Consider the following 67,194-nt stretch of genomic DNA (forward strand, 5'->3'; position numbering starts at 1 on the left):
GGAGGGCTTCCTGGAAGCAGCGTCCACACCAAGCCCTTGGAAGGCCCAGGCGACGGAGGAGCCGGTCAGGCAGGGGCCGAGGACGGTGAGAGGCCGGGCGGGAAGGAGCGTGTCAGGCAGGGGCAGAGGACGGTGACCGGCCGGGCGGGGAGGAGCCGGTCAGGCGGGGGCCCAGGACAGTGACGGGCCTGGCCGGGGAGGAGTGCGTCAGGCAGGGGCAGAGGAGACGGGCTGGGTAAGGGTTAGGGTTACAGTTAGGGCACAATTCACAATCCCAAAGACGTGGAAGCGACCCGAGTGCCCATCCATCCAGGAGTGCATCAATAAAATGTGGCGCGTGGACACCACGGAGTGCCATTCGGCTGTGAGGAGCAGCGGTGAGAGGGCGCCTCTCGTGTTCTCCTGGCCAGAGCTGGAACCCGTTCCAGGAAGCCAAGTATCCCAAGAATGGACACACGAGCACCACGTGAGCGCGCTCACCAGCAAATTGGTACGAACGGATGGACGCCTAAGTGGACAGAGAGGAATCACCTTCATCGGGTGGGTGTCGGGCGGGTGGGGGGAGGGGAGGGGCATACACATCCATTAGGCATGGGGTGGGTGCGCACCGACTGGGGGATGGGCGCACTTGAAGCTCTGACCCGAGGGGGGAGGCTTGGAGAGGGCAAGGCACCCGACCTTAACATTGGTACCCCCACAATACGCTGGAACAACATGAGAGGTATATGAATAAGAACACAGGGGGGGCCGGGCGCGGTGGCTCACGCCTGTAATCCTAGCTCTCTGGGAGGCCGAGGCGGGCGGATTGCTCCAGGTCAGGAGTTCGAAACCAGCCTGAGCAAGAGCGAGACCCCGTCTCTACTAAAAATAGAAAGAAATTAATTGGCCAACTAATATATATAGAAAAACACAGCCGGGCGTGGTGGTGCATGTCTGTAGTCCCAACTACTCGGGAGGCTGAGGCAGCAGGATTGCTTGAGCCCGGAGATTGAGGTTGCTGTGAGCTAGGCTGACGCCATGGCACTCACTCTAGCCTGGGCAGCAAAACGAGACTCTGTCTCAAAAAAAAAAAAAAAAAAGGAACACAGGGGGGAGGGCGGCACGGGCAACACATGTCACCTGAATACTTGTACTCCCATCATCTGCTTGAAAAGAGAGAGAAAAGAAAATGCAATCCTAGAGGTAAGAGACACTTTTTAAAAATAATGAATCCGAAGAGAAAAGTAAAAGGAGGCCTGTGGAGCAGGTCTGGGTGTGACTCCGGATCCCCCAACATCAGGTGCCACCACCAAAGATTCCTGCGTGTAGCCCATAGAACCCCAAAAGCAACGGGACGAGTTCTGGTCACATACTCCCTCAAAATGACATCCTGGCCTTCTTCTGGAACTCCCTCCCCTCTCAGACTCTCAAGGTTTCCTCCAGCGTGTCGGTTCCCACAGAGCAGACCTTTGGTCTGAGACCTGACAGTCCAGATGCCACGCATGCTGCCGCGTGGCGGCGGTGTCGCGGCTTGGGACAAGAGGAGGCCCCACGGTGCGGGCTGGGGCGCCAGGCACCGCGGCGGGCGCTGAGGGTGGGGGTGACCCCCACCCCGGGCCGCCGCCGCGCTCCCAGAAAGGGGACAGAACAAGAGGCCAAAAAAAAAAAAAAAGAAGCAGCCTGTGGCACCCGGTATTCCCAGGCGGTCTCCCATCCAAGTACTAACCAGGCCCGACCCTGCTTAGCTTCCGAGACCAGACGAGATCGGGGGCGTTCAGGGTGGTGTGGCCCTAGACGGCGGCGGAGGGCGCCCCTGCCCCGCTCGAGAAGCCGAGCCTCTCTGGGCTTCCCCGCCGCCGCCTCCCGCCCCAGGCCCCGCGCCGGGCCGGGCCGGGCCGGTTGAGTTCGCCGGCCGGGTCCCGCTGGCTCCCAGGGACGGGGGTGATGGGCGGGGCGGGGCGGGGCGGGGCGGGGTGGGGGGCTGTCTCTCTATACACACACACACACACTCACACTCACTCACACTCACACAAGATGCGCCTCCACGGCTGGACTCGCCAAGGTGGAGCCCTCCCAGCCCCCCTCGTCTCCTCGCCCGGCCTCCTTCACCTACCCGCTGCCCACCCCCAGCGCGTCGCTGCCGCTGACTGCGCACGCGCGGGACGCTCGCCCTTTGACCCCAGCCAGGGGCCGCCCTCCCCCACAACCCCTTTCAGCTGCGCCCCCCCCCTCGCCCTGTGGGTGGGCTGCCGCCTATTCCCCCGAGCCAGGGCTGGGGCACAGCCAGTGTATGGGGCGTCTCTCTCTGGGGATGTGTCCCATGGGTGGGGTGGGGTGGCGTGGTCTGGGGGGCGCTGAAGAAATCAGTCCCCTCCATCTCCTACCTCTGGAAAACGCCCAAGCCCGTGGAGAACTGCCGGCACCGCTTCGTGGGGGCCGGGACCCTCCTCCGTGTCCTCCTGTGGCCCAGTCCAACGGGCCTGGGCCTGGCCGGGGCTGCATTGGACCCCGACCACCCTGGCGTGTGGACTCGCTAAAAATCGGCCATTAGATATTGGATTCCAGCTTCCTGGAGGTCATTTCACTAATGAGTGCACCGGAAAGAGTTTCCTAATCCATCTGTGAGGGTGGCAACTGAAAGAGAATTTTAAAGCTGACAGAATAGGCGAGGGAAGGCATAGGAGATTTCCACACCCAGCAAGGAAGACTTTCCCGAAATGGAAGAAAGAAACGAGCAAACAGAGACACCGGTAGCCCGCCCGGAAAAGAGTCTGCCCCTGAGAGAAAGCACCCTGACCAGGTTCACCCGTGGGTGGGTGGCGAGCTAGCGGCATTCAGAAGAGCGAGGCCCACAGTCTGTGCGGAAGACACCTGCGCTCGGGTGTGTGTGGCGGCGCGATTCACAAGCAGCTCTAGATGTTAAACCAAGGAGAAGCCAGGGAGTTCCCAACGCCCCAGGTGTCCTCAGCCCACGACTGGCTGCTGTGGGAATGCGAAGCCCGGCTCCTTGTCTCAGAGCGGGGTTCCCAGGAGGATCAGGCTGAAGCTGGGACTTGGCCTCAAAGTGTCCCCTCGCATGGCCACCCCCTTCCCCTTCCTGCTCCTCTACTCCTGGTGCCCCTCCATCCAGGGGCCAGACCTTAAAGAGTCACCGCAAGAGAATCCTGGTCCCAAAGGAGCCTTCTGGGGGACCGGTGCTGAGAGAGGTTGTGGGCATGGCCCGCTGGGGCTCTGCCCGACCCAGGGCTGAGAGATGCCACCTCCCAGCTCTGGGTCCCTGCAGGAAGTGTTGGCAAGCACAGGGCCGGTCCTCCAAAGGCCCAGGTGCAGGGAGCCCAGGCCAAGCAGCCTGTGGAAGAAGCCACTTGCCGTGCCACCCCGGGAACAGGACTGCAGGCCCCGGCCCTTCCCACCTCCTCCTCCTCCTCCTCCGCCCCGCACCCCCCCCCCCGACATGGCACAGGGCTCAGAGACACCTCAGACTCTTGCTACCCAAAGTGCAAAGGGCATCAGTTGCTCCTCCAAACCCCCCGCCCAGCAGACCGCGTTGTCCAGCCAGCCCCCGGGCCTCCCTGGGGTGCCCAGCACAAAAGTGCAGACACCCACCGGACCCTCAGTCTCAGTTTTCGGAGGTTTTTGCCACTCTAAGGACCCGCAGGCCAGCTGGGCCTTCGGGCAGGACAGAGAGCCCCGGAATCCGACGTGGAGAGCTGCGTGTACGTCCCCATCAGGAGGCGGTCCCCACCTCCGCGGCTCTCCCCTTGCGGGGAGCGGCAGCCCAGCCGGCAGCCGCAGGGCCTCAGGGAAGACACCAGGCTGGGCCCCCGCGGCACAGCGGGGGCACGTCCCCCGCACTCACGCGACTTAGGGACGGCTGCTGGAGACTGCTGCGGCCACCCTGCTGCCGGGTTTCTGGAGGGCTTCCTGGAAGCAGCGTCCACACCAAGCCCTTGGAAGGCCCAGGCGACGGAGGAGCCGGTCAGGCAGGGGCCGAGGACGGTGAGAGGCCGGGCGGGCGGGAAGGAGCATGTCAGGCAGGGGCAGAGGACGGTGACCGGCCGGGCGGGGAGGAGCCGGTCAGGCGGGGGCCCAGGACAGTGACGGGCCTGGCCGGGGAGGAGTGCGTCAGGCAGGGGCAGAGGAGACGGGCTGGGTAAGGGTTAGGGTTACAGTTAGGGCACAATTCACAATCCCAAAGACGTGGAAGCGACCCGAGTGCCCATCCATCCAGGAGTGCATCAATAAAATGTGGCGCGTGGACACCACGGAGTGCCATTCGGCTGTGAGGAGCAGCGGTGAGAGGGCGCCTCTCGTGTTCTCCTGGCCAGAGCTGGAACCCGTTCCAGGAAGCCAAGTATCCCAAGAATGGACACACGAGCACCACGTGCGCGCGCTCACCAGCAAATTGGTACGAACGGATGGACGCCTAAGTGGACAGAGAGGAATCACCTTCATCGGGTGGGTGTCGGGCGGGTGGGGGGAGGGGAGGGGCATACACATCCATTAGGCATGGGGTGGGTGCGCACCGACTGGGGGATGGGCGCACTTGAAGCTCTGACCCGAGGGGGGAGGCTTGGAGAGGGCAAGGCACCCGACCTTAACATTGGTACCCCCACAATACGCTGGAACAACATGAGAGGTATATGAATAAGAACACAGGGGGGGCCGGGCGCGGTGGCTCACGCCTGTAATCCTAGCTCTCTGGGAGGCCGAGGCGGGCGGATTGCTCCAGGTCAGGAGTTCGAAACCAGCCTGAGCAAGAGCGAGACCCCGTCTCTACTAAAAATAGAAAGAAATTAATTGGCCAACTAATATATATAGAAAAACACAGCCGGGCGTGGTGGTGCATGTCTGTAGTCCCAACTACTCGGGAGGCTGAGGCAGCAGGATTGCTTGAGCCCGGAGATTGAGGTTGCTGTGAGCTAGGCTGACGCCATGGCACTCACTCTAGCCTGGGCAGCAAAACGAGACTCTGTCTCAAAAAAAAAAAAAAAAAAGGAACACAGGGGGGAGGGCGGCACGGGCAACACATGTCACCTGAATACTTGTACTCCCATCATCTGCTTGAAAAGAGAGAGAAAAGAAAATGCAATCCTAGAGGTAAGAGACACTTTTTAAAAATAATGAATCCGAAGAGAAAAGTAAAAGGAGGCCTGTGGAGCAGGTCTGGGTGTGACTCCGGATCCCCCAACATCAGGTGCCACCACCAAAGATTCCTGCGTGTAGCCCATAGAACCCCAAAAGCAACGGGACGAGTTCTGGTCACATACTCCCTCAAAATGACATCCTGGCCTTCTTCTGGAACTCCCTCCCCTCTCAGACTCTCAAGGTTTCCTCCAGCGTGTCGGTTCCCACAGAGCAGACCTTTGGTCTGAGACCTGACAGTCCAGATGCCACGCATGCTGCCGCGTGGCGGCGGTGTCGCGGCTTGGGACAAGAGGAGGCCCCACGGTGCGGGCTGGGGCGCCAGGCACCGCGCGGGCGCTGAGGGTGGGGGTGACCCCCACCCCGGGCCGCCGCCTCGCTCCCAGAAAGGGGACAGAACAAGAGGCAAGAAAAAAAAAAAAAAAAGCAGCAGCCTGTGGCACCCGGTATTCCCAGGCGGTCTCCCATCCAAGTACTAACCAGGCCCGACCCTGCTTAGCTTCCGAGACCAGACGAGATCGGGGGCGTTCAGGGTGGTGTGGCCCTAGACGGCGGCGGAGGGCGCCCCTGCCCCGCTCGAGAAGCCGAGCCTCTCTGGGCTTCCCCGCCGCCGCCTCCCGCCCCAGGCCCCGCGCCGGGCCGGGCCGGGCCGGTTGAGTTCGCCGGCCGGGTCCCGCTGGCTCCCAGGGACGGGGGTGATGGGCGGGGCGGGGCGGGGCGGGGCGGGGTGGGGGGCTGTCTCTCTATACACACACACACACACTCACACTCACTCACACTCACACAAGATGCGCCTCCACGGCTGGACTCGCCAAGGTGGAGCCCTCCCAGCCCCCCTCGTCTCCTCGCCCGGCCTCCTTCACCTACCCGCTGCCCACCCCCAGCGCGTCGCTGCCGCTGACTGCGCACGCGCGGGACGCTCGCCCTTTGACCCCAGCCAGGGGCCGCCCTCCCCCACAACCCCTTTCAGCTGCGCCCCCCCCCTCGCCCTGTGGGTGGGCTGCCGCCTATTCCCCCGAGCCAGGGCTGGGGCACAGCCAGTGTATGGGGCGTCTCTCTCTGGGGATGTGTCCCATGGGTGGGGTGGGGTGGCGTGGTCTGGGGGGCGCTGAAGAAATCAGTCCCCTCCATCTCCTACCTCTGGAAAACGCCCAAGCCCGTGGAGAACTGCCGGCACCGCTTCGTGGGGGCCGGGACCCTCCTCCGTGTCCTCCTGTGGCCCAGTCCAACGGGCCTGGGCCTGGCCGGGGCTGCATTGGACCCCGACCACCCTGGCGTGTGGACTCGCTAAAAATCGGCCATTAGATATTGGATTCCAGCTTCCTGGAGGTCATTTCACTAATGAGTGCACCGGAAAGAGTTTCCTAATCCATCTGTGAGGGTGGCAACTGAAAGAGAATTTTAAAGCTGACAGAATAGGCGAGGGAAGGCATAGGAGATTTCCACACCCAGCAAGGAAGACTTTCCCGAAATGGAAGAAAGAAACGAGCAAACAGAGACACCGGTAGCCCGCCCGGAAAAGAGTCTGCCCCTGAGAGAAAGCACCCTGACCAGGTTCACCCGTGGGTGGGTGGCGAGCTAGCGGCATTCAGAAGAGCGAGGCCCACAGTCTGTGCGGAAGACACCTGCGCTCGGGTGTGTGTGGCGGCGCGATTCACAAGCAGCTCTAGATGTTAAACCAAGGAGAAGCCAGGGAGTTCCCAACGCCCCAGGTGTCCTCAGCCCACGACTGGCTGCTGTGGGAATGCGAAGCCCGGCTCCTTGTCTCAGAGCGGGGTTCCCAGGAGGATCAGGCTGAAGCTGGGACTTGGCCTCAAAGTGTCCCCTCGCATGGCCACCCCCTTCCCCTTCCTGCTCCTCTACTCCTGGTGCCCCTCCATCCAGGGGCCAGACCTTAAAGAGTCACCGCAAGAGAATCCTGGTCCCAAAGGAGCCTTCTGGGGGACCGGTGCTGAGAGAGGTTGTGGGCATGGCCCGCTGGGGCTCTGCCCGACCCAGGGCTGAGAGATGCCACCTCCCAGCTCTGGGTCCCTGCAGGAAGTGTTGGCAAGCACAGGGCCGGTCCTCCAAAGGCCCAGGTGCAGGGAGCCCAGGCCAAGCAGCCTGTGGAAGAAGCCACTTGCCGTGCCACCCCGGGAACAGGACTGCAGGCCCCGGCCCTTCCCACCTCCTCCTCCTCCTCCTCCGCCCCGCACCCCCCCCCCCGACATGGCACAGGGCTCAGAGACACCTCAGACTCTTGCTACCCAAAGTGCAAAGGGCATCAGTTGCTCCTCCAAACCCCCCGCCCAGCAGACCGCGTTGTCCAGCCAGCCCCCGGGCCTCCCTGGGGTGCCCAGCACAAAAGTGCAGACACCCACCGGACCCTCAGTCTCAGTTTTCGGAGGTTTTTGCCACTCTAAGGACCCGCAGGCCAGCTGGGCCTTCGGGCAGGACAGAGAGCCCCGGAATCCGACGTGGAGAGCTGCGTGTACGTCCCCATCAGGAGGCGGTCCCCACCTCCGCGGCTCTCCCCTTGCGGGGAGCGGCAGCCCAGCCGGCAGCCGCAGGGCCTCAGGGAAGACACCAGGCTGGGCCCCCGCGGCACAGCGGGGGCACGTCCCCCGCACTCACGCGACTTAGGGACGGCTGCTGGAGACTGCTGCGGCCACCCTGCTGCCGGGTTTCTGGAGGGCTTCCTGGAAGCAGCGTCCACACCAAGCCCTTGGAAGGCCCAGGCGACGGAGGAGCCGGTCAGGCAGGGGCCGAGGACGGTGAGAGGCCGGGCGGGCGGGAAGGAGCATGTCAGGCAGGGGCAGAGGACGGTGACCGGCCGGGCGGGGAGGAGCCGGTCAGGCGGGGGCCCAGGACAGTGACGGGCCTGGCCGGGGAGGAGTGCGTCAGGCAGGGGCAGAGGAGACGGGCTGGGTAAGGGTTAGGGTTACAGTTAGGGCACAATTCACAATCCCAAAGACGTGGAAGCGACCCGAGTGCCCATCCATCCAGGAGTGCATCAATAAAATGTGGCGCGTGGACACCACGGAGTGCCATTCGGCTGTGAGGAGCAGCGGTGAGAGGGCGCCTCTCGTGTTCTCCTGGCCAGAGCTGGAACCCGTTCCAGGAAGCCAAGTATCCCAAGAATGGACACACGAGCACCACGTGCGCGCGCTCACCAGCAAATTGGTACGAACGGATGGACGCCTAAGTGGACAGAGAGGAATCACCTTCATCGGGTGGGTGTCGGGCGGGTGGGGGGAGGGGAGGGGCATACACATCCATTAGGCATGGGGTGGGTGCGCACCGACTGGGGGATGGGCGCACTTGAAGCTCTGACCCGAGGGGGGAGGCTTGGAGAGGGCAAGGCACCCGACCTTAACATTGGTACCCCCACAATACGCTGGAACAACATGAGAGGTATATGAATAAGAACACAGGGGGGGCCGGGCGCGGTGGCTCACGCCTGTAATCCTAGCTCTCTGGGAGGCCGAGGCGGGCGGATTGCTCCAGGTCAGGAGTTCGAAACCAGCCTGAGCAAGAGCGAGACCCCGTCTCTACTAAAAATAGAAAGAAATTAATTGGCCAACTAATATATATAGAAAAACACAGCCGGGCGTGGTGGTGCATGTCTGTAGTCCCAACTACTCGGGAGGCTGAGGCAGCAGGATTGCTTGAGCCCGGAGATTGAGGTTGCTGTGAGCTAGGCTGACGCCATGGCACTCACTCTAGCCTGGGCAGCAAAACGAGACTCTGTCTCAAAAAAAAAAAAAAAAAAGGAACACAGGGGGGAGGGCGGCACGGGCAACACATGTCACCTGAATACTTGTACTCCCATCATCTGCTTGAAAAGAGAGAGAAAAGAAAATGCAATCCTAGAGGTAAGAGACACTTTTTAAAAATAATGAATCCGAAGAGAAAAGTAAAAGGAGGCCTGTGGAGCAGGTCTGGGTGTGACTCCGGATCCCCCAACATCAGGTGCCACCACCAAAGATTCCTGCGTGTAGCCCATAGAACCCCAAAAGCAACGGGACGAGTTCTGGTCACATACTCCCTCAAAATGACATCCTGGCCTTCTTCTGGAACTCCCTCCCCTCTCAGACTCTCAAGGTTTCCTCCAGCGTGTCGGTTCCCACAGAGCAGACCTTTGGTCTGAGACCTGACAGTCCAGATGCCACGCATGCTGCCGCGTGGCGGCGGTGTCGCGGCTTGGGACAAGAGGAGGCCCCACGGTGCGGGCTGGGGCGCCAGGCACCGCGGCGGGCGCTGAGGGTGGGGGTGACCCCCACCCCGGGCCGCCGCCGCGCTCCCAGAAAGGGGACAGAACAAGAGGCCAAAAAAAAAAAAAAAGAAGCAGCCTGTGGCACCCGGTATTCCCAGGCGGTCTCCCATCCAAGTACTAACCAGGCCCGACCCTGCTTAGCTTCCGAGACCAGACGAGATCGGGGGCGTTCAGGGTGGTGTGGCCCTAGACGGCGGCGGAGGGCGCCCCTGCCCCGCTCGAGAAGCCGAGCCTCTCTGGGCTTCCCCGCCGCCGCCTCCCGCCCCAGGCCCCGCGCCGGGCCGGGCCGGGCCGGTTGAGTTCGCCGGCCGGGTCCCGCTGGCTCCCAGGGACGGGGGTGATGGGCGGGGCGGGGCGGGGCGGGGCGGGGTGGGGGGCTGTCTCTCTATACACACACACACACACTCACACTCACTCACACTCACACAAGATGCGCCTCCACGGCTGGACTCGCCAAGGTGGAGCCCTCCCAGCCCCCCTCGTCTCCTCGCCCGGCCTCCTTCACCTACCCGCTGCCCACCCCCAGCGCGTCGCTGCCGCTGACTGCGCACGCGCGGGACGCTCGCCCTTTGACCCCAGCCAGGGGCCGCCCTCCCCCACAACCCCTTTCAGCTGCGCCCCCCCCCTCGCCCTGTGGGTGGGCTGCCGCCTATTCCCCCGAGCCAGGGCTGGGGCACAGCCAGTGTATGGGGCGTCTCTCTCTGGGGATGTGTCCCATGGGTGGGGTGGGGTGGCGTGGTCTGGGGGGCGCTGAAGAAATCAGTCCCCTCCATCTCCTACCTCTGGAAAACGCCCAAGCCCGTGGAGAACTGCCGGCACCGCTTCGTGGGGGCCGGGACCCTCCTCCGTGTCCTCCTGTGGCCCAGTCCAACGGGCCTGGGCCTGGCCGGGGCTGCATTGGACCCCGACCACCCTGGCGTGTGGACTCGCTAAAAATCGGCCATTAGATATTGGATTCCAGCTTCCTGGAGGTCATTTCACTAATGAGTGCACCGGAAAGAGTTTCCTAATCCATCTGTGAGGGTGGCCACTGAAAGAGAATTTTAAAGCTGACAGAATAGGCGAGGGAAGGCATAGGAGATTTCCACACCCAGCAAGGAAGACTTTCCCGAAATGGAAGAAAGAAACGAGCAAACAGAGACACCGGTAGCCCGCCCGGAAAAGAGTCTGCCCCTGAGAGAAAGCACCCTGACCAGGTTCACCCGTGGGTGGGTGGCGAGCTAGCGGCATTCAGAAGAGCGAGGCCCGCAGTCTGTGCGGAAGACACCTGCGCTCGGGTGTGTGTGGCGGCGCGATTCACAAGCAGCTCTAGATGTTAAACCAAGGAGAAGCCAGGGAGTTCCCAACGCCCCAGGTGTCCTCAGCCCACGACTGGCTGCTGTGGGAATGCGAAGCCCGGCTCCTTGTCTCAGAGCGGGGTTCCCAGGAGGATCAGGCTGAAGCTGGGACTTGGCCTCAAAGTGTCCCCTCGCATGGCCACCCCCTTCCCCTTCCTGCTCCTCTACTCCTGGTGCCCCTCCATCCAGGGGCCAGACCTTAAAGAGTCACCGCAAGAGAATCCTGGTCCCAAAGGAGCCTTCTGGGGGACCGGTGCTGAGAGAGGTTGTGGGCATGGCCCGCTGGGGCTCTGCCCGACCCAGGGCTGAGAGATGCCACCTCCCAGCTCTGGGTCCCTGCAGGAAGTGTTGGCAAGCACAGGGCCGGTCCTCCAAAGGCCCAGGTGCAGGGAGCCCAGGCCAAGCAGCCTGTGGAAGAAGCCACTTGCCGTGCCACCCCGGGAACAGGACTGCAGGCCCCGGCCCTTCCCACCTCCTCCTCCTCCTCCTCCGCCCCGCACCCCCCCCCCCGACATGGCACAGGGCTCAGAGACACCTCAGACTCTTGCTACCCAAAGTGCAAAGGGCATCAGTTGCTCCTCCAAACCCCCCGCCCAGCAGACCGCGTTGTCCAGCCAGCCCCCGGGCCTCCCTGGGGTGCCCAGCACAAAAGTGCAGACACCCACCGGACCCTCAGTCTCAGTTTTCGGAGGTTTTTGCCACTCTAAGGACCCGCAGGCCAGCTGGGCCTTCGGGCAGGACAGAGAGCCCCGGAATCCGACGTGGAGAGCTGCGTGTACGTCCCCATCAGGAGGCGGTCCCCACCTCCGCGGCTCTCCCCTTGCGGGGAGCGGCAGCCCAGCCGGCAGCCGCAGGGCCTCAGGGAAGACACCAGGCTGGGCCCCCGCGGCACAGCGGGGGCACGTCCCCCGCACTCACGCGACTTAGGGACGGCTGCTGGAGACTGCTGCGGCCACCCTGCTGCCGGGTTTCTGGAGGGCTTCCTGGAAGCAGCGTCCACACCAAGCCCTTGGAAGGCCCAGGCGACGGAGGAGCCGGTCAGGCAGGGGCCGAGGACGGTGAGAGGCCGGGCGGGCGGGAAGGAGCATGTCAGGCAGGGGCAGAGGACGGTGACCGGCCGGGCGGGGAGGAGCCGGTCAGGCGGGGGCCCAGGACAGTGACGGGCCTGGCCGGGGAGGAGTGCGTCAGGCAGGGGCAGAGGAGACGGGCTGGGTAAGGGTTAGGGTTACAGTTAGGGCACAATTCACAATCCCAAAGACGTGGAAGCGACCCGAGTGCCCATCCATCCAGGAGTGCATCAATAAAATGTGGCGCGTGGACACCACGGAGTGCCATTCGGCTGTGAGGAGCAGCGGTGAGAGGGCGCCTCTCGTGTTCTCCTGGCCAGAGCTGGAACCCGTTCCAGGAAGCCAAGTATCCCAAGAATGGACACACGAGCACCACGTGCGCGCGCTCACCAGCAAATTGGTACGAACGGATGGACGCCTAAGTGGACAGAGAGGAATCACCTTCATCGGGTGGGTGTCGGGCGGGTGGGGGGAGGGGAGGGGCATACACATCCATTAGGCATGGGGTGGGTGCGCACCGACTGGGGGATGGGCGCACTTGAAGCTCTGACCCGAGGGGGGAGGCTTGGAGAGGGCAAGGCACCCGACCTTAACATTGGTACCCCCACAATACGCTGGAACAACATGAGAGGTATATGAATAAGAACACAGGGGGGGCCGGGCGCGGTGGCTCACGCCTGTAATCCTAGCTCTCTGGGAGGCCGAGGCGGGCGGATTGCTCCAGGTCAGGAGTTCGAAACCAGCCTGAGCAAGAGCGAGACCCCGTCTCTACTAAAAATAGAAAGAAATTAATTGGCCAACTAATATATATAGAAAAACACAGCCGGGCGTGGTGGTGCATGTCTGTAGTCCCAACTACTCGGGAGGCTGAGGCAGCAGGATTGCTTGAGCCCGGAGATTGAGGTTGCTGTGAGCTAGGCTGACGCCATGGCACTCACTCTAGCCTGGGCAGCAAAACGAGACTCTGTCTCAAAAAAAAAAAAAAAAAGGAACACAGGGGGGAGGGCGGCACGGGCAACACATGTCACCTGAATACTTGTACTCCCATCATCTGCTTGAAAAGAGAGAGAAAAGAAAATGCAATCCTAGAGGTAAGAGACACTTTTTAAAAATAATGAATCCGAAGAGAAAAGTAAAAGGAGGCCTGTGGAGCAGGTCTGGGTGTGACTCCGGATCCCCCAACATCAGGTGCCACCACCAAAGATTCCTGCGTGTAGCCCATAGAACCCCAAAAGCAACGGGACGAGTTCTGGTCACATACTCCCTCAAAATGACATCCTGGCCTTCTTCTGGAACTCCCTCCCCTCTCAGACTCTCAAGGTTTCCTCCAGCGTGTCGGTTCCCACAGAGCAGACCTTTGGTCTGAGACCTGACAGTCCAGATGCCACGCATGCTGCCGCGTGGCGGCGGTGTCGCGGCTTGGGACAAGAGGAGGCCCCACGGTGCGGGCTGGGGCGCCAGGCACCGCGGCGGGCGCTGAGGGTGGGGGTGACCCCCACCCCGGGCCGCCGCCGCGCTCCCAGAAAGGGGACAGAACAAGAGGCCAAAAAAAAAAAAAAAGAAGCAGCCTGTGGCACCCGGTATTCCCAGGCGGTCTCCCATCCAAGTACTAACCAGGCCCGACCCTGCTTAGCTTCCGAGACCAGACGAGATCGGGGGCGTTCAGGGTGGTGTGGCCCTAGACGGCGGCGGAGGGCGCCCCTGCCCCGCTCGAGAAGCCGAGCCTCTCTGGGCTTCCCCGCCGCCGCCTCCCGCCCCAGGCCCCGCGCCGGGCCGGGCCGGGCCGGTTGAGTTCGCCGGCCGGGTCCCGCTGGCTCCCAGGGACGGGGGTGATGGGCGGGGCGGGGCGGGGCGGGGCGGGGTGGGGGGCTGTCTCTCTATACACACACACACACACTCACACTCACTCACACTCACACAAGATGCGCCTCCACGGCTGGACTCGCCAAGGTGGAGCCCTCCCAGCCCCCCTCGTCTCCTCGCCCGGCCTCCTTCACCTACCCGCTGCCCACCCCCAGCGCGTCGCTGCCGCTGACTGCGCACGCGCGGGACGCTCGCCCTTTGACCCCAGCCAGGGGCCGCCCTCCCCCACAACCCCTTTCAGCTGCGCCCCCCCCCTCGCCCTGTGGGTGGGCTGCCGCCTATTCCCCCGAGCCAGGGCTGGGGCACAGCCAGTGTATGGGGCGTCTCTCTCTGGGGATGTGTCCCATGGGTGGGGTGGGGTGGCGTGGTCTGGGGGGCGCTGAAGAAATCAGTCCCCTCCATCTCCTACCTCTGGAAAACGCCCAAGCCCGTGGAGAACTGCCGGCACCGCTTCGTGGGGGCCGGGACCCTCCTCCGTGTCCTCCTGTGGCCCAGTCCAACGGGCCTGGGCCTGGCCGGGGCTGCATTGGACCCCGACCACCCTGGCGTGTGGACTCGCTAAAAATCGGCCATTAGATATTGGATTCCAGCTTCCTGGAGGTCATTTCACTAATGAGTGCACCGGAAAGAGTTTCCTAATCCATCTGTGAGGGTGGCAACTGAAAGAGAATTTTAAAGCTGACAGAATAGGCGAGGGAAGGCATAGGAGATTTCCACACCCAGCAAGGAAGACTTTCCCGAAATGGAAGAAAGAAACGAGCAAACAGAGACACCGGTAGCCCGCCCGGAAAAGAGTCTGCCCCTGAGAGAAAGCACCCTGACCAGGTTCACCCGTGGGTGGGTGGCGAGCTAGCGGCATTCAGAAGAGCGAGGCCCACAGTCTGTGCGGAAGACACCTGCGCTCGGGTGTGTGTGGCGGCGCGATTCACAAGCAGCTCTAGATGTTAAACCAAGGAGAAGCCAGGGAGTTCCCAACGCCCCAGGTGTCCTCAGCCCACGACTGGCTGCTGTGGGAATGCGAAGCCCGGCTCCTTGTCTCAGAGCGGGGTTCCCAGGAGGATCAGGCTGAAGCTGGGACTTGGCCTCAAAGTGTCCCCTCGCATGGCCACCCCCTTCCCCTTCCTGCTCCTCTACTCCTGGTGCCCCTCCATCCAGGGGCCAGACCTTAAAGAGTCACCGCAAGAGAATCCTGGTCCCAAAGGAGCCTTCTGGGGGACCGGTGCTGAGAGAGGTTGTGGGCATGGCCCGCTGGGGCTCTGCCCGACCCAGGGCTGAGAGATGCCACCTCCCAGCTCTGGGTCCCTGCAGGAAGTGTTGGCAAGCACAGGGCCGGTCCTCCAAAGGCCCAGGTGCAGGGAGCCCAGGCCAAGCAGCCTGTGGAAGAAGCCACTTGCCGTGCCACCCCGGGAACAGGACTGCAGGCCCCGGCCCTTCCCACCTCCTCCTCCTCCTCCTCCGCCCCGCACCCCCCCCCCCGACATGGCACAGGGCTCAGAGACACCTCAGACTCTTGCTACCCAAAGTGCAAAGGGCATCAGTTGCTCCTCCAAACCCCCCGCCCAGCAGACCGCGTTGTCCAGCCAGCCCCCGGGCCTCCCTGGGGTGCCCAGCACAAAAGTGCAGACACCCACCGGACCCTCAGTCTCAGTTTTCGGAGGTTTTTGCCACTCTAAGGACCCGCAGGCCAGCTGGGCCTTCGGGCAGGACAGAGAGCCCCGGAATCCGACGTGGAGAGCTGCGTGTACGTCCCCATCAGGAGGCGGTCCCCACCTCCGCGGCTCTCCCCTTGCGGGGAGCGGCAGCCCAGCCGGCAGCCGCAGGGCCTCAGGGAAGACACCAGGCTGGGCCCCCGCGGCACAGCGGGGGCACGTCCCCCGCACTCACGCGACTTAGGGACGGCTGCTGGAGACTGCTGCGGCCACCCTGCTGCCGGGTTTCTGGAGGGCTTCCTGGAAGCAGCGTCCACACCAAGCCCTTGGAAGGCCCAGGCGACGGAGGAGCCGGTCAGGCAGGGGCCGAGGACGGTGAGAGGCCGGGCGGGAAGGAGCGTGTCAGGCAGGGGCAGAGGACGGTGACCGGCCGGGCGGGGAGGAGCCGGTCAGGCGGGGGCCCAGGACAGTGACGGGCCTGGCCGGGGAGGAGTGCGTCAGGCAGGGGCAGAGGAGACGGGCTGGGTAAGGGTTAGGGTTACAGTTAGGGCACAATTCACAATCCCAAAGACGTGGAAGCGACCCGAGTGCCCATCCATCCAGGAGTGCATCAATAAAATGTGGCGCGTGGACACCACGGAGTGCCATTCGGCTGTGAGGAGCAGCGGTGAGAGGGCGCCTCTCGTGTTCTCCTGGCCAGAGCTGGAACCCGTTCCAGGAAGCCAAGTATCCCAAGAATGGACACACGAGCACCACGTGCGCGCGCTCACCAGCAAATTGGTACGAACGGATGGACGCCTAAGTGGACAGAGAGGAATCACCTTCATCGGGTGGGTGTCGGGCGGGTGGGGGGAGGGGAGGGGCATACACATCCATTAGGCATGGGGTGGGTGCGCACCGACTGGGGGATGGGCGCACTTGAAGCTCTGACCCGAGGGGGGAGGCTTGGAGAGGGCAAGGCACCCGACCTTAACATTGGTACCCCCACAATACGCTGGAACAACATGAGAGGTATATGAATAAGAACACAGGGGGGGCCGGGCGCGGTGGCTCACGCCTGTAATCCTAGCTCTCTGGGAGGCCGAGGCGGGCGGATTGCTCCAGGTCAGGAGTTCGAAACCAGCCTGAGCAAGAGCGAGACCCCGTCTCTACTAAAAATAGAAAGAAATTAATTGGCCAACTAATATATATAGAAAAACACAGCCGGGCGTGGTGGTGCATGTCTGTAGTCCCAACTACTCGGGAGGCTGAGGCAGCAGGATTGCTTGAGCCCGGAGATTGAGGTTGCTGTGAGCTAGGCTGACGCCATGGCACTCACTCTAGCCTGGGCAGCAAAACGAGACTCTGTCTCAAAAAAAAAAAAAAAAAAGGAACACAGGGGGGAGGGCGGCACGGGCAACACATGTCACCTGAATACTTGTACTCCCATCATCTGCTTGAAAAGAGAGAGAAAAGAAAATGCAATCCTAGAGGTAAGAGACACTTTTTAAAAATAATGAATCCGAAGAGAAAAGTAAAAGGAGGCCTGTGGAGCAGGTCTGGGTGTGACTCCGGATCCCCCAACATCAGGTGCCACCACCAAAGATTCCTGCGTGTAGCCCATAGAACCCCAAAAGCAACGGGACGAGTTCTGGTCACATACTCCCTCAAAATGACATCCTGGCCTTCTTCTGGAACTCCCTCCCCTCTCAGACTCTCAAGGTTTCCTCCAGCGTGTCGGTTCCCACAGAGCAGACCTTTGGTCTGAGACCTGACAGTCCAGATGCCACGCATGCTGCCGCGTGGCGGCGGTGTCGCGGCTTGGGACAAGAGGAGGCCCCACGGTGCGGGCTGGGGCGCCAGGCACCGCGGCGGGCGCTGAGGGTGGGGGTGACCCCCACCCCGGGCCGCCGCCGCGCTCCCAGAAAGGGGACAGAACAAGAGGCCAAAAAAAAAAAAAAAGAAGCAGCCTGTGGCACCCGGTATTCCCAGGCGGTCTCCCATCCAAGTACTAACCAGGCCCGACCCTGCTTAGCTTCCGAGACCAGACGAGATCGGGGGCGTTCAGGGTGGTGTGGCCCTAGACGGCGGCGGAGGGCGCCCCTGCCCCGCTCGAGAAGCCGAGCCTCTCTGGGCTTCCCCGCCGCCGCCTCCCGCCCCAGGCCCCGCGCCGGGCCGGGCCGGGCCGGTTGAGTTCGCCGGCCGGGTCCCGCTGGCTCCCAGGGACGGGGGTGATGGGCGGGGCGGGGCGGGGCGGGGCGGGGTGGGGGGCTGTCTCTCTATACACACACACACACACTCACACTCACTCACACTCACACAAGATGCGCCTCCACGGCTGGACTCGCCAAGGTGGAGCCCTCCCAGCCCCCCTCGTCTCCTCGCCCGGCCTCCTTCACCTACCCGCTGCCCACCCCCAGCGCGTCGCTGCCGCTGACTGCGCACGCGCGGGACGCTCGCCCTTTGACCCCAGCCAGGGGCCGCCCTCCCCCACAACCCCTTTCAGCTGCGCCCCCCCCCTCGCCCTGTGGGTGGGCTGCCGCCTATTCCCCCGAGCCAGGGCTGGGGCACAGCCAGTGTATGGGGCGTCTCTCTCTGGGGATGTGTCCCATGGGTGGGGTGGGGTGGCGTGGTCTGGGGGGCGCTGAAGAAATCAGTCCCCTCCATCTCCTACCTCTGGAAAACGCCCAAGCCCGTGGAGAACTGCCGGCACCGCTTCGTGGGGGCCGGGACCCTCCTCCGTGTCCTCCTGTGGCCCAGTCCAACGGGCCTGGGCCTGGCCGGGGCTGCATTGGACCCCGACCACCCTGGCGTGTGGACTCGCTAAAAATCGGCCATTAGATATTGGATTCCAGCTTCCTGGAGGTCATTTCACTAATGAGTGCACCGGAAAGAGTTTCCTAATCCATCTGTGAGGGTGGCAACTGAAAGAGAATTTTAAAGCTGACAGAATAGGCGAGGGAAGGCATAGGAGATTTCCACACCCAGCAAGGAAGACTTTCCCGAAATGGAAGAAAGAAACGAGCAAACAGAGACACCGGTAGCCCGCCCGGAAAAGAGTCTGCCCCTGAGAGAAAGCACCCTGACCAGGTTCACCCGTGGGTGGGTGGCGAGCTAGCGGCATTCAGAAGAGCGAGGCCCACAGTCTGTGCGGAAGACACCTGCGCTCGGGTGTGTGTGGCGGCGCGATTCACAAGCAGCTCTAGATGTTAAACCAAGGAGAAGCCAGGGAGTTCCCAACGCCCCAGGTGTCCTCAGCCCACGACTGGCTGCTGTGGGAATGCGAAGCCCGGCTCCTTGTCTCAGAGCGGGGTTCCCAGGAGGATCAGGCTGAAGCTGGGACTTGGCCTCAAAGTGTCCCCTCGCATGGCCACCCCCTTCCCCTTCCTGCTCCTCTACTCCTGGTGCCCCTCCATCCAGGGGCCAGACCTTAAAGAGTCACCGCAAGAGAATCCTGGTCCCAAAGGAGCCTTCTGGGGGACCGGTGCTGAGAGAGGTTGTGGGCATGGCCCGCTGGGGCTCTGCCCGACCCAGGGCTGAGAGATGCCACCTCCCAGCTCTGGGTCCCTGCAGGAAGTGTTGGCAAGCACAGGGCCGGTCCTCCAAAGGCCCAGGTGCAGGGAGCCCAGGCCAAGCAGCCTGTGGAAGAAGCCACTTGCCGTGCCACCCCGGGAACAGGACTGCAGGCCCCGGCCCTTCCCACCTCCTCCTCCTCCTCCTCCGCCCCGCACCCCCCCCCCGACATGGCACAGGGCTCAGAGACACCTCAGACTCTTGCTACCCAAAGTGCAAAGGGCATCAGTTGCTCCTCCAAACCCCCCGCCCAGCAGACCGCGTTGTCCAGCCAGCCCCCGGGCCTCCCTGGGGTGCCCAGCACAAAAGTGCAGACACCCACCGGACCCTCAGTCTCAGTTTTCGGAGGTTTTTGCCACTCTAAGGACCCGCAGGCCAGCTGGGCCTTCGGGCAGGACAGAGAGCCCCGGAATCCGACGTGGAGAGCTGCGTGTACGTCCCCATCAGGAGGCGGTCCCCACCTCCGCGGCTCTCCCCTTGCGGGGAGCGGCAGCCCAGCCGGCAGCCGCAGGGCCTCAGGGAAGACACCAGGCTGGGCCCCCGCGGCACAGCGGGGGCACGTCCCCCGCACTCACGCGACTTAGGGACGGCTGCTGGAGACTGCTGCGGCCACCCTGCTGCCGGGTTTCTGGAGGGCTTCCTGGAAGCAGCGTCCACACCAAGCCCTTGGAAGGCCCAGGCGACGGAGGAGCCGGTCAGGCAGGGGCCGAGGACGGTGAGAGGCCGGGCGGGCGGGAAGGAGCATGTCAGGCAGGGGCAGAGGACGGTGACCGGCCGGGCGGGGAGGAGCCGGTCAGGCGGGGGCCCAGGACAGTGACGGGCCTGGCCGGGGAGGAGTGCGTCAGGCAGGGGCAGAGGAGACGGGCTGGGTAAGGGTTAGGGTTACAGTTAGGGCACAATTCACAATCCCAAAGACGTGGAAGCGACCCGAGTGCCCATCCATCCAGGAGTGCATCAATAAAATGTGGCGCGTGGACACCACGGAGTGCCATTCGGCTGTGAGGAGCAGCGGTGAGAGGGCGCCTCTCGTGTTCTCCTGGCCAGAGCTGGAACCCGTTCCAGGAAGCCAAGTATCCCAAGAATGGACACACGAGCACCACGTGCGCGCGCTCACCAGCAAATTGGTACGAACGGATGGACGCCTAAGTGGACAGAGAGGAATCACCTTCATCGGGTGGGTGTCGGGCGGGTGGGGGGAGGGGAGGGGCATACACATCCATTAGGCATGGGGTGGGTGCGCACCGACTGGGGGATGGGCGCACTTGAAGCTCTGACCCGAGGGGGGAGGCTTGGAGAGGGCAAGGCACCCGACCTTAACATTGGTACCCCCACAATACGCTGGAACAACATGAGAGGTATATGAATAAGAACACAGGGGGGGCCGGGCGCGGTGGCTCACGCCTGTAATCCTAGCTCTCTGGGAGGCCGAGGCGGGCGGATTGCTCCAGGTCAGGAGTTCGAAACCAGCCTGAGCAAGAGCGAGACCCCGTCTCTACTAAAAATAGAAAGAAATTAATTGGCCAACTAATATATATAGAAAAACACAGCCGGGCGTGGTGGTGCATGTCTGTAGTCCCAACTACTCGGGAGGCTGAGGCAGCAGGATTGCTTGAGCCCGGAGATTGAGGTTGCTGTGAGCTAGGCTGACGCCATGGCACTCACTCTAGCCTGGGCAGCAAAACGAGACTCTGTCTCAAAAAAAAAAAAAAAAAAGGAACACAGGGGGGAGGGCGGCACGGGCAACACATGTCACCTGAATACTTGTACTCCCATCATCTGCTTGAAAAGAGAGAGAAAAGAAAATGCAATCCTAGAGGTAAGAGACACTTTTTAAAAATAATGAATCCGAAGAGAAAAGTAAAAGGAGGCCTGTGGAGCAGGTCTGGGTGTGACTCCGGATCCCCCAACATCAGGTGCCACCACCAAAGATTCCTGCGTGTAGCCCATAGAACCCCAAAAGCAACGGGACGAGTTCTGGTCACATACTCCCTCAAAATGACATCCTGGCCTTCTTCTGGAACTCCCTCCCCTCTCAGACTCTCAAGGTTTCCTCCAGCGTGTCGGTTCCCACAGAGCAGACCTTTGGTCTGAGACCTGACAGTCCAGATGCCACGCATGCTGCCGCGTGGCGGCGGTGTCGCGGCTTGGGACAAGAGGAGGCCCCACGGTGCGGGCTGGGGCGCCAGGCACCGCGGCGGGCGCTGAGGGTGGGGGTGACCCCCACCCCGGGCCGCCGCCGCGCTCCCAGAAAGGGGACAGAACAAGAGGCCAAAAAAAAAAAAAAAGAAGCAGCCTGTGGCACCCGGTATTCCCAGGCGGTCTCCCATCCAAGTACTAACCAGGCCCGACCCTGCTTAGCTTCCGAGACCAGACGAGATCGGGGGCGTTCAGGGTGGTGTGGCCCTAGACGGCGGCGGAGGGCGCCCCTGCCCCGCTCGAGAAGCCGAGCCTCTCTGGGCTTCCCCGCCGCCGCCTCCCGCCCCAGGCCCCGCGCCGGGCCGGGCCGGGCCGGTTGAGTTCGCCGGCCGGGTCCCGCTGGCTCCCAGGGACGGGGGTGATGGGCGGGGCGGGGCGGGGCGGGGCGGGGTGGGGGGCTGTCTCTCTATACACACACACACACACTCACACTCACTCACACTCACACAAGATGCGCCTCCACGGCTGGACTCGCCAAGGTGGAGCCCTCCCAGCCCCCCTCGTCTCCTCGCCCGGCCTCCTTCACCTACCCGCTGCCCACCCCCAGCGCGTCGCTGCCGCTGACTGCGCACGCGCGGGACGCTCGCCCTTTGACCCCAGCCAGGGGCCGCCCTCCCCCACAACCCCTTTCAGCTGCGCCCCCCCCCTCGCCCTGTGGGTGGGCTGCCGCCTATTCCCCCGAGCCAGGGCTGGGGCACAGCCAGTGTATGGGGCGTCTCTCTCTGGGGATGTGTCCCATGGGTGGGGTGGGGTGGCGTGGTCTGGGGGGCGCTGAAGAAATCAGTCCCCTCCATCTCCTACCTCTGGAAAACGCCCAAGCCCGTGGAGAACTGCCGGCACCGCTTCGTGGGGGCCGGGACCCTCCTCCGTGTCCTCCTGTGGCCCAGTCCAACGGGCCTGGGCCTGGCCGGGGCTGCATTGGACCCCGACCACCCTGGCGTGTGGACTCGCTAAAAATCGGCCATTAGATATTGGATTCCAGCTTCCTGGAGGTCATTTCACTAATGAGTGCACCGGAAAGAGTTTCCTAATCCATCTGTGAGGGTGGCAACTGAAAGAGAATTTTAAAGCTGACAGAATAGGCGAGGGAAGGCATAGGAGATTTCCACACCCAGCAAGGAAGACTTTCCCGAAATGGAAGAAAGAAACGAGCAAACAGAGACACCGGTAGCCCGCCCGGAAAAGAGTCTGCCCCTGAGAGAAAGCACCCTGACCAGGTTCACCCGTGGGTGGGTGGCGAGCTAGCGGCATTCAGAAGAGCGAGGCCCGCAGTCTGTGCGGAAGACACCTGCGCTCGGGTGTGTGTGGCGGCGCGATTCACAAGCAGCTCTAGATGTTAAACCAAGGAGAAGCCAGGGAGTTCCCAACGCCCCAGGTGTCCTCAGCCCACGACTGGCTGCTGTGGGAATGCGAAGCCCGGCTCCTTGTCTCAGAGCGGGGTTCCCAGGAGGATCAGGCTGAAGCTGGGACTTGGCCTCAAAGTGTCCCCTCGCATGGCCACCCCCTTCCCCTTCCTGCTCCTCTACTCCTGGTGCCCCTCCATCCAGGGGCCAGACCTTAAAGAGTCACCGCAAGAGAATCCTGGTCCCAAAGGAGCCTTCTGGGGGACCGGTGCTGAGAGAGGTTGTGGGCATGGCCCGCTGGGGCTCTGCCCGACCCAGGGCTGAGAGATGCCACCTCCCAGCTCTGGGTCCCTGCAGGAAGTGTTGGCAAGCACAGGGCCGGTCCTCCAAAGGCCCAGGTGCAGGGAGCCCAGGCCAAGCAGCCTGTGGAAGAAGCCACTTGCCGTGCCACCCCGGGAACAGGACTGCAGGCCCCGGCCCTTCCCACCTCCTCCTCCTCCTCCTCCGCCCCGCACCCCCCCCCCCGACATGGCACAGGGCTCAGAGACACCTCAGACTCTTGCTACCCAAAGTGCAAAGGGCATCAGTTGCTCCTCCAAACCCCCCGCCCAGCAGACCGCGTTGTCCAGCCAGCCCCCGGGCCTCCCTGGGGTGCCCAGCACAAAAGTGCAGACACCCACCGGACCCTCAGTCTCAGTTTTCGGAGGTTTTTGCCACTCTAAGGACCCGCAGGCCAGCTGGGCCTTCGGGCAGGACAGAGAGCCCCGGAATCCGACGTGGAGAGCTGCGTGTACGTCCCCATCAGGAGGCGGTCCCCACCTCCGCGGCTCTCCCCTTGCGGGGAGCGGCAGCCCAGCCGGCAGCCGCAGGGCCTCAGGGAAGACACCAGGCTGGGCCCCCGCGGCACAGCGGGGGCACGTCCCCCGCACTCACGCGACTTAGGGACGGCTGCTGGAGACTGCTGCGGCCACCCTGCTGCCGGGTTTCTGGAGGGCTTCCTGGAAGCAGCGTCCACACCAAGCCCTTGGAAGGCCCAGGCGACGGAGCAGCCGGTCAGGCAGGGGCCGAGGACGGTGAGAGGCCGGGCGGGCGGGAAGGAGCATGTCAGGCAGGGGCAGAGGACGGTGACCGGCCGGGCGGGGAGGAGCCGGTCAGGCGGGGGCCCAGGACAGTGACGGGCCTGGCCGGGGAGGAGTGCGTCAGGCAGGGGCAGAGGAGACGGGCTGGGTAAGGGTTAGGGTTACAGTTAGGGCACAATTCACAATCCCAAAGACGTGGAAGCGACCCGAGTGCCCATCCATCCAGGAGTGCATCAATAAAATGTGGCGCGTGGACACCACGGAGTGCCATTCGGCTGTGAGGAGCAGCGGTGAGAGGGCGCCTCTCGTGTTCTCCTGGCCAGAGCTGGAACCCGTTCCAGGAAGCCAAGTATCCCAAGAATGGACACACGAGCACCACGTGCGCGCGCTCACCAGCAAATTGGTACGAACGGATGGACGCCTAAGTGGACAGAGAGGAATCACCTTCATCGGGTGGGTGTCGGGCGGGTGGGGGGAGGGGAGGGGCATACACATCCATTAGGCATGGGGTGGGTGCGCACCGACTGGGGGATGGGCGCACTTGAAGCTCTGACCCGAGGGGGGAGGCTTGGAGAGGGCAAGGCACCCGACCTTAACATTGGTACCCCCACAATACGCTGGAACAACATGAGAGGTATATGAATAAGAACACAGGGGGGGCCGGGCGCGGTGGCTCACGCCTGTAATCCTAGCTCTCTGGGAGGCCGAGGCGGGCGGATTGCTCCAGGTCAGGAGTTCGAAACCAGCCTGAGCAAGAGCGAGACCCCGTCTCTACTAAAAATAGAAAGAAATTAATTGGCCAACTAATATATATAGAAAAACACAGCCGGGCGTGGTGGTGCATGTCTGTAGTCCCAACTACTCGGGAGGCTGAGGCAGCAGGATTGCTTGAGCCCGGAGATTGAGGTTGCTGTGAGCTAGGCTGACGCCATGGCACTCACTCTAGCCTGGGCAGCAAAACGAGACTCTGTCTCAAAAAAAAAAAAAAAAAAGGAACACAGGGGGGAGGGCGGCACGGGCAACACATGTCACCTGAATACTTGTACTCCCATCATCTGCTTGAAAAGAGAGAGAAAAGAAAATGCAATCCTAGAGGTAAGAGACACTTTTTAAAAATAATGAATCCGAAGAGAAAAGTAAAAGGAGGCCTGTGGAGCAGGTCTGGGTGTGACTCCGGATCCCCCAACATCAGGTGCCACCACCAAAGATTCCTGCGTGTAGCCCATAGAACCCCAAAAGCAACGGGACGAGTTCTGGTCACATACTCCCTCAAAATGACATCCTGGCCTTCTTCTGGAACTCCCTCCCCTCTCAGACTCTCAAGGTTTCCTCCAGCGTGTCGGTTCCCACAGAGCAGACCTTTGGTCTGAGACCTGACAGTCCAGATGCCACGCATGCTGCCGCGTGGCGGCGGTGTCGCGGCTTGGGACAAGAGGAGGCCCCACGGTGCGGGCTGGGGCGCCAGGCACCGCGGCGGGCGCTGAGGGTGGGGGTGACCCCCACCCCGGGCCGCCGCCGCGCTCCCAGAAAGGGGACAGAACAAGAGGCCAAAAAAAAAAAAAAAGAAGCAGCCTGTGGCACCCGGTATTCCCAGGCGGTCTCCCATCCAAGTACTAACCAGGCCCGACCCTGCTTAGCTTCCGAGACCAGACGAGATCGGGGGCGTTCAGGGTGGTGTGGCCCTAGACGGCGGCGGAGGGCGCCCCTGCCCCGCTCGAGAAGCCGAGCCTCTCTGGGCTTCCCCGCCGCCGCCTCCCGCCCCAGGCCCCGCGCCGGGCCGGGCCGGGCCGGTTGAGTTCGCCGGCCGGGTCCCGCTGGCTCCCAGGGACGGGGGTGATGGGCGGGGCGGGGCGGGGCGGGGCGGGGTGGGGGGCTGTCTCTCTATACACACACACACACACTCACACTCACTCACACTCACACAAGATGCGCCTCCACGGCTGGACTCGCCAAGGTGGAGCCCTCCCAGCCCCCCTCGTCTCCTCGCCCGGCCTCCTTCACCTACCCGCTGCCCACCCCCAGCGCGTCGCTGCCGCTGACTGCGCACGCGCGGGACGCTCGCCCTTTGACCCCAGCCAGGGGCCGCCCTCCCCCACAACCCCTTTCAGCTGCGCCCCCCCCCTCGCCCTGTGGGTGGGCTGCCGCCTATTCCCCCGAGCCAGGGCTGGGGCACAGCCAGTGTATGGGGCGTCTCTCTCTGGGGATGTGTCCCATGGGTGGGGTGGGGTGGCGTGGTCTGGGGGGCGCTGAAGAAATCAGTCCCCTCCATCTCCTACCTCTGGAAAACGCCCAAGCCCGTGGAGAACTGCCGGCACCGCTTCGTGGGGGCCGGGACCCTCCTCCGTGTCCTCCTGTGGCCCAGTCCAACGGGCCTGGGCCTGGCCGGGGCTGCATTGGACCCCGACCACCCTGGCGTGTGGACTCGCTAAAAATCGGCCATTAGATATTGGATTCCAGCTTCCTGGAGGTCATTTCACTAATGAGTGCACCGGAAAGAGTTTCCTAATCCATCTGTGAGGGTGGCCACTGAAAGAGAATTTTAAAGCTGACAGAATAGGCGAGGGAAGGCATAGGAGATTTCCACACCCAGCAAGGAAGACTTTCCCGAAATGGAAGAAAGAAACGAGCAAACAGAGACACCGGTAGCCCGCCCGGAAAAGAGTCTGCCCCTGAGAGAAAGCACCCTGACCAGGTTCACCCGTGGGTGGGTGGCGAGCTAGCGGCATTCAGAAGAGCGAGGCCCGCAGTCTGTGCGGAAGACACCTGCGCTCGGGTGTGTGTGGCGGCGCGATTCACAAGCAGCTCTAGATGTTAAACCAAGGAGAAGCCAGGGAGTTCCCAACGCCCCAGGTGTCCTCAGCCCACGACTGGCTGCTGTGGGAATGCGAAGCCCGGCTCCTTGTCTCAGAGCGGGGTTCCCAGGAGGATCAGGCTGAAGCTGGGACTTGGCCTCAAAGTGTCCCCTCGCATGGCCACCCCCTTCCCCTTCCTGCTCCTCTACTCCTGGTGCCCCTCCATCCAGGGGCCAGACCTTAAAGAGTCACCGCAAGAGAATCCTGGTCCCAAAGGAGCCTTCTGGGGGACCGGTGCTGAGAGAGGTTGTGGGCATGGCCCGCTGGGGCTCTGCCCGACCCAGGGCTGAGAGATGCCACCTCCCAGCTCTGGGTCCCTGCAGGAAGTGTTGGCAAGCACAGGGCCGGTCCTCCAAAGGCCCAGGTGCAGGGAGCCCAGGCCAAGCAGCCTGTGGAAGAAGCCACTTGCCGTGCCACCCCGGGAACAGGACTGCAGGCCCCGGCCCTTCCCACCTCCTCCTCCTCCTCCTCCGCCCCGCACCCCCCCCCCCGACATGGCACAGGGCTCAGAGACACCTCAGACTCTTGCTACCCAAAGTGCAAAGGGCATCAGTTGCTCCTCCAAACCCCCCGCCCAGCAGACCGCGTTGTCCAGCCAGCCCCCGGGCCTCCCTGGGGTGCCCAGCACAAAAGTGCAGACACCCACCGGACCCTCAGTCTCAGTTTTCGGAGGTTTTTGCCACTCTAAGGACCCGCAGGCCAGCTGGGCCTTCGGGCAGGACAGAGAGCCCCGGAATCCGACGTGGAGAGCTGCGTGTACGTCCCCATCAGGAGGCGGTCCCCACCTCCGCGGCTCTCCCCTTGCGGGGAGCGGCAGCCCAGCCGGCAGCCGCAGGGCCTCAGGGAAGACACCAGGCTGGGCCCCCGCGGCACAGCGGGGGCACGTCCCCCGCACTCACGCGACTTAGGGACGGCTGCTGGAGACTGCTGCGGCCACCCTGCTGCCGGGTTTCTGGAGGGCTTCCTGGAAGCAGCGTCCACACCAAGCCCTTGGAAGGCCCAGGCGACGGAGGAGCCGGTCAGGCAGGGGCCGAGGACGGTGAGAGGCCGGGCGGGAAGGAGCGTGTCAGGCAGGGGCAGAGGACGGTGACCGGCCGGGCGGGGAGGAGCCGGTCAGGCGGGGGCCCAGGACAGTGACGGGCCTGGCCGGGGAGGAGTGCGTCAGGCAGGGGCAGAGGAGACGGGCTGGGTAAGGGTTAGGGTTACAGTTAGGGCACAATTCACAATCCCAAAGACGTGGAAGCGACCCGAGTGCCCATCCATCCAGGAGTGCATCAATAAAATGTGGCGCGTGGACACCACGGAGTGCCATTCGGCTGTGAGGAGCAGCGGTGAGAGGGCGCCTCTCGTGTTCTCCTGGCCAGAGCTGGAACCCGTTCCAGGAAGCCAAGTATCCCAAGAATGGACACACGAGCACCACGTGAGCGCGCTCACCAGCAAATTGGTACGAACGGATGGACGCCTAAGTGGACAGAGAGGAATCACCTTCATCGGGTGGGTGTCGGGCGGGTGGGGGGAGGGGAGGGGCATACACATCCATTAGGCATGGGGTGGGTGCGCACCGACTGGGGGATGGGCGCACTTGAAGCTCTGACCCGAGGGGGGAGGCTTGGAGAGGGCAAGGCACCCGACCTTAACATTGGTACCCCCACAATACGCTGGAACAACATGAGAGGTATATGAATAAGAACACAGGGGGGGCCGGGCGCGGTGGCTCACGCCTGTAATCCTAGCTCTCTGGGAGGCCGAGGCGGGCGGATTGCTCCAGGTCAGGAGTTCGAAACCAGCCTGAGCAAGAGCGAGACCCCGTCTCTACTAAAAATAGAAAGAAATTAATTGGCCAACTAATATATATAGAAAAACACAGCCGGGCGTGGTGGTGCATGTCTGTAGTCCCAACTACTCGGGAGGCTGAGGCAGCAGGATTGCTTGAGCCCGGAGATTGAGGTTGCTGTGAGCTAGGCTGACGCCATGGCACTCACTCTAGCCTGGGCAGCAAAACGAGACTCTGTCTCAAAAAAAAAAAAAAAAAAGGAACACAGGGGGGAGGGCGGCACGGGCAACACATGTCACCTGAATACTTGTACTCCCATCATCTGCTTGAAAAGAGAGAGAAAAGAAAATGCAATCCTAGAGGTAAGAGACACTTTTTAAAAATAATGAATCCGAAGAGAAAAGTAAAAGGAGGCCTGTGGAGCAGGTCTGGGTGTGACTCCGGATCCCCCAACATCAGGTGCCACCACCAAAGATTCCTGCGTGTAGCCCATAGAACCCCAAAAGCAACGGGACGAGTTCTGGTCACATACTCCCTCAAAATGACATCCTGGCCTTCTTCTGGAACTCCCTCCCCTCTCAGACTCTCAAGGTTTCCTCCAGCGTGTCGGTTCCCACAGAGCAGACCTTTGGTCTGAGACCTGACAGTCCAGATGCCACGCATGCTGCCGCGTGGCGGCGGTGTCGCGGCTTGGGACAAGAGGAGGCCCCACGGTGCGGGCTGGGGCGCCAGGCACCGCGGCGGGCGCTGAGGGTGGGGGTGACCCCCACCCCGGGCCGCCGCCGCGCTCCCAGAAAGGGGACAGAACAAGAGGCCAAAAAAAAAAAAAAAGAAGCAGCCTGTGGCACCGGGTATTCCCAGGCGGTCTCCCATCCAAGTACTAACCAGGCCCGACCCTGCTTAGCTTCCGAGACCAGACGAGATCGGGGGCGTTCAGGGTGGTGTGGCCCTAGACGGCGGCGGAGGGCGCCCCTGCCCCGCTCGAGAAGCCGAGCCTCTCTGGGCTTCCCCGCCGCCGCCTCCCGCCCCAGGCCCCGCGCCGGGCCGGGCCGGGCCGGTTGAGTTCGCCGGCCGGGTCCCGCTGGCTCCCAGGGACGGGGGTGATGGGCGGGGCGGGGCGGGGCGGGGCGGGGTGGGGGGCTGTCTCTCTATACACACACACACACACTCACACTCACTCACACTCACACAAGATGCGCCTCCACGGCTGGACTCGCCAAGGTGGAGCCCTCCCAGCCCCCCTCGTCTCCTCGCCCGGCCTCCTTCACCTACCCGCTGCCCACCCCCAGCGCGTCGCTGCCGCTGACTGCGCACGCGCGGGACGCTCGCCCTTTGACCCCAGCCAGGGGCCGCCCTCCCCCACAACCCCTTTCAGCTGCGCCCCCCCCCTCGCCCTGTGGGTGGGCTGCCGCCTATTCCCCCGGGCCAGGGCTGGGGCACAGCCAGTGTATGGGGCGTCTCTCTCTGGGGATGTGTCCCATGGGTGGGGTGGGGTGGCGTGGTCTGGGGGGCGCTGAAGAAATCAGTCCCCTCCATCTCCTACCTCTGGAAAACGCCCAAGCCCGTGGAGAACTGCCGGCACCGCTTCGTGGGGGCCGGGACCCTCCTCCGTGTCCTCCTGTGGCCCAGTCCAACGGGCCTGGGCCTGGCCGGGGCTGCATTGGACCCCGACCACCCTGGCGTGTGGACTCGCTAAAAATCGGCCATTAGATATTGGATTCCAGCTTCCTGGAGGTCATTTCACTAATGAGTGCACCGGAAAGAGTTTCCTAATCCATCTGTGAGGGTGGCCACTGAAAGAGAATTTTAAAGCTGACAGAATAGGCGAGGGAAGGCATAGGAGATTTCCACACCCAGCAAGGAAGACTTTCCCGAAATGGAAGAAAGAAACGAGCAAACAGAGACACCGGTAGCCCGCCCGGAAAAGAGTCTGCCCCTGAGAGAAAGCACCCTGACCAGGTTCACCCGTGGGTGGGTGGCGAGCTAGCGGCATTCAGAAGAGCGAGGCCCGCAGTCTGTGCGGAAGACACCTGCGCTCGGGTGTGTGTGGCGGCGCGATTCACAAGCAGCTCTAGATGTTAAACCAAGGAGAAGCCAGGGAGTTCCCAACGCCCCAGGTGTCCTCAGCCCACGACTGGCTGCTGTGGGAATGCGAAGCCCGGCTCCTTGTCTCAGAGCGGGGTTCCCAGGAGGATCAGGCTGAAGCTGGGACTTGGCCTCAAAGTGTCCCCTCGCATGGCCACCCCCTTCCCCTTCCTGCTCCTCTACTCCTGGTGCCCCTCCATCCAGGGGCCAGACCTTAAAGAGTCACCGCAAGAGAATCCTGGTCCCAAAGGAGCCTTCTGGGGGACCGGTGCTGAGAGAGGTTGTGGGCATGGCCCGCTGGGGCTCTGCCCGACCCAGGGCTGAGAGATGCCACCTCCCAGCTCTGGGTCCCTGCAGGAAGTGTTGGCAAGCACAGGGCCGGTCCTCCAAAGGCCCAGGTGCAGGGAGCCCAGGCCAAGCAGCCTGTGGAAGAAGCCACTTGCCGTGCCACCCCGGGAACAGGACTGCAGGCCCCGGCCCTTCCCACCTCCTCCTCCTCCTCCTCCGCCCCGCACCCCCCCCCGACATGGCACAGGGCTCAGAGACACCTCAGACTCTTGCTACCCAAAGTGCAAAGGGCATCAGTTGCTCCTCCAAACCCCCCGCCCAGCAGACCGCGTTGTCCAGCCAGCCCCCGGGCCTCCCTGGGGTGCCCAGCACAAAAGTGCAGACACCCACCGGACCCTCAGTCTCAGTTTTCGGAGGTTTTTGCCACTCTAAGGACCCGCAGGCCAGCTGGGCCTTCGGGCAGGACAGAGAGCCCCGGAATCCGACGTGGAGAGCTGCGTGTACGTCCCCATCAGGAGGCGGTCCCCACCTCCGCGGCTCTCCCCTTGCGGGGAGCGGCAGCCCAGCCGGCAGCCGCAGGGCCTCAGGGAAGACACCAGGCTGGGCCCCCGCGGCACAGCGGGGGCACGTCCCCCGCACTCACGCGACTTAGGGACGGCTGCTGGAGACTGCTGCGGCCACCCTGCTGCCGGGTTTCTGGAGGGCTTCCTGGAAGCAGCGTCCACACCAAGCCCTTGGAAGGCCCAGGCGACGGAGGAGCCGGTCAGGCAGGGGCCGAGGACGGTGAGAGGCCGGGCGGGAAGGAGCGTGTCAGGCAGGGGCAGAGGACGGTGACCGGCCGGGCGGGGAGGAGCCGGTCAGGCGGGGGCCCAGGACAGTGACGGGCCTGGCCGGGGAGGAGTGCGTCAGGCAGGGGCAGAGGAGACGGGCTGGGTAAGGGTTAGGGTTACAGTTAGGGCACAATTCACAATCCCAAAGACGTGGAAGCGACCCGAGTGCCCATCCATCCAGGAGTGCATCAATAAAATGTGGCGCGTGGACACCACGGAGTGCCATTCGGCTGTGAGGAGCAGCGGTGAGAGGGCGCCTCTCGTGTTCTCCTGGCCAGAGCTGGAACCCGTTCCAGGAAGCCAAGTATCCCAAGAATGGACACACGAGCACCACGTGAGCGCGCTCACCAGCAAATTGGTACGAACGGATGGACGCCTAAGTGGACAGAGAGGAATCACCTTCATCGGGTGGGTGTCGGGCGGGTGGGGGGAGGGGAGGGGCATACACATCCATTAGGCATGGGGTGGGTGCGCACCGACTGGGGGATGGGCGCACTTGAAGCTCTGACCCGAGGGGGGAGGCTTGGAGAGGGCAAGGCACCCGACCTTAACATTGGTACCCCCACAATACGCTGGAACAACATGAGAGGTATATGAATAAGAACACAGGGGGGGCCGGGCGCGGTGGCTCACGCCTGTAATCCTAGCTCTCTGGGAGGCCGAGGCGGGCGGATTGCTCCAGGTCAGGAGTTCGAAACCAGCCTGAGCAAGAGCGAGACCCCGTCTCTACTAAAAATAGAAAGAAATTAATTGGCCAACTAATATATATAGAAAAACACAGCCGGGCGTGGTGGTGCATGTCTGTAGTCCCAACTACTCGGGAGGCTGAGGCAGCAGGATTGCTTGAGCCCGGAGATTGAGGTTGCTGTGAGCTAGGCTGACGCCATGGCACTCACTCTAGCCTGGGCAGCAAAACGAGACTCTGTCTCAAAAAAAAAAAAAAAAAAGGAACACAGGGGGGAGGGCGGCACGGGCAACACATGTCACCTGAATACTTGTACTCCCATCATCTGCTTGAAAAGAGAGAGAAAAGAAAATGCAATCCTAGAGGTAAGAGACACTTTTTAAAAATAATGAATCCGAAGAGAAAAGTAAAAGGAGGCCTGTGGAGCAGGTCTGGGTGTGACTCCGAATCCCCCAACATCAGGTGCCACCACCAAAGATTCCTGCGTGTAGCCCATAGAACCCCAAAAGCAACGGGACGAGTTCTGGTCACATACTCCCTCAAAATGACATCCTGGCCTTCTTCTGGAACTCCCTCCCCTCTCAGACTCTCAAGGTTTCCTCCAGCGTGTCGGTTCCCACAGAGCAGACCTTTGGTCTGAGACCTGACAGTCCAGATGCCACGCATGCTGCCGCGTGGCGGCGGTGTCGCGGCTTGGGACAAGAGGAGGCCCCACGGTGCGGGCTGGGGCGCCAGGCACCGCGGCGGGCGCTGAGGGTGGGGGTGACCCCCACCCCGGGCCGCCGCCGCGCTCCCAGAAAGGGGACAGAACAAGAGGCCAAAAAAAAAAAAAAAGAAGCAGCCTGTGGCACCGGGTATTCCCAGGCGGTCTCCCATCCAAGTACTAACCAGGCCCGACCCTGCTTAGCTTCCGAGACCAGACGAGATCGGGGGCGTTCAGGGTGGTGTGGCCCTAGACGGCGGCGGAGGGCGCCCCTGCCCCGCTCGAGAAGCCGAGCCTCTCTGGGCTTCCCCGCCGCCGCCTCCCGCCCCAGGCCCCGCGCCGGGCCGGGCCGGGCCGGTTGAGTTCGCCGGCGGGTCCCGCTGGCTCCCAGGGACGGGGGTGATGGGCGGGGCGGGGCGGGGCGGGGCGGGGTGGGGGGCTGTCTCTCTATACACACACACACACACTCACACTCACTCACACTCACACAAGATGCGCCTCCACGGCTGGACTCGCCAAGGTGGAGCCCTCCCAGCCCCCCTCGTCTCCTCGCCCGGCCTCCTTCACCTACCCGCTGCCCACCCCCAGCGCGTCGCTGCCGCTGACTGCGCACGCGCGGGACGCTCGCCCTTTGACCCCAGCCAGGGGCCGCCCTCCCCCACAACCCCTTTCAGCTGCGCCCCCCCCCTCGCCCTGTGGGTGGGCTGCCGCCTATTCCCCCGGGCCAGGGCTGGGGCACAGCCAGTGTATGGGGCGTCTCTCTCTGGGGATGTGTCCCATGGGTGGGGTGGGGTGGCGTGGTCTGGGGGGCGCTGAAGAAATCAGTCCCCTCCATCTCCTACCTCTGGAAAACGCCCAAGCCCGTGGAGAACTGCCGGCACCGCTTCGTGGGGGCCGGGACCCTCCTCCGTGTCCTCCTGTGGCCCAGTCCAACGGGCCTGGGCCTGGCCGGGGCTGCATTGGACCCCGACCACCCTGGCGTGTGGACTCGCTAAAAATCGGCCATTAGATATTGGATTCCAGCTTCCTGGAGGTCATTTCACTAATGAGTGCACCGGAAAGAGTTTCCTAATCCATCTGTGAGGGTGGCCACTGAAAGAGAATTTTAAAGCTGACAGAATAGGCGAGGGAAGGCATAGGAGATTTCCACACCCAGCAAGGAAGACTTTCCCGAAATGGAAGAAAGAAACGAGCAAACAGAGACACCGGTAGCCCGCCCGGAAAAGAGTCTGCCCCTGAGAGAAAGCACCCTGACCAGGTTCACCCGTGGGTGGGTGGCGAGCTAGCGGCATTCAGAAGAGCGAGGCCCGCAGTCTGTGCGGAAGACACCTGCGCTCGGGTGTGTGTGGCGGCGCGATTCACAAGCAGCTCTAGATGTTAAACCAAGGAGAAGCCAGGGAGTTCCCAACGCCCCAGGTGTCCTCAGCCCACGACTGGCTGCTGTGGGAATGCGAAGCCCGGCTCCTTGTCTCAGAGCGGGGTTCCCAGGAGGATCAGGCTGAAGCTGGGACTTGGCCTCAAAGTGTCCCCTCGCATGGCCACCCCCTTCCCCTTCCTGCTCCTCTACTCCTGGTGCCCCTCCATCCAGGGGCCAGACCTTAAAGAGTCACCGCAAGAGAATCCTGGTCCCAAAGGAGCCTTCTGGGGGACCGGTGCTGAGAGAGGTTGTGGGCATGGCCCGCTGGGGCTCTGCCCGACCCAGGGCTGAGAGATGCCACCTCCCAGCTCTGGGTCCCTGCAGGAAGTGTTGGCAAGCACAGGGCCGGTCCTCCAAAGGCCCAGGTGCAGGGAGCCCAGGCCAAGCAGCCTGTGGAAGAAGCCACTTGCCGTGCCACCCCGGGAACAGGACTGCAGGCCCCGGCCCTTCCCACCTCCTCCTCCTCCTCCTCCGCCCCGCACCCCCCCCCCGACATGGCACAGGGCTCAGAGACACCTCAGACTCTTGCTACCCAAAGTGCAAAGGGCATCAGTTGCTCCTCCAAACCCCCCGCCCAGCAGACCGCGTTGTCCAGCCAGCCCCCGGGCCTCCCTGGGGTGCCCAGCACAAAAGTGCAGACACCCACCGGACCCTCAGTCTCAGTTTTCGGAGGTTTTTGCCACTCTAAGGACCCGCAGGCCAGCTGGGCCTTCGGGCAGGACAGAGAGCCCCGGAATCCGACGTGGAGAGCTGCGTGTACGTCCCCATCAGGAGGCGGTCCCCACCTCCGCGGCTCTCCCCTTGCGGGGAGCGGCAGCCCAGCCGGCAGCCGCAGGGCCTCAGGGAAGACACCAGGCTGGGCCCCCGCGGCACAGCGGGGGCACGTCCCCCGCACTCACGCGACTTAGGGACGGCTGCTGGAGACTGCTGCGGCCACCCTGCTGCCGGGTTTCTGGAGGGCTTCCTGGAAGCAGCGTCCACACCAAGCCCTTGGAAGGCCCAGGCGACGGAGGAGCCGGTCAGGCAGGGGCCGAGGACGGTGAGAGGCCGGGCGGGCGGGAAGGAGCATGTCAGGCAGGGGCAGAGGACGGTGACCGGCCGGGCGGGGAGGAGCCGGTCAGGCGGGGGCCCAGGACAGTGACGGGCCTGGCCGGGGAGGAGTGCGTCAGGCAGGGGCAGAGGAGACGGGCTGGGTAAGGGTTAGGGTTACAGTTAGGGCACAATTCACAATCCCAAAGACGTGGAAGCGACCCGAGTGCCCATCCATCCAGGAGTGCATCAATAAAATGTGGCGCGTGGACACCACGGAGTGCCATTCGGCTGTGAGGAGCAGCGGTGAGAGGGCGCCTCTCGTGTTCTCCTGGCCAGAGCTGGAACCCGTTCCAGGAAGCCAAGTATCCCAAGAATGGACACACGAGCACCACGTGCGCGCGCTCACCAGCAAATTGGTACGAACGGATGGACGCCTAAGTGGACAGAGAGGAATCACCTTCATCGGGTGGGTGTCGGGCGGGTGGGGGGAGGGGAGGGGCATACACATCCATTAGGCATGGGGTGGGTGCGCACCGACTGGGGGATGGGCGCACTTGAAGCTCTGACCCGAGGGGGGAGGCTTGGAGAGGGCAAGGCACCCGACCTTAACATTGGTACCCCCACAATACGCTGGAACAACATGAGAGGTATATGAATAAGAACACAGGGGGGGCCGGGCGCGGTGGCTCACGCCTGTAATCCTAGCTCTCTGGGAGGCCGAGGCGGGCGGATTGCTCCAGGTCAGGAGTTCGAAACCAGCCTGAGCAAGAGCGAGACCCCGTCTCTACTAAAAATAGAAAGAAATTAATTGGCCAACTAATATATATAGAAAAACACAGCCGGGCGTGGTGGTGCATGTCTGTAGTCCCAACTACTCGGGAGGCTGAGGCAGCAGGATTGCTTGAGCCCGGAGATTGAGGTTGCTGTGAGCTAGGCTGACGCCATGGCACTCACTCTAGCCTGGGCAGCAAAACGAGACTCTGTCTCAAAAAAAAAAAAAAAAAGGAACACAGGGGGGAGGGCGGCACGGGCAACACATGTCACCTGAATACTTGTACTCCCATCATCTGCTTGAAAAGAGAGAGAAAAGAAAATGCAATCCTAGAGGTAAGAGACACTTTTTAAAAATAATGAATCCGAAGAGAAAAGTAAAAGGAGGCCTGTGGAGCAGGTCTGGGTGTGACTCCGGATCCCCCAACATCAGGTGCCACCACCAAAGATTCCTGCGTGTAGCCCATAGAACCCCAAAAGCAACGGGACGAGTTCTGGTCACATACTCCCTCAAAATGACATCCTGGCCTTCTTCTGGAACTCCCTCCCCTCTCAGACTCTCAAGGTTTCCTCCAGCGTGTCGGTTCCCACAGAGCAGACCTTTGGTCTGAGACCTGACAGTCCAGATGCCACGCATGCTGCCGCGTGGCGGCGGTGTCGCGGCTTGGGACAAGAGGAGGCCCCACGGTGCGGGCTGGGGCGCCAGGCACCGCGGCGGGCGCTGAGGGTGGGGGTGACCCCCACCCCGGGCCGCCGCCGCGCTCCCAGAAAGGGGACAGAACAAGAGGCCAAAAAAAAAAAAAAAGAAGCAGCCTGTGGCACCCGGTATTCCCAGGCGGTCTCCCATCCAAGTACTAACCAGGCCCGACCCTGCTTAGCTTCCGAGACCAGACGAGATCGGGGGCGTTCAGGGTGGTGTGGCCCTAGACGGCGGCGGAGGGCGCCCCTGCCCCGCTCGAGAAGCCGAGCCTCTCTGGGCTTCCCCGCCGCCGCCTCCCGCCCCAGGCCCCGCGCCGGGCCGGGCCGGGCCGGTTGAGTTCGCCGGCCGGGTCCCGCTGGCTCCCAGGGACGGGGGTGATGGGCGGGGCGGGGCGGGGCGGGGCGGGGTGGGGGGCTGTCTCTCTATACACACACACACACACTCACACTCACTCACACTCACACAAGATGCGCCTCCACGGCTGGACTCGCCAAGGTGGAGCCCTCCCAGCCCCCCTCGTCTCCTCGCCCGGCCTCCTTCACCTACCCGCTGCCCACCCCCAGCGCGTCGCTGCCGCTGACTGCGCACGCGCGGGACGCTCGCCCTTTGACCCCAGCCAGGGGCCGCCCTCCCCCACAACCCCTTTCAGCTGCGCCCCCCCCCTCGCCCTGTGGGTGGGCTGCCGCCTATTCCCCCGAGCCAGGGCTGGGGCACAGCCAGTGTATGGGGCGTCTCTCTCTGGGGATGTGTCCCATGGGTGGGGTGGGGTGGCGTGGTCTGGGGGGCGCTGAAGAAATCAGTCCCCTCCATCTCCTACCTCTGGAAAACGCCCAAGCCCGTGGAGAACTGCCGGCACCGCTTCGTGGGGGCCGGGACCCTCCTCCGTGTCCTCCTGTGGCCCAGTCCAACGGGCCTGGGCCTGGCCGGGGCTGCATTGGACCCCGACCACCCTGGCGTGTGGACTCGCTAAAAATCGGCCATTAGATATTGGATTCCAGCTTCCTGGAGGTCATTTCACTAATGAGTGCACCGGAAAGAGTTTCCTAATCCATCTGTGAGGGTGGCAACTGAAAGAGAATTTTAAAGCTGACAGAATAGGCGAGGGAAGGCATAGGAGATTTCCACACCCAGCAAGGAAGACTTTCCCGAAATGGAAGAAAGAAACGAGCAAACAGAGACACCGGTAGCCCGCCCGGAAAAGAGTCTGCCCCTGAGAGAAAGCACCCTGACCAGGTTCACCCGTGGGTGGGTGGCGAGCTAGCGGCATTCAGAAGAGCGAGGCCCACAGTCTGTGCGGAAGACACCTGCGCTCGGGTGTGTGTGGCGGCGCGATTCACAAGCAGCTCTAGATGTTAAACCAAGGAGAAGCCAGGGAGTTCCCAACGCCCCAGGTGTCCTCAGCCCACGACTGGCTGCTGTGGGAATGCGAAGCCCGGCTCCTTGTCTCAGAGCGGGGTTCCCAGGAGGATCAGGCTGAAGCTGGGACTTGGCCTCAAAGTGTCCCCTCGCATGGCCACCCCCTTCCCCTTCCTGCTCCTCTACTCCTGGTGCCCCTCCATCCAGGGGCCAGACCTTAAAGAGTCACCGCAAGAGAATCCTGGTCCCAAAGGAGCCTTCTGGGGGACCGGTGCTGAGAGAGGTTGTGGGCATGGCCCGCTGGGGCTCTGCCCGACCCAGGGCTGAGAGATGCCACCTCCCAGCTCTGGGTCCCTGCAGGAAGTGTTGGCAAGCACAGGGCCGGTCCTCCAAAGGCCCAGGTGCAGGGAGCCCAGGCCAAGCAGCCTGTGGAAGAAGCCACTTGCCGTGCCACCCCGGGAACAGGACTGCAGGCCCCGGCCCTTCCCACCTCCTCCTCCTCCTCCTCCGCCCCGCACCCCCCCCCCCGACATGGCACAGGGCTCAGAGACACCTCAGACTCTTGCTACCCAAAGTGCAAAGGGCATCAGTTGCTCCTCCAAACCCCCCGCCCAGCAGACCGCGTTGTCCAGCCAGCCCCCGGGCCTCCCTGGGGTGCCCAGCACAAAAGTGCAGACACCCACCGGACCCTCAGTCTCAGTTTTCGGAGGTTTTTGCCACTCTAAGGACCCGCAGGCCAGCTGGGCCTTCGGGCAGGACAGAGAGCCCCGGAATCCGACGTGGAGAGCTGCGTGTACGTCCCCATCAGGAGGCGGTCCCCACCTCCGCGGCTCTCCCCTTGCGGGGAGCGGCAGCCCAGCCGGCAGCCGCAGGGCCTCAGGGAAGACACCAGGCTGGGCCCCCGCGGCACAGCGGGGGCACGTCCCCCGCACTCACGCGACTTAGGGACGGCTGCTGGAGACTGCTGCGGCCACCCTGCTGCCGGGTTTCTGGAGGGCTTCCTGGAAGCAGCGTCCACACCAAGCCCTTGGAAGGCCCAGGCGACGGAGGAGCCGGTCAGGCAGGGGCCGAGGACGGTGAGAGGCCGGGCGGGAAGGAGCGTGTCAGGCAGGGGCAGAGGACGGTGACCGGCCGGGCGGGGAGGAGCCGGTCAGGCGGGGGCCCAGGACAGTGACGGGCCTGGCCGGGGAGGAGTGCGTCAGGCAGGGGCAGAGGAGACGGGCTGGGTAAGGGTTAGGGTTACAGTTAGGGCACAATTCACAATCCCAAAGACGTGGAAGCGACCCGAGTGCCCATCCATCCAGGAGTGCATCAATAAAATGTGGCGCGTGGACACCACGGAGTGCCATTCGGCTGTGAGGAGCAGCGGTGAGAGGGCGCCTCTCGTGTTCTCCTGGCCAGAGCTGGAACCCGTTCCAGGAAGCCAAGTATCCCAAGAATGGACACACGAGCACCACGTGCGCGCGCTCACCAGCAAATTGGTACGAACGGATGGACGCCTAAGTGGACAGAGAGGAATCACCTTCATCGGGTGGGTGTCGGGCGGGTGGGGGGAGGGGAGGGGCATACACATCCATTAGGCATGGGGTGGGTGCGCACCGACTGGGGGATGGGCGCACTTGAAGCTCTGACCCGAGGGGGGAGGCTTGGAGAGGGCAAGGCACCCGACCTTAACATTGGTACCCCCACAATACGCTGGAACAACATGAGAGGTATATGAATAAGAACACAGGGGGGGCCGGGCGCGGTGGCTCACGCCTGTAATCCTAGCTCTCTGGGAGGCCGAGGCGGGCGGATTGCTCCAGGTCAGGAGTTCGAAACCAGCCTGAGCAAGAGCGAGACCCCGTCTCTACTAAAAATAGAAAGAAATTAATTGGCCAACTAATATATATAGAAAAACACAGCCGGGCGTGGTGGTGCATGTCTGTAGTCCCAACTACTCGGGAGGCTGAGGCAGCAGGATTGCTTGAGCCCGGAGATTGAGGTTGCTGTGAGCTAGGCTGACGCCATGGCACTCACTCTAGCCTGGGCAGCAAAACGAGACTCTGTCTCAAAAAAAAAAAAAAAAAAGGAACACAGGGGGGAGGGCGGCACGGGCAACACATGTCACCTGAATACTTGTACTCCCATCATCTGCTTGAAAAGAGAGAGAAAAGAAAATGCAATCCTAGAGGTAAGAGACACTTTTTAAAAATAATGAATCCGAAGAGAAAAGTAAAAGGAGGCCTGTGGAGCAGGTCTGGGTGTGACTCCGGATCCCCCAACATCAGGTGCCACCACCAAAGATTCCTGCGTGTAGCCCATAGAACCCCAAAAGCAACGGGACGAGTTCTGGTCACATACTCCCTCAAAATGACATCCTGGCCTTCTTCTGGAACTCCCTCCCCTCTCAGACTCTCAAGGTTTCCTCCAGCGTGTCGGTTCCCACAGAGCAGACCTTTGGTCTGAGACCTGACAGTCCAGATGCCACGCATGCTGCCGCGTGGCGGCGGTGTCGCGGCTTGGGACAAGAGGAGGCCCCACGGTGCGGGCTGGGGCGCCAGGCACCGCGGCGGGCGCTGAGGGTGGGGGTGACCCCCACCCCGGGCCGCCGCCGCGCTCCCAGAAAGGGGACAGAACAAGAGGCCAAAAAAAAAAAAAAAGAAGCAGCCTGTGGCACCCGGTATTCCCAGGCGGTCTCCCATCCAAGTACTAACCAGGCCCGACCCTGCTTAGCTTCCGAGACCAGACGAGATCGGGGGCGTTCAGGGTGGTGTGGCCCTAGACGGCGGCGGAGGGCGCCCCTGCCCCGCTCGAGAAGCCGAGCCTCTCTGGGCTTCCCCGCCGCCGCCTCCCGCCCCAGGCCCCGCGCCGGGCCGGGCCGGGCCGGTTGAGTTCGCCGGCCGGGTCCCGCTGGCTCCCAGGGACGGGGGTGATGGGCGGGGCGGGGCGGGGCGGGGCGGGGTGGGGGGCTGTCTCTCTATACACACACACACACACTCACACTCACTCACACTCACACAAGATGCGCCTCCACGGCTGGACTCGCCAAGGTGGAGCCCTCCCAGCCCCCCTCGTCTCCTCGCCCGGCCTCCTTCACCTACCCGCTGCCCACCCCCAGCGCGTCGCTGCCGCTGACTGCGCACGCGCGGGACGCTCGCCCTTTGACCCCAGCCAGGGGCCGCCCTCCCCCACAACCCCTTTCAGCTGCGCCCCCCCCCTCGCCCTGTGGGTGGGCTGCCGCCTATTCCCCCGAGCCAGGGCTGGGGCACAGCCAGTGTATGGGGCGTCTCTCTCTGGGGATGTGTCCCATGGGTGGGGTGGGGTGGCGTGGTCTGGGGGGCGCTGAAGAAATCAGTCCCCTCCATCTCCTACCTCTGGAAAACGCCCAAGCCCGTGGAGAACTGCCGGCACCGCTTCGTGGGGGCCGGGACCCTCCTCCGTGTCCTCCTGTGGCCCAGTCCAACGGGCCTGGGCCTGGCCGGGGCTGCATTGGACCCCGACCACCCTGGCGTGTGGACTCGCTAAAAATCGGCCATTAGATATTGGATTCCAGCTTCCTGGAGGTCATTTCACTAATGAGTGCACCGGAAAGAGTTTCCTAATCCATCTGTGAGGGTGGCAACTGAAAGAGAATTTTAAAGCTGACAGAATAGGCGAGGGAAGGCATAGGAGATTTCCACACCCAGCAAGGAAGACTTTCCCGAAATGGAAGAAAGAAACGAGCAAACAGAGACACCGGTAGCCCGCCCGGAAAAGAGTCTGCCCCTGAGAGAAAGCACCCTGACCAGGTTCACCCGTGGGTGGGTGGCGAGCTAGCGGCATTCAGAAGAGCGAGGCCCACAGTCTGTGCGGAAGACACCTGCGCTCGGGTGTGTGTGGCGGCGCGATTCACAAGCAGCTCTAGATGTTAAACCAAGGAGAAGCCAGGGAGTTCCCAACGCCCCAGGTGTCCTCAGCCCACGACTGGCTGCTGTGGGAATGCGAAGCCCGGCTCCTTGTCTCAGAGCGGGGTTCCCAGGAGGATCAGGCTGAAGCTGGGACTTGGCCTCAAAGTGTCCCCTCGCATGGCCACCCCCTTCCCCTTCCTGCTCCTCTACTCCTGGTGCCCCTCCATCCAGGGGCCAGACCTTAAAGAGTCACCGCAAGAGAATCCTGGTCCCAAAGGAGCCTTCTGGGGGACCGGTGCTGAGAGAGGTTGTGGGCATGGCCCGCTGGGGCTCTGCCCGACCCAGGGCTGAGAGATGCCACCTCCCAGCTCTGGGTCCCTGCAGGAAGTGTTGGCAAGCACAGGGCCGGTCCTCCAAAGGCCCAGGTGCAGGGAGCCCAGGCCAAGCAGCCTGTGGAAGAAGCCACTTGCCGTGCCACCCCGGGAACAGGACTGCAGGCCCCGGCCCTTCCCACCTCCTCCTCCTCCTCCTCCGCCCCGCACCCCCCCCCCGACATGGCACAGGGCTCAGAGACACCTCAGACTCTTGCTACCCAAAGTGCAAAGGGCATCAGTTGCTCCTCCAAACCCCCCGCCCAGCAGACCGCGTTGTCCAGCCAGCCCCCGGGCCTCCCTGGGGTGCCCAGCACAAAAGTGCAGACACCCACCGGACCCTCAGTCTCAGTTTTCGGAGGTTTTTGCCACTCTAAGGACCCGCAGGCCAGCTGGGCCTTCGGGCAGGACAGAGAGCCCCGGAATCCGACGTGGAGAGCTGCGTGTACGTCCCCATCAGGAGGCGGTCCCCACCTCCGCGGCTCTCCCCTTGCGGGGAGCGGCAGCCCAGCCGGCAGCCGCAGGGCCTCAGGGAAGACACCAGGCTGGGCCCCCGCGGCACAGCGGGGGCACGTCCCCCGCACTCACGCGACTTAGGGACGGCTGCTGGAGACTGCTGCGGCCACCCTGCTGCCGGGTTTCTGGAGGGCTTCCTGGAAGCAGCGTCCACACCAAGCCCTTGGAAGGCCCAGGCGACGGAGGAGCCGGTCAGGCAGGGGCCGAGGACGGTGAGAGGCCGGGCGGGCGGGAAGGAGCATGTCAGGCAGGGGCAGAGGACGGTGACCGGCCGGGCGGGGAGGAGCCGGTCAGGCGGGGGCCCAGGACAGTGACGGGCCTGGCCGGGGAGGAGTGCGTCAGGCAGGGGCAGAGGAGACGGGCTGGGTAAGGGTTAGGGTTACAGTTAGGGCACAATTCACAATCCCAAAGACGTGGAAGCGACCCGAGTGCCCATCCATCCAGGAGTGCATCAATAAAATGTGGCGCGTGGACACCACGGAGTGCCATTCGGCTGTGAGGAGCAGCGGTGAGAGGGCGCCTCTCGTGTTCTCCTGGCCAGAGCTGGAACCCGTTCCAGGAAGCCAAGTATCCCAAGAATGGACACACGAGCACCACGTGCGCGCGCTCACCAGCAAATTGGTACGAACGGATGGACGCCTAAGTGGACAGAGAGGAATCACCTTCATCGGGTGGGTGTCGGGCGGGTGGGGGGAGGGGAGGGGCATACACATCCATTAGGCATGGGGTGGGTGCGCACCGACTGGGGGATGGGCGCACTTGAAGCTCTGACCCGAGGGGGGAGGCTTGGAGAGGGCAAGGCACCCGACCTTAACATTGGTACCCCCACAATACGCTGGAACAACATGAGAGGTATATGAATAAGAACACAGGGGGGGCCGGGCGCGGTGGCTCACGCCTGTAATCCTAGCTCTCTGGGAGGCCGAGGCGGGCGGATTGCTCCAGGTCAGGAGTTCGAAACCAGCCTGAGCAAGAGCGAGACCCCGTCTCTACTAAAAATAGAAAGAAATTAATTGGCCAACTAATATATATAGAAAAACACAGCCGGGCGTGGTGGTGCATGTCTGTAGTCCCAACTACTCGGGAGGCTGAGGCAGCAGGATTGCTTGAGCCCGGAGATTGAGGTTGCTGTGAGCTAGGCTGACGCCATGGCACTCACTCTAGCCTGGGCAGCAAAACGAGACTCTGTCTCAAAAAAAAAAAAAAAAAAGGAACACAGGGGGGAGGGCGGCACGGGCAACACATGTCACCTGAATACTTGTACTCCCATCATCTGCTTGAAAAGAGAGAGAAAAGAAAATGCAATCCTAGAGGTAAGAGACACTTTTTAAAAATAATGAATCCGAAGAGAAAAGTAAAAGGAGGCCTGTGGAGCAGGTCTGGGTGTGACTCCGGATCCCCCAACATCAGGTGCCACCACCAAAGATTCCTGCGTGTAGCCCATAGAACCCCAAAAGCAACGGGACGAGTTCTGGTCACATACTCCCTCAAAATGACATCCTGGCCTTCTTCTGGAACTCCCTCCCCTCTCAGACTCTCAAGGTTTCCTCCAGCGTGTCGGTTCCCACAGAGCAGACCTTTGGTCTGAGACCTGACAGTCCAGATGCCACGCATGCTGCCGCGTGGCGGCGGTGTCGCGGCTTGGGACAAGAGGAGGCCCCACGGTGCGGGCTGGGGCGCCAGGCACCGCGGCGGGCGCTGAGGGTGGGGGTGACCCCCACCCCGGGCCGCCGCCGCGCTCCCAGAAAGGGGACAGAACAAGAGGCCAAAAAAAAAAAAAAAGAAGCAGCCTGTGGCACCCGGTATTCCCAGGCGGTCTCCCATCCAAGTACTAACCAGGCCCGACCCTGCTTAGCTTCCGAGACCAGACGAGATCGGGGGCGTTCAGGGTGGTGTGGCCCTAGACGGCGGCGGAGGGCGCCCCTGCCCCGCTCGAGAAGCCGAGCCTCTCTGGGCTTCCCCGCCGCCGCCTCCCGCCCCAGGCCCCGCGCCGGGCCGGGCCGGGCCGGTTGAGTTCGCCGGCCGGGTCCCGCTGGCTCCCAGGGACGGGGGTGATGGGCGGGGCGGGGCGGGGCGGGGCGGGGTGGGGGGCTGTCTCTCTATACACACACACACACACTCACACTCACTCACACTCACACAAGATGCGCCTCCACGGCTGGACTCGCCAAGGTGGAGCCCTCCCAGCCCCCCTCGTCTCCTCGCCCGGCCTCCTTCACCTACCCGCTGCCCACCCCCAGCGCGTCGCTGCCGCTGACTGCGCACGCGCGGGACGCTCGCCCTTTGACCCCAGCCAGGGGCCGCCCTCCCCCACAACCCCTTTCAGCTGCGCCCCCCCCCTCGCCCTGTGGGTGGGCTGCCGCCTATTCCCCCGAGCCAGGGCTGGGGCACAGCCAGTGTATGGGGCGTCTCTCTCTGGGGATGTGTCCCATGGGTGGGGTGGGGTGGCGTGGTCTGGGGGGCGCTGAAGAAATCAGTCCCCTCCATCTCCTACCTCTGGAAAACGCCCAAGCCCGTGGAGAACTGCCGGCACCGCTTCGTGGGGGCCGGGACCCTCCTCCGTGTCCTCCTGTGGCCCAGTCCAACGGGCCTGGGCCTGGCCGGGGCTGCATTGGACCCCGACCACCCTGGCGTGTGGACTCGCTAAAAATCGGCCATTAGATATTGGATTCCAGCTTCCTGGAGGTCATTTCACTAATGAGTGCACCGGAAAGAGTTTCCTAATCCATCTGTGAGGGTGGCAACTGAAAGAGAATTTTAAAGCTGACAGAATAGGCGAGGGAAGGCATAGGAGATTTCCACACCCAGCAAGGAAGACTTTCCCGAAATGGAAGAAAGAAACGAGCAAACAGAGACACCGGTAGCCCGCCCGGAAAAGAGTCTGCCCCTGAGAGAAAGCACCCTGACCAGGTTCACCCGTGGGTGGGTGGCGAGCTAGCGGCATTCAGAAGAGCGAGGCCCGCAGTCTGTGCGGAAGACACCTGCGCTCGGGTGTGTGTGGCGGCGCGATTCACAAGCAGCTCTAGATGTTAAACCAAGGAGAAGCCAGGGAGTTCCCAACGCCCCAGGTGTCCTCAGCCCACGACTGGCTGCTGTGGGAATGCGAAGCCCGGCTCCTTGTCTCAGAGCGGGGTTCCCAGGAGGATCAGGCTGAAGCTGGGACTTGGCCTCAAAGTGTCCCCTCGCATGGCCACCCCCTTCCCCTTCCTGCTCCTCTACTCCTGGTGCCCCTCCATCCAGGGGCCAGACCTTAAAGAGTCACCGCAAGAGAATCCTGGTCCCAAAGGAGCCTTCTGGGGGACCGGTGCTGAGAGAGGTTGTGGGCATGGCCCGCTGGGGCTCTGCCCGACCCAGGGCTGAGAGATGCCACCTCCCAGCTCTGGGTCCCTGCAGGAAGTGTTGGCAAGCACAGGGCCGGTCCTCCAAAGGCCCAGGTGCAGGGAGCCCAGGCCAAGCAGCCTGTGGAAGAAGCCACTTGCCGTGCCACCCCGGGAACAGGACTGCAGGCCCCGGCCCTTCCCACCTCCTCCTCCTCCTCCTCCGCCCCGCACCCCCCCCCCCGACATGGCACAGGGCTCAGAGACACCTCAGACTCTTGCTACCCAAAGTGCAAAGGGCATCAGTTGCTCCTCCAAACCCCCCGCCCAGCAGACCGCGTTGTCCAGCCAGCCCCCGGGCCTCCCTGGGGTGCCCAGCACAAAAGTGCAGACACCCACCGGACCCTCAGTCTCAGTTTTCGGAGGTTTTTGCCACTCTAAGGACCCGCAGGCCAGCTGGGCCTTCGGGCAGGACAGAGAGCCCCGGAATCCGACGTGGAGAGCTGCGTGTACGTCCCCATCAGGAGGCGGTCCCCACCTCCGCGGCTCTCCCCTTGCGGGGAGCGGCAGCCCAGCCGGCAGCCGCAGGGCCTCAGGGAAGACACCAGGCTGGGCCCCCGCGGCACAGCGGGGGCACGTCCCCCGCACTCACGCGACTTAGGGACGGCTGCTGGAGACTGCTGCGGCCACCCTGCTGCCGGGTTTCTGGAGGGCTTCCTGGAAGCAGCGTCCACACCAAGCCCTTGGAAGGCCCAGGCGACGGAGGAGCCGGTCAGGCAGGGGCCGAGGACGGTGAGAGGCCGGGCGGGAAGGAGCGTGTCAGGCAGGGGCAGAGGACGGTGACCGGCCGGGCGGGGAGGAGCCGGTCAGGCGGGGGCCCAGGACAGTGACGGGCCTGGCCGGGGAGGAGTGCGTCAGGCAGGGGCAGAGGAGACGGGCTGGGTAAGGGTTAGGGTTACAGTTAGGGCACAATTCACAATCCCAAAGACGTGGAAGCGACCCGAGTGCCCATCCATCCAGGAGTGCATCAATAAAATGTGGCGCGTGGACACCACGGAGTGCCATTCGGCTGTGAGGAGCAGCGGTGAGAGGGCGCCTCTCGTGTTCTCCTGGCCAGAGCTGGAACCCGTTCCAGGAAGCCAAGTATCCCAAGAATGGACACACGAGCACCACGTGAGCGCGCTCACCAGCAAATTGGTACGAACGGATGGACGCCTAAGTGGACAGAGAGGAATCACCTTCATCGGGTGGGTGTCGGGCGGGTGGGGGGAGGGGAGGGGCATACACATCCATTAGGCATGGGGTGGGTGCGCACCGACTGGGGGATGGGCGCACTTGAAGCTCTGACCCGAGGGGGGAGGCTTGGAGAGGGCAAGGCACCCGACCTTAACATTGGTACCCCCACAATACGCTGGAACAACATGAGAGGTATATGAATAAGAACACAGGGGGGGCCGGGCGCGGTGGCTCACGCCTGTAATCCTAGCTCTCTGGGAGGCCGAGGCGGGCGGATTGCTCCAGGTCAGGAGTTCGAAACCAGCCTGAGCAAGAGCGAGACCCCGTCTCTACTAAAAATAGAAAGAAATTAATTGGCCAACTAATATATATAGAAAAACACAGCCGGGCGTGGTGGTGCATGTCTGTAGTCCCAACTACTCGGGAGGCTGAGGCAGCAGGATTGCTTGAGCCCGGAGATTGAGGTTGCTGTGAGCTAGGCTGACGCCATGGCACTCACTCTAGCCTGGGCAGCAAAACGAGACTCTGTCTCAAAAAAAAAAAAAAAAAAGGAACACAGGGGGGAGGGCGGCACGGGCAACACATGTCACCTGAATACTTGTACTCCCATCATCTGCTTGAAAAGAGAGAGAAAAGAAAATGCAATCCTAGAGGTAAGAGACACTTTTTAAAAATAATGAATCCGAAGAGAAAAGTAAAAGGAGGCCTGTGGAGCAGGTCTGGGTGTGACTCCGGATCCCCCAACATCAGGTGCCACCACCAAAGATTCCTGCGTGTAGCCCATAGAACCCCAAAAGCAACGGGACGAGTTCTGGTCACATACTCCCTCAAAATGACATCCTGGCCTTCTTCTGGAACTCCCTCCCCTCTCAGACTCTCAAGGTTTCCTCCAGCGTGTCGGTTCCCACAGAGCAGACCTTTGGTCTGAGACCTGACAGTCCAGATGCCACGCATGCTGCCGCGTGGCGGCGGTGTCGCGGCTTGGGACAAGAGGAGGCCCCACGGTGCGGGCTGGGGCGCCAGGCACCGCGGCGGGCGCTGAGGGTGGGGGTGACCCCCACCCCGGGCCGCCGCCGCGCTCCCAGAAAGGGGACAGAACAAGAGGCCAAAAAAAAAAAAAAAGAAGCAGCCTGTGGCACCCGGTATTCCCAGGCGGTCTCCCATCCAAGTACTAACCAGGCCCGACCCTGCTTAGCTTCCGAGACCAGACGAGATCGGGGGCGTTCAGGGTGGTGTGGCCCTAGACGGCGGCGGAGGGCGCCCCTGCCCCGCTCGAGAAGCCGAGCCTCTCTGGGCTTCCCCGCCGCCGCCTCCCGCCCCAGGCCCCGCGCCGGGCCGGGCCGGGCCGGTTGAGTTCGCCGGCCGGGTCCCGCTGGCTCCCAGGGACGGGGGTGATGGGCGGGGCGGGGCGGGGCGGGGCGGGGTGGGGGGCTGTCTCTCTATACACACACACACACACTCACACTCACTCACACTCACACAAGATGCGCCTCCACGGCTGGACTCGCCAAGGTGGAGCCCTCCCAGCCCCCCTCGTCTCCTCGCCCGGCCTCCTTCACCTACCCGCTGCCCACCCCCAGCGCGTCGCTGCCGCTGACTGCGCACGCGCGGGACGCTCGCCCTTTGACCCCAGCCAGGGGCCGCCCTCCCCCACAACCCCTTTCAGCTGCGCCCCCCCCCTCGCCCTGTGGGTGGGCTGCCGCCTATTCCCCCGAGCCAGGGCTGGGGCACAGCCAGTGTATGGGGCGTCTCTCTCTGGGGATGTGTCCCATGGGTGGGGTGGGGTGGCGTGGTCTGGGGGGCGCTGAAGAAATCAGTCCCCTCCATCTCCTACCTCTGGAAAACGCCCAAGCCCGTGGAGAACTGCCGGCACCGCTTCGTGGGGGCCGGGACCCTCCTCCGTGTCCTCCTGTGGCCCAGTCCAACGGGCCTGGGCCTGGCCGGGGCTGCATTGGACCCCGACCACCCTGGCGTGTGGACTCGCTAAAAATCGGCCATTAGATATTGGATTCCAGCTTCCTGGAGGTCATTTCACTAATGAGTGCACCGGAAAGAGTTTCCTAATCCATCTGTGAGGGTGGCAACTGAAAGAGAATTTTAAAGCTGACAGAATAGGCGAGGGAAGGCATAGGAGATTTCCACACCCAGCAAGGAAGACTTTCCCGAAATGGAAGAAAGAAACGAGCAAACAGAGACACCGGTAGCCCGCCCGGAAAAGAGTCTGCCCCTGAGAGAAAGCACCCTGACCAGGTTCACCCGTGGGTGGGTGGCGAGCTAGCGGCATTCAGAAGAGCGAGGCCCACAGTCTGTGCGGAAGACACCTGCGCTCGGGTGTGTGTGGCGGCGCGATTCACAAGCAGCTCTAGATGTTAAACCAAGGAGAAGCCAGGGAGTTCCCAACGCCCCAGGTGTCCTCAGCCCACGACTGGCTGCTGTGGGAATGCGAAGCCCGGCTCCTTGTCTCAGAGCGGGGTTCCCAGGAGGATCAGGCTGAAGCTGGGACTTGGCCTCAAAGTGTCCCCTCGCATGGCCACCCCCTTCCCCTTCCTGCTCCTCTACTCCTGGTGCCCCTCCATCCAGGGGCCAGACCTTAAAGAGTCACCGCAAGAGAATCCTGGTCCCAAAGGAGCCTTCTGGGGGACCGGTGCTGAGAGAGGTTGTGGGCATGGCCCGCTGGGGCTCTGCCCGACCCAGGGCTGAGAGATGCCACCTCCCAGCTCTGGGTCCCTGCAGGAAGTGTTGGCAAGCACAGGGCCGGTCCTCCAAAGGCCCAGGTGCAGGGAGCCCAGGCCAAGCAGCCTGTGGAAGAAGCCACTTGCCGTGCCACCCCGGGAACAGGACTGCAGGCCCCGGCCCTTCCCACCTCCTCCTCCTCCTCCTCCGCCCCGCACCCCCCCCCCCGACATGGCACAGGGCTCAGAGACACCTCAGACTCTTGCTACCCAAAGTGCAAAGGGCATCAGTTGCTCCTCCAAACCCCCCGCCCAGCAGACCGCGTTGTCCAGCCAGCCCCCGGGCCTCCCTGGGGTGCCCAGCACAAAAGTGCAGACACCCACCGGACCCTCAGTCTCAGTTTTCGGAGGTTTTTGCCACTCTAAGGACCCGCAGGCCAGCTGGGCCTTCGGGCAGGACAGAGAGCCCCGGAATCCGACGTGGAGAGCTGCGTGTACGTCCCCATCAGGAGGCGGTCCCCACCTCCGCGGCTCTCCCCTTGCGGGGAGCGGCAGCCCAGCCGGCAGCCGCAGGGCCTCAGGGAAGACACCAGGCTGGGCCCCCGCGGCACAGCGGGGGCACGTCCCCCGCACTCACGCGACTTAGGGACGGCTGCTGGAGACTGCTGCGGCCACCCTGCTGCCGGGTTTCTGGAGGGCTTCCTGGAAGCAGCGTCCACACCAAGCCCTTGGAAGGCCCAGGCGACGGAGGAGCCGGTCAGGCAGGGGCCGAGGACGGTGAGAGGCCGGGCGGGCGGGAAGGAGCATGTCAGGCAGGGGCAGAGGACGGTGACCGGCCGGGCGGGGAGGAGCCGGTCAGGCGGGGGCCCAGGACAGTGACGGGCCTGGCCGGGGAGGAGTGCGTCAGGCAGGGGCAGAGGAGACGGGCTGGGTAAGGGTTAGGGTTACAGTTAGGGCACAATTCACAATCCCAAAGACGTGGAAGCGACCCGAGTGCCCATCCATCCAGGAGTGCATCAATAAAATGTGGCGCGTGGACACCACGGAGTGCCATTCGGCTGTGAGGAGCAGCGGTGAGAGGGCGCCTCTCGTGTTCTCCTGGCCAGAGCTGGAACCCGTTCCAGGAAGCCAAGTATCCCAAGAATGGACACACGAGCACCACGTGCGCGCGCTCACCAGCAAATTGGTACGAACGGATGGACGCCTAAGTGGACAGAGAGGAATCACCTTCATCGGGTGGGTGTCGGGCGGGTGGGGGGAGGGGAGGGGCATACACATCCATTAGGCATGGGGTGGGTGCGCACCGACTGGGGGATGGGCGCACTTGAAGCTCTGACCCGAGGGGGGAGGCTTGGAGAGGGCAAGGCACCCGACCTTAACATTGGTACCCCCACAATACGCTGGAACAACATGAGAGGTATATGAATAAGAACACAGGGGGGGCCGGGCGCGGTGGCTCACGCCTGTAATCCTAGCTCTCTGGGAGGCCGAGGCGGGCGGATTGCTCCAGGTCAGGAGTTCGAAACCAGCCTGAGCAAGAGCGAGACCCCGTCTCTACTAAAAATAGAAAGAAATTAATTGGCCAACTAATATATATAGAAAAACACAGCCGGGCGTGGTGGTGCATGTCTGTAGTCCCAACTACTCGGGAGGCTGAGGCAGCAGGATTGCTTGAGCCCGGAGATTGAGGTTGCTGTGAGCTAGGCTGACGCCATGGCACTCACTCTAGCCTGGGCAGCAAAACGAGACTCTGTCTCAAAAAAAAAAAAAAAAAAGGAACACAGGGGGGAGGGCGGCACGGGCAACACATGTCACCTGAATACTTGTACTCCCATCATCTGCTTGAAAAGAGAGAGAAAAGAAAATGCAATCCTAGAGGTAAGAGACACTTTTTAAAAATAATGAATCCGAAGAGAAAAGTAAAAGGAGGCCTGTGGAGCAGGTCTGGGTGTGACTCCGGATCCCCCAACATCAGGTGCCACCACCAAAGATTCCTGCGTGTAGCCCATAGAACCCCAAAAGCAACGGGACGAGTTCTGGTCACATACTCCCTCAAAATGACATCCTGGCCTTCTTCTGGAACTCCCTCCCCTCTCAGACTCTCAAGGTTTCCTCCAGCGTGTCGGTTCCCACAGAGCAGACCTTTGGTCTGAGACCTGACAGTCCAGATGCCACGCATGCTGCCGCGTGGCGGCGGTGTCGCGGCTTGGGACAAGAGGAGGCCCCACGGTGCGGGCTGGGGCGCCAGGCACCGCGCGGGCGCTGAGGGTGGGGGTGACCCCCACCCCGGGCCGCCGCCTCGCTCCCAGAAAGGGGACAGAACAAGAGGCAAGAAAAAAAAAAAAAAAAGCAGCAGCCTGTGGCACCCGGTATTCCCAGGCGGTCTCCCATCCAAGTACTAACCAGGCCCGACCCTGCTTAGCTTCCGAGACCAGACGAGATCGGGGGCGTTCAGGGTGGTGTGGCCCTAGACGGCGGCGGAGGGCGCCCCTGCCCCGCTCGAGAAGCCGAGCCTCTCTGGGCTTCCCCGCCGCCGCCTCCCGCCCCAGGCCCCGCGCCGGGCCGGGCCGGGCCGGTTGAGTTCGCCGGCCGGGTCCCGCTGGCTCCCAGGGACGGGGGTGATGGGCGGGGCGGGGCGGGGCGGGGCGGGGTGGGGGGCTGTCTCTCTATACACACACACACACACTCACACTCACTCACACTCACACAAGATGCGCCTCCACGGCTGGACTCGCCAAGGTGGAGCCCTCCCAGCCCCCCTCGTCTCCTCGCCCGGCCTCCTTCACCTACCCGCTGCCCACCCCCAGCGCGTCGCTGCCGCTGACTGCGCACGCGCGGGACGCTCGCCCTTTGACCCCAGCCAGGGGCCGCCCTCCCCCACAACCCCTTTCAGCTGCGCCCCCCCCCTCGCCCTGTGGGTGGGCTGCCGCCTATTCCCCCGAGCCAGGGCTGGGGCACAGCCAGTGTATGGGGCGTCTCTCTCTGGGGATGTGTCCCATGGGTGGGGTGGGGTGGCGTGGTCTGGGGGGCGCTGAAGAAATCAGTCCCCTCCATCTCCTACCTCTGGAAAACGCCCAAGCCCGTGGAGAACTGCCGGCACCGCTTCGTGGGGGCCGGGACCCTCCTCCGTGTCCTCCTGTGGCCCAGTCCAACGGGCCTGGGCCTGGCCGGGGCTGCATTGGACCCCGACCACCCTGGCGTGTGGACTCGCTAAAAATCGGCCATTAGATATTGGATTCCAGCTTCCTGGAGGTCATTTCACTAATGAGTGCACCGGAAAGAGTTTCCTAATCCATCTGTGAGGGTGGCAACTGAAAGAGAATTTTAAAGCTGACAGAATAGGCGAGGGAAGGCATAGGAGATTTCCACACCCAGCAAGGAAGACTTTCCCGAAATGGAAGAAAGAAACGAGCAAACAGAGACACCGGTAGCCCGCCCGGAAAAGAGTCTGCCCCTGAGAGAAAGCACCCTGACCAGGTTCACCCGTGGGTGGGTGGCGAGCTAGCGGCATTCAGAAGAGCGAGGCCCACAGTCTGTGCGGAAGACACCTGCGCTCGGGTGTGTGTGGCGGCGCGATTCACAAGCAGCTCTAGATGTTAAACCAAGGAGAAGCCAGGGAGTTCCCAACGCCCCAGGTGTCCTCAGCCCACGACTGGCTGCTGTGGGAATGCGAAGCCCGGCTCCTTGTCTCAGAGCGGGGTTCCCAGGAGGATCAGGCTGAAGCTGGGACTTGGCCTCAAAGTGTCCCCTCGCATGGCCACCCCCTTCCCCTTCCTGCTCCTCTACTCCTGGTGCCCCTCCATCCAGGGGCCAGACCTTAAAGAGTCACCGCAAGAGAATCCTGGTCCCAAAGGAGCCTTCTGGGGGACCGGTGCTGAGAGAGGTTGTGGGCATGGCCCGCTGGGGCTCTGCCCGACCCAGGGCTGAGAGATGCCACCTCCCAGCTCTGGGTCCCTGCAGGAAGTGTTGGCAAGCACAGGGCCGGTCCTCCAAAGGCCCAGGTGCAGGGAGCCCAGGCCAAGCAGCCTGTGGAAGAAGCCACTTGCCGTGCCACCCCGGGAACAGGACTGCAGGCCCCGGCCCTTCCCACCTCCTCCTCCTCCTCCTCCGCCCCGCACCCCCCCCCCCGACATGGCACAGGGCTCAGAGACACCTCAGACTCTTGCTACCCAAAGTGCAAAGGGCATCAGTTGCTCCTCCAAACCCCCCGCCCAGCAGACCGCGTTGTCCAGCCAGCCCCCGGGCCTCCCTGGGGTGCCCAGCACAAAAGTGCAGACACCCACCGGACCCTCAGTCTCAGTTTTCGGAGGTTTTTGCCACTCTAAGGACCCGCAGGCCAGCTGGGCCTTCGGGCAGGACAGAGAGCCCCGGAATCCGACGTGGAGAGCTGCGTGTACGTCCCCATCAGGAGGCGGTCCCCACCTCCGCGGCTCTCCCCTTGCGGGGAGCGGCAGCCCAGCCGGCAGCCGCAGGGCCTCAGGGAAGACACCAGGCTGGGCCCCCGCGGCACAGCGGGGGCACGTCCCCCGCACTCACGCGACTTAGGGACGGCTGCTGGAGACTGCTGCGGCCACCCTGCTGCCGGGTTTCTGGAGGGCTTCCTGGAAGCAGCGTCCACACCAAGCCCTTGGAAGGCCCAGGCGACGGAGGAGCCGGTCAGGCAGGGGCCGAGGACGGTGAGAGGCCGGGCGGGAAGGAGCGTGTCAGGCAGGGGCAGAGGACGGTGACCGGCCGGGCGGGGAGGAGCCGGTCAGGCGGGGGCCCAGGACAGTGACGGGCCTGGCCGGGGAGGAGTGCGTCAGGCAGGGGCAGAGGAGACGGGCTGGGTAAGGGTTAGGGTTACAGTTAGGGCACAATTCACAATCCCAAAGACGTGGAAGCGACCCGAGTGCCCATCCATCCAGGAGTGCATCAATAAAATGTGGCGCGTGGACACCACGGAGTGCCATTCGGCTGTGAGGAGCAGCGGTGAGAGGGCGCCTCTCGTGTTCTCCTGGCCAGAGCTGGAACCCGTTCCAGGAAGCCAAGTATCCCAAGAATGGACACACGAGCACCACGTGAGCGCGCTCACCAGCAAATTGGTACGAACGGATGGACGCCTAAGTGGACAGAGAGGAATCACCTTCATCGGGTGGGTGTCGGGCGGGTGGGGGGAGGGGAGGGGCATACACATCCATTAGGCATGGGGTGGGTGCGCACCGACTGGGGGATGGGCGCACTTGAAGCTCTGACCCGAGGGGGGAGGCTTGGAGAGGGCAAGGCACCCGACCTTAACATTGGTACCCCCACAATACGCTGGAACAACATGAGAGGTATATGAATAAGAACACAGGGGGGGCCGGGCGCGGTGGCTCACGCCTGTAATCCTAGCTCTCTGGGAGGCCGAGGCGGGCGGATTGCTCCAGGTCAGGAGTTCGAAACCAGCCTGAGCAAGAGCGAGACCCCGTCTCTACTAAAAATAGAAAGAAATTAATTGGCCAACTAATATATATAGAAAAACACAGCCGGGCGTGGTGGTGCATGTCTGTAGTCCCAACTACTCGGGAGGCTGAGGCAGCAGGATTGCTTGAGCCCGGAGATTGAGGTTGCTGTGAGCTAGGCTGACGCCATGGCACTCACTCTAGCCTGGGCAGCAAAACGAGACTCTGTCTCAAAAAAAAAAAAAAAAAAGGAACACAGGGGGGAGGGCGGCACGGGCAACACATGTCACCTGAATACTTGTACTCCCATCATCTGCTTGAAAAGAGAGAGAAAAGAAAATGCAATCCTAGAGGTAAGAGACACTTTTTAAAAATAATGAATCCGAAGAGAAAAGTAAAAGGAGGCCTGTGGAGCAGGTCTGGGTGTGACTCCGGATCCCCCAACATCAGGTGCCACCACCAAAGATTCCTGCGTGTAGCCCATAGAACCCCAAAAGCAACGGGACGAGTTCTGGTCACATACTCCCTCAAAATGACATCCTGGCCTTCTTCTGGAACTCCCTCCCCTCTCAGACTCTCAAGGTTTCCTCCAGCGTGTCGGTTCCCACAGAGCAGACCTTTGGTCTGAGACCTGACAGTCCAGATGCCACGCATGCTGCCGCGTGGCGGCGGTGTCGCGGCTTGGGACAAGAGGAGGCCCCACGGTGCGGGCTGGGGCGCCAGGCACCGCGGCGGGCGCTGAGGGTGGGGGTGACCCCCACCCCGGGCCGCCGCCGCGCTCCCAGAAAGGGGACAGAACAAGAGGCCAAAAAAAAAAAAAAAGAAGCAGCCTGTGGCACCCGGTATTCCCAGGCGGTCTCCCATCCAAGTACTAACCAGGCCCGACCCTGCTTAGCTTCCGAGACCAGACGAGATCGGGGGCGTTCAGGGTGGTGTGGCCCTAGACGGCGGCGGAGGGCGCCCCTGCCCCGCTCGAGAAGCCGAGCCTCTCTGGGCTTCCCCGCCGCCGCCTCCCGCCCCAGGCCCCGCGCCGGGCCGGGCCGGGCCGGTTGAGTTCGCCGGCCGGGTCCCGCTGGCTCCCAGGGACGGGGGTGATGGGCGGGGCGGGGCGGGGCGGGGCGGGGTGGGGGGCTGTCTCTCTATACACACACACACACACTCACACTCACTCACACTCACACAAGATGCGCCTCCACGGCTGGACTCGCCAAGGTGGAGCCCTCCCAGCCCCCCTCGTCTCCTCGCCCGGCCTCCTTCACCTACCCGCTGCCCACCCCCAGCGCGTCGCTGCCGCTGACTGCGCACGCGCGGGACGCTCGCCCTTTGACCCCAGCCAGGGGCCGCCCTCCCCCACAACCCCTTTCAGCTGCGCCCCCCCCCTCGCCCTGTGGGTGGGCTGCCGCCTATTCCCCCGAGCCAGGGCTGGGGCACAGCCAGTGTATGGGGCGTCTCTCTCTGGGGATGTGTCCCATGGGTGGGGTGGGGTGGCGTGGTCTGGGGGGCGCTGAAGAAATCAGTCCCCTCCATCTCCTACCTCTGGAAAACGCCCAAGCCCGTGGAGAACTGCCGGCACCGCTTCGTGGGGGCCGGGACCCTCCTCCGTGTCCTCCTGTGGCCCAGTCCAACGGGCCTGGGCCTGGCCGGGGCTGCATTGGACCCCGACCACCCTGGCGTGTGGACTCGCTAAAAATCGGCCATTAGATATTGGATTCCAGCTTCCTGGAGGTCATTTCACTAATGAGTGCACCGGAAAGAGTTTCCTAATCCATCTGTGAGGGTGGCCACTGAAAGAGAATTTTAAAGCTGACAGAATAGGCGAGGGAAGGCATAGGAGATTTCCACACCCAGCAAGGAAGACTTTCCCGAAATGGAAGAAAGAAACGAGCAAACAGAGACACCGGTAGCCCGCCCGGAAAAGAGTCTGCCCCTGAGAGAAAGCACCCTGACCAGGTTCACCCGTGGGTGGGTGGCGAGCTAGCGGCATTCAGAAGAGCGAGGCCCGCAGTCTGTGCGGAAGACACCTGCGCTCGGGTGTGTGTGGCGGCGCGATTCACAAGCAGCTCTAGATGTTAAACCAAGGAGAAGCCAGGGAGTTCCCAACGCCCCAGGTGTCCTCAGCCCACGACTGGCTGCTGTGGGAATGCGAAGCCCGGCTCCTTGTCTCAGAGCGGGGTTCCCAGGAGGATCAGGCTGAAGCTGGGACTTGGCCTCAAAGTGTCCCCTCGCATGGCCACCCCCTTCCCCTTCCTGCTCCTCTACTCCTGGTGCCCCTCCATCCAGGGGCCAGACCTTAAAGAGTCACCGCAAGAGAATCCTGGTCCCAAAGGAGCCTTCTGGGGGACCGGTGCTGAGAGAGGTTGTGGGCATGGCCCGCTGGGGCTCTGCCCGACCCAGGGCTGAGAGATGCCACCTCCCAGCTCTGGGTCCCTGCAGGAAGTGTTGGCAAGCACAGGGCCGGTCCTCCAAAGGCCCAGGTGCAGGGAGCCCAGGCCAAGCAGCCTGTGGAAGAAGCCACTTGCCGTGCCACCCCGGGAACAGGACTGCAGGCCCCGGCCCTTCCCACCTCCTCCTCCTCCTCCTCCGCCCCGCACCCCCCCCCCCGACATGGCACAGGGCTCAGAGACACCTCAGACTCTTGCTACCCAAAGTGCAAAGGGCATCAGTTGCTCCTCCAAACCCCCCGCCCAGCAGACCGCGTTGTCCAGCCAGCCCCCGGGCCTCCCTGGGGTGCCCAGCACAAAAGTGCAGACACCCACCGGACCCTCAGTCTCAGTTTTCGGAGGTTTTTGCCACTCTAAGGACCCGCAGGCCAGCTGGGCCTTCGGGCAGGACAGAGAGCCCCGGAATCCGACGTGGAGAGCTGCGTGTACGTCCCCATCAGGAGGCGGTCCCCACCTCCGCGGCTCTCCCCTTGCGGGGAGCGGCAGCCCAGCCGGCAGCCGCAGGGCCTCAGGGAAGACACCAGGCTGGGCCCCCGCGGCACAGCGGGGGCACGTCCCCCGCACTCACGCGACTTAGGGACGGCTGCTGGAGACTGCTGCGGCCACCCTGCTGCCGGGTTTCTGGAGGGCTTCCTGGAAGCAGCGTCCACACCAAGCCCTTGGAAGGCCCAGGCGACGGAGGAGCCGGTCAGGCAGGGGCCGAGGACGGTGAGAGGCCGGGCGGGAAGGAGCGTGTCAGGCAGGGGCAGAGGACGGTGACCGGCCGGGCGGGGAGGAGCCGGTCAGGCGGGGGCCCAGGACAGTGACGGGCCTGGCCGGGGAGGAGTGCGTCAGGCAGGGGCAGAGGAGACGGGCTGGGTAAGGGTTAGGGTTACAGTTAGGGCACAATTCACAATCCCAAAGACGTGGAAGCGACCCGAGTGCCCATCCATCCAGGAGTGCATCAATAAAATGTGGCGCGTGGACACCACGGAGTGCCATTCGGCTGTGAGGAGCAGCGGTGAGAGGGCGCCTCTCGTGTTCTCCTGGCCAGAGCTGGAACCCGTTCCAGGAAGCCAAGTATCCCAAGAATGGACACACGAGCACCACGTGAGCGCGCTCACCAGCAAATTGGTACGAACGGATGGACGCCTAAGTGGACAGAGAGGAATCACCTTCATCGGGTGGGTGTCGGGCGGGTGGGGGGAGGGGAGGGGCATACACATCCATTAGGCATGGGGTGGGTGCGCACCGACTGGGGGATGGGCGCACTTGAAGCTCTGACCCGAGGGGGGAGGCTTGGAGAGGGCAAGGCACCCGACCTTAACATTGGTACCCCCACAATACGCTGGAACAACATGAGAGGTATATGAATAAGAACACAGGGGGGGCCGGGCGCGGTGGCTCACGCCTGTAATCCTAGCTCTCTGGGAGGCCGAGGCGGGCGGATTGCTCCAGGTCAGGAGTTCGAAACCAGCCTGAGCAAGAGCGAGACCCCGTCTCTACTAAAAATAGAAAGAAATTAATTGGCCAACTAATATATATAGAAAAACACAGCCGGGCGTGGTGGTGCATGTCTGTAGTCCCAACTACTCGGGAGGCTGAGGCAGCAGGATTGCTTGAGCCCGGAGATTGAGGTTGCTGTGAGCTAGGCTGACGCCATGGCACTCACTCTAGCCTGGGCAGCAAAACGAGACTCTGTCTCAAAAAAAAAAAAAAAAAAGGAACACAGGGGGGAGGGCGGCACGGGCAACACATGTCACCTGAATACTTGTACTCCCATCATCTGCTTGAAAAGAGAGAGAAAAGAAAATGCAATCCTAGAGGTAAGAGACACTTTTTAAAAATAATGAATCCGAAGAGAAAAGTAAAAGGAGGCCTGTGGAGCAGGTCTGGGTGTGACTCCGGATCCCCCAACATCAGGTGCCACCACCAAAGATTCCTGCGTGTAGCCCATAGAACCCCAAAAGCAACGGGACGAGTTCTGGTCACATACTCCCTCAAAATGACATCCTGGCCTTCTTCTGGAACTCCCTCCCCTCTCAGACTCTCAAGGTTTCCTCCAGCGTGTCGGTTCCCACAGAGCAGACCTTTGGTCTGAGACCTGACAGTCCAGATGCCACGCATGCTGCCGCGTGGCGGCGGTGTCGCGGCTTGGGACAAGAGGAGGCCCCACGGTGCGGGCTGGGGCGCCAGGCACCGCGGCGGGCGCTGAGGGTGGGGGTGACCCCCACCCCGGGCCGCCGCCGCGCTCCCAGAAAGGGGACAGAACAAGAGGCCAAAAAAAAAAAAAAAGAAGCAGCCTGTGGCACCGGGTATTCCCAGGCGGTCTCCCATCCAAGTACTAACCAGGCCCGACCCTGCTTAGCTTCCGAGACCAGACGAGATCGGGGGCGTTCAGGGTGGTGTGGCCCTAGACGGCGGCGGAGGGCGCCCCTGCCCCGCTCGAGAAGCCGAGCCTCTCTGGGCTTCCCCGCCGCCGCCTCCCGCCCCAGGCCCCGCGCCGGGCCGGGCCGGGCCGGTTGAGTTCGCCGGCCGGGTCCCGCTGGCTCCCAGGGACGGGGGTGATGGGCGGGGCGGGGCGGGGCGGGGCGGGGTGGGGGGCTGTCTCTCTATACACACACACACACACTCACACTCACTCACACTCACACAAGATGCGCCTCCACGGCTGGACTCGCCAAGGTGGAGCCCTCCCAGCCCCCCTCGTCTCCTCGCCCGGCCTCCTTCACCTACCCGCTGCCCACCCCCAGCGCGTCGCTGCCGCTGACTGCGCACGCGCGGGACGCTCGCCCTTTGACCCCAGCCAGGGGCCGCCCTCCCCCACAACCCCTTTCAGCTGCGCCCCCCCCCTCGCCCTGTGGGTGGGCTGCCGCCTATTCCCCCGGGCCAGGGCTGGGGCACAGCCAGTGTATGGGGCGTCTCTCTCTGGGGATGTGTCCCATGGGTGGGGTGGGGTGGCGTGGTCTGGGGGGCGCTGAAGAAATCAGTCCCCTCCATCTCCTACCTCTGGAAAACGCCCAAGCCCGTGGAGAACTGCCGGCACCGCTTCGTGGGGGCCGGGACCCTCCTCCGTGTCCTCCTGTGGCCCAGTCCAACGGGCCTGGGCCTGGCCGGGGCTGCATTGGACCCCGACCACCCTGGCGTGTGGACTCGCTAAAAATCGGCCATTAGATATTGGATTCCAGCTTCCTGGAGGTCATTTCACTAATGAGTGCACCGGAAAGAGTTTCCTAATCCATCTGTGAGGGTGGCCACTGAAAGAGAATTTTAAAGCTGACAGAATAGGCGAGGGAAGGCATAGGAGATTTCCACACCCAGCAAGGAAGACTTTCCCGAAATGGAAGAAAGAAACGAGCAAACAGAGACACCGGTAGCCCGCCCGGAAAAGAGTCTGCCCCTGAGAGAAAGCACCCTGACCAGGTTCACCCGTGGGTGGGTGGCGAGCTAGCGGCATTCAGAAGAGCGAGGCCCGCAGTCTGTGCGGAAGACACCTGCGCTCGGGTGTGTGTGGCGGCGCGATTCACAAGCAGCTCTAGATGTTAAACCAAGGAGAAGCCAGGGAGTTCCCAACGCCCCAGGTGTCCTCAGCCCACGACTGGCTGCTGTGGGAATGCGAAGCCCGGCTCCTTGTCTCAGAGCGGGGTTCCCAGGAGGATCAGGCTGAAGCTGGGACTTGGCCTCAAAGTGTCCCCTCGCATGGCCACCCCCTTCCCCTTCCTGCTCCTCTACTCCTGGTGCCCCTCCATCCAGGGGCCAGACCTTAAAGAGTCACCGCAAGAGAATCCTGGTCCCAAAGGAGCCTTCTGGGGGACCGGTGCTGAGAGAGGTTGTGGGCATGGCCCGCTGGGGCTCTGCCCGACCCAGGGCTGAGAGATGCCACCTCCCAGCTCTGGGTCCCTGCAGGAAGTGTTGGCAAGCACAGGGCCGGTCCTCCAAAGGCCCAGGTGCAGGGAGCCCAGGCCAAGCAGCCTGTGGAAGAAGCCACTTGCCGTGCCACCCCGGGAACAGGACTGCAGGCCCCGGCCCTTCCCACCTCCTCCTCCTCCTCCTCCGCCCCGCACCCCCCCCCCGACATGGCACAGGGCTCAGAGACACCTCAGACTCTTGCTACCCAAAGTGCAAAGGGCATCAGTTGCTCCTCCAAACCCCCCGCCCAGCAGACCGCGTTGTCCAGCCAGCCCCCGGGCCTCCCTGGGGTGCCCAGCACAAAAGTGCAGACACCCACCGGACCCTCAGTCTCAGTTTTCGGAGGTTTTTGCCACTCTAAGGACCCGCAGGCCAGCTGGGCCTTCGGGCAGGACAGAGAGCCCCGGAATCCGACGTGGAGAGCTGCGTGTACGTCCCCATCAGGAGGCGGTCCCCACCTCCGCGGCTCTCCCCTTGCGGGGAGCGGCAGCCCAGCCGGCAGCCGCAGGGCCTCAGGGAAGACACCAGGCTGGGCCCCCGCGGCACAGCGGGGGCACGTCCCCCGCACTCACGCGACTTAGGGACGGCTGCTGGAGACTGCTGCGGCCACCCTGCTGCCGGGTTTCTGGAGGGCTTCCTGGAAGCAGCGTCCACACCAAGCCCTTGGAAGGCCCAGGCGACGGAGGAGCCGGTCAGGCAGGGGCCGAGGACGGTGAGAGGCCGGGCGGGAAGGAGCGTGTCAGGCAGGGGCAGAGGACGGTGACCGGCCGGGCGGGGAGGAGCCGGTCAGGCGGGGGCCCAGGACAGTGACGGGCCTGGCCGGGGAGGAGTGCGTCAGGCAGGGGCAGAGGAGACGGGCTGGGTAAGGGTTAGGGTTACAGTTAGGGCACAATTCACAATCCCAAAGACGTGGAAGCGACCCGAGTGCCCATCCATCCAGGAGTGCATCAATAAAATGTGGCGCGTGGACACCACGGAGTGCCATTCGGCTGTGAGGAGCAGCGGTGAGAGGGCGCCTCTCGTGTTCTCCTGGCCAGAGCTGGAACCCGTTCCAGGAAGCCAAGTATCCCAAGAATGGACACACGAGCACCACGTGAGCGCGCTCACCAGCAAATTGGTACGAACGGATGGACGCCTAAGTGGACAGAGAGGAATCACCTTCATCGGGTGGGTGTCGGGCGGGTGGGGGGAGGGGAGGGGCATACACATCCATTAGGCATGGGGTGGGTGCGCACCGACTGGGGGATGGGCGCACTTGAAGCTCTGACCCGAGGGGGGAGGCTTGGAGAGGGCAAGGCACCCGACCTTAACATTGGTACCCCCACAATACGCTGGAACAACATGAGAGGTATATGAATAAGAACACAGGGGGGGCCGGGCGCGGTGGCTCACGCCTGTAATCCTAGCTCTCTGGGAGGCCGAGGCGGGCGGATTGCTCCAGGTCAGGAGTTCGAAACCAGCCTGAGCAAGAGCGAGACCCCGTCTCTACTAAAAATAGAAAGAAATTAATTGGCCAACTAATATATATAGAAAAACACAGCCGGGCGTGGTGGTGCATGTCTGTAGTCCCAACTACTCGGGAGGCTGAGGCAGCAGGATTGCTTGAGCCCGGAGATTGAGGTTGCTGTGAGCTAGGCTGACGCCATGGCACTCACTCTAGCCTGGGCAGCAAAACGAGACTCTGTCTCAAAAAAAAAAAAAAAAAAGGAACACAGGGGGGAGGGCGGCACGGGCAACACATGTCACCTGAATACTTGTACTCCCATCATCTGCTTGAAAAGAGAGAGAAAAGAAAATGCAATCCTAGAGGTAAGAGACACTTTTTAAAAATAATGAATCCGAAGAGAAAAGTAAAAGGAGGCCTGTGGAGCAGGTCTGGGTGTGACTCCGAATCCCCCAACATCAGGTGCCACCACCAAAGATTCCTGCGTGTAGCCCATAGAACCCCAAAAGCAACGGGACGAGTTCTGGTCACATACTCCCTCAAAATGACATCCTGGCCTTCTTCTGGAACTCCCTCCCCTCTCAGACTCTCAAGGTTTCCTCCAGCGTGTCGGTTCCCACAGAGCAGACCTTTGGTCTGAGACCTGACAGTCCAGATGCCACGCATGCTGCCGCGTGGCGGCGGTGTCGCGGCTTGGGACAAGAGGAGGCCCCACGGTGCGGGCTGGGGCGCCAGGCACCGCGGCGGGCGCTGAGGGTGGGGGTGACCCCCACCCCGGGCCGCCGCCGCGCTCCCAGAAAGGGGACAGAACAAGAGGCCAAAAAAAAAAAAAAAGAAGCAGCCTGTGGCACCGGGTATTCCCAGGCGGTCTCCCATCCAAGTACTAACCAGGCCCGACCCTGCTTAGCTTCCGAGACCAGACGAGATCGGGGGCGTTCAGGGTGGTGTGGCCCTAGACGGCGGCGGAGGGCGCCCCTGCCCCGCTCGAGAAGCCGAGCCTCTCTGGGCTTCCCCGCCGCCGCCTCCCGCCCCAGGCCCCGCGCCGGGCCGGGCCGGGCCGGTTGAGTTCGCCGGCGGGTCCCGCTGGCTCCCAGGGACGGGGGTGATGGGCGGGGCGGGGCGGGGCGGGGCGGGGTGGGGGGCTGTCTCTCTATACACACACACACACACTCACACTCACTCACACTCACACAAGATGCGCCTCCACGGCTGGACTCGCCAAGGTGGAGCCCTCCCAGCCCCCCTCGTCTCCTCGCCCGGCCTCCTTCACCTACCCGCTGCCCACCCCCAGCGCGTCGCTGCCGCTGACTGCGCACGCGCGGGACGCTCGCCCTTTGACCCCAGCCAGGGGCCGCCCTCCCCCACAACCCCTTTCAGCTGCGCCCCCCCCCTCGCCCTGTGGGTGGGCTGCCGCCTATTCCCCCGGGCCAGGGCTGGGGCACAGCCAGTGTATGGGGCGTCTCTCTCTGGGGATGTGTCCCATGGGTGGGGTGGGGTGGCGTGGTCTGGGGGGCGCTGAAGAAATCAGTCCCCTCCATCTCCTACCTCTGGAAAACGCCCAAGCCCGTGGAGAACTGCCGGCACCGCTTCGTGGGGGCCGGGACCCTCCTCCGTGTCCTCCTGTGGCCCAGTCCAACGGGCCTGGGCCTGGCCGGGGCTGCATTGGACCCCGACCACCCTGGCGTGTGGACTCGCTAAAAATCGGCCATTAGATATTGGATTCCAGCTTCCTGGAGGTCATTTCACTAATGAGTGCACCGGAAAGAGTTTCCTAATCCATCTGTGAGGGTGGCCACTGAAAGAGAATTTTAAAGCTGACAGAATAGGCGAGGGAAGGCATAGGAGATTTCCACACCCAGCAAGGAAGACTTTCCCGAAATGGAAGAAAGAAACGAGCAAACAGAGACACCGGTAGCCCGCCCGGAAAAGAGTCTGCCCCTGAGAGAAAGCACCCTGACCAGGTTCACCCGTGGGTGGGTGGCGAGCTAGCGGCATTCAGAAGAGCGAGGCCCGCAGTCTGTGCGGAAGACACCTGCGCTCGGGTGTGTGTGGCGGCGCGATTCACAAGCAGCTCTAGATGTTAAACCAAGGAGAAGCCAGGGAGTTCCCAACGCCCCAGGTGTCCTCAGCCCACGACTGGCTGCTGTGGGAATGCGAAGCCCGGCTCCTTGTCTCAGAGCGGGGTTCCCAGGAGGATCAGGCTGAAGCTGGGACTTGGCCTCAAAGTGTCCCCTCGCATGGCCACCCCCTTCCCCTTCCTGCTCCTCTACTCCTGGTGCCCCTCCATCCAGGGGCCAGACCTTAAAGAGTCACCGCAAGAGAATCCTGGTCCCAAAGGAGCCTTCTGGGGGACCGGTGCTGAGAGAGGTTGTGGGCATGGCCCGCTGGGGCTCTGCCCGACCCAGGGCTGAGAGATGCCACCTCCCAGCTCTGGGTCCCTGCAGGAAGTGTTGGCAAGCACAGGGCCGGTCCTCCAAAGGCCCAGGTGCAGGGAGCCCAGGCCAAGCAGCCTGTGGAAGAAGCCACTTGCCGTGCCACCCCGGGAACAGGACTGCAGGCCCCGGCCCTTCCCACCTCCTCCTCCTCCTCCTCCGCCCCGCACCCCCCCCCCGACATGGCACAGGGCTCAGAGACACCTCAGACTCTTGCTACCCAAAGTGCAAAGGGCATCAGTTGCTCCTCCAAACCCCCCGCCCAGCAGACCGCGTTGTCCAGCCAGCCCCCGGGCCTCCCTGGGGTGCCCAGCACAAAAGTGCAGACACCCACCGGACCCTCAGTCTCAGTTTTCGGAGGTTTTTGCCACTCTAAGGACCCGCAGGCCAGCTGGGCCTTCGGGCAGGACAGAGAGCCCCGGAATCCGACGTGGAGAGCTGCGTGTACGTCCCCATCAGGAGGCGGTCCCCACCTCCGCGGCTCTCCCCTTGCGGGGAGCGGCAGCCCAGCCGGCAGCCGCAGGGCCTCAGGGAAGACACCAGGCTGGGCCCCCGCGGCACAGCGGGGGCACGTCCCCCGCACTCACGCGACTTAGGGACGGCTGCTGGAGACTGCTGCGGCCACCCTGCTGCCGGGTTTCTGGAGGGCTTCCTGGAAGCAGCGTCCACACCAAGCCCTTGGAAGGCCCAGGCGACGGAGGAGCCGGTCAGGCAGGGGCCGAGGACGGTGAGAGGCCGGGCGGGCGGGAAGGAGCATGTCAGGCAGGGGCAGAGGACGGTGACCGGCCGGGCGGGGAGGAGCCGGTCAGGCGGGGGCCCAGGACAGTGACGGGCCTGGCCGGGGAGGAGTGCGTCAGGCAGGGGCAGAGGAGACGGGCTGGGTAAGGGTTAGGGTTACAGTTAGGGCACAATTCACAATCCCAAAGACGTGGAAGCGACCCGAGTGCCCATCCATCCAGGAGTGCATCAATAAAATGTGGCGCGTGGACACCACGGAGTGCCATTCGGCTGTGAGGAGCAGCGGTGAGAGGGCGCCTCTCGTGTTCTCCTGGCCAGAGCTGGAACCCGTTCCAGGAAGCCAAGTATCCCAAGAATGGACACACGAGCACCACGTGCGCGCGCTCACCAGCAAATTGGTACGAACGGATGGACGCCTAAGTGGACAGAGAGGAATCACCTTCATCGGGTGGGTGTCGGGCGGGTGGGGGGAGGGGAGGGGCATACACATCCATTAGGCATGGGGTGGGTGCGCACCGACTGGGGGATGGGCGCACTTGAAGCTCTGACCCGAGGGGGGAGGCTTGGAGAGGGCAAGGCACCCGACCTTAACATTGGTACCCCCACAATACGCTGGAACAACATGAGAGGTATATGAATAAGAACACAGGGGGGGCCGGGCGCGGTGGCTCACGCCTGTAATCCTAGCTCTCTGGGAGGCCGAGGCGGGCGGATTGCTCCAGGTCAGGAGTTCGAAACCAGCCTGAGCAAGAGCGAGACCCCGTCTCTACTAAAAATAGAAAGAAATTAATTGGCCAACTAATATATATAGAAAAACACAGCCGGGCGTGGTGGTGCATGTCTGTAGTCCCAACTACTCGGGAGGCTGAGGCAGCAGGATTGCTTGAGCCCG

The 67,194-nt window shown here is 63.1% G+C and overlaps 17 non-coding genes across 17 annotated transcripts; all 17 read right to left on the reverse strand.

Annotated features, from left to right (window-relative positions):
• Nucleotides 1–1,656: 1,656 nt before the first annotated feature.
• LOC142862664 (5S ribosomal RNA) lies at nt 1,657–1,775 on the reverse strand. Its single transcript, XR_012913760.1, has one exon. It is a non-coding gene; the product is annotated as a 5S ribosomal RNA (ribosomal RNA).
• Nucleotides 1,776–5,555: 3,780 nt separating this feature from the next.
• LOC142862665 (5S ribosomal RNA) lies at nt 5,556–5,674 on the reverse strand. The gene has a single exon (XR_012913761.1). It is a non-coding gene; the product is annotated as a 5S ribosomal RNA (ribosomal RNA).
• A 3,778-nt stretch (nt 5,675–9,452) lies between these two features.
• LOC142862666 (5S ribosomal RNA) lies at nt 9,453–9,571 on the reverse strand. The gene has a single exon (XR_012913762.1). It is a non-coding gene; the product is annotated as a 5S ribosomal RNA (ribosomal RNA).
• A 3,777-nt stretch (nt 9,572–13,348) lies between these two features.
• On the reverse strand, nt 13,349–13,467 carry LOC142862667 (5S ribosomal RNA). Its single transcript, XR_012913764.1, has one exon. It is a non-coding gene; the product is annotated as a 5S ribosomal RNA (ribosomal RNA).
• A 3,774-nt stretch (nt 13,468–17,241) lies between these two features.
• LOC142862668 (5S ribosomal RNA) lies at nt 17,242–17,360 on the reverse strand. Its single transcript, XR_012913765.1, has one exon. It is a non-coding gene; the product is annotated as a 5S ribosomal RNA (ribosomal RNA).
• A 3,777-nt stretch (nt 17,361–21,137) lies between these two features.
• On the reverse strand, nt 21,138–21,256 carry LOC142862669 (5S ribosomal RNA). The gene has a single exon (XR_012913766.1). It is a non-coding gene; the product is annotated as a 5S ribosomal RNA (ribosomal RNA).
• A 3,778-nt stretch (nt 21,257–25,034) lies between these two features.
• Nucleotides 25,035–25,153, reverse strand: LOC142862670 (5S ribosomal RNA). The gene has a single exon (XR_012913767.1). It is a non-coding gene; the product is annotated as a 5S ribosomal RNA (ribosomal RNA).
• A 3,774-nt stretch (nt 25,154–28,927) lies between these two features.
• Nucleotides 28,928–29,046, reverse strand: LOC142862960 (5S ribosomal RNA). Its single transcript, XR_012913854.1, has one exon. It is a non-coding gene; the product is annotated as a 5S ribosomal RNA (ribosomal RNA).
• Nucleotides 29,047–32,818: 3,772 nt separating this feature from the next.
• Nucleotides 32,819–32,937, reverse strand: LOC142862963 (5S ribosomal RNA). The gene has a single exon (XR_012913856.1). It is a non-coding gene; the product is annotated as a 5S ribosomal RNA (ribosomal RNA).
• A 3,775-nt stretch (nt 32,938–36,712) lies between these two features.
• On the reverse strand, nt 36,713–36,831 carry LOC142862671 (5S ribosomal RNA). The gene has a single exon (XR_012913768.1). It is a non-coding gene; the product is annotated as a 5S ribosomal RNA (ribosomal RNA).
• Nucleotides 36,832–40,605: 3,774 nt separating this feature from the next.
• On the reverse strand, nt 40,606–40,724 carry LOC142862672 (5S ribosomal RNA). The gene has a single exon (XR_012913769.1). It is a non-coding gene; the product is annotated as a 5S ribosomal RNA (ribosomal RNA).
• A 3,777-nt stretch (nt 40,725–44,501) lies between these two features.
• LOC142862674 (5S ribosomal RNA) lies at nt 44,502–44,620 on the reverse strand. Its single transcript, XR_012913771.1, has one exon. It is a non-coding gene; the product is annotated as a 5S ribosomal RNA (ribosomal RNA).
• A 3,774-nt stretch (nt 44,621–48,394) lies between these two features.
• On the reverse strand, nt 48,395–48,513 carry LOC142862675 (5S ribosomal RNA). The gene has a single exon (XR_012913772.1). It is a non-coding gene; the product is annotated as a 5S ribosomal RNA (ribosomal RNA).
• Nucleotides 48,514–52,293: 3,780 nt separating this feature from the next.
• Nucleotides 52,294–52,412, reverse strand: LOC142862676 (5S ribosomal RNA). Its single transcript, XR_012913773.1, has one exon. It is a non-coding gene; the product is annotated as a 5S ribosomal RNA (ribosomal RNA).
• Nucleotides 52,413–56,186: 3,774 nt separating this feature from the next.
• Nucleotides 56,187–56,305, reverse strand: LOC142862677 (5S ribosomal RNA). Its single transcript, XR_012913774.1, has one exon. It is a non-coding gene; the product is annotated as a 5S ribosomal RNA (ribosomal RNA).
• A 3,774-nt stretch (nt 56,306–60,079) lies between these two features.
• On the reverse strand, nt 60,080–60,198 carry LOC142862964 (5S ribosomal RNA). The gene has a single exon (XR_012913857.1). It is a non-coding gene; the product is annotated as a 5S ribosomal RNA (ribosomal RNA).
• A 3,773-nt stretch (nt 60,199–63,971) lies between these two features.
• LOC142862965 (5S ribosomal RNA) lies at nt 63,972–64,090 on the reverse strand. The gene has a single exon (XR_012913858.1). It is a non-coding gene; the product is annotated as a 5S ribosomal RNA (ribosomal RNA).
• Between the last annotated feature and the right edge of the window lie 3,104 nt (nt 64,091–67,194).

Source organism: Microcebus murinus, chromosome 20, assembly GCF_040939455.1.
Source record: "Microcebus murinus isolate Inina chromosome 20, M.murinus_Inina_mat1.0, whole genome shotgun sequence".
Classification (NCBI taxonomy): Eukaryota; Metazoa; Chordata; class Mammalia; order Primates; family Cheirogaleidae; genus Microcebus; species Microcebus murinus.